This window comes from Melanostigma gelatinosum (assembly GCF_949748355.1).
Source record: "Melanostigma gelatinosum genome assembly, chromosome: 5".
In the NCBI taxonomy this organism is placed as follows: domain Eukaryota; kingdom Metazoa; phylum Chordata; class Actinopteri; order Perciformes; family Zoarcidae; genus Melanostigma; species Melanostigma gelatinosum.
The window spans coordinates 22443852-22507044 of record NC_136638.1 but is presented as its reverse complement, the minus strand read 5'-3'; the positions used below and the strand labels follow the sequence as shown (position 1 = coordinate 22507044).

General features: G+C 41.6%; 2 protein-coding genes across 2 annotated transcripts; both read left to right on the top strand.

Moving 5' to 3' along the window:
- Positions 1–6192: 6192 nt before the first annotated feature.
- Positions 6193–8609, top strand: nkx3-2 (NK3 homeobox 2). Its single transcript, XM_079268231.1, has 2 exons — positions 6193–6772; positions 7452–8609. The coding sequence occupies exons 1-2, from the start codon at positions 6400–6402 to the stop codon at positions 7874–7876; spliced, it is 798 nt and encodes a 265-aa protein (XP_079124357.1). The 5' UTR covers positions 6193–6399; the 3' UTR covers positions 7877–8609.
- A 5236-nt stretch (positions 8610–13845) lies between these two features.
- Positions 13846–39720, top strand: rab28 (RAB28, member RAS oncogene family). The gene is made up of 7 exons (XM_079269125.1): positions 13846–14280; positions 19123–19219; positions 22044–22132; positions 23598–23727; positions 35361–35464; positions 35559–35636; positions 38398–39720. Exons 1-7 carry the CDS (start codon positions 14206–14208, stop codon positions 38488–38490), a joined length of 666 nt encoding a protein of 221 aa, XP_079125251.1. The 5' UTR covers positions 13846–14205; the 3' UTR covers positions 38491–39720.
- The last annotated feature ends 23473 nt before the right edge of the window (positions 39721–63193 follow it).

The window sequence follows — 63193 nt, the reverse complement described above, 5'->3', positions numbered from 1 at the left end:
TGTGTTTTGGACTGTTGGTCAAACAAAACAAGATATTCAAAGATGTCATGTTAGAAAACATTTTTATTTTTTTGACATTTTATCTAGACTAAATGATTAATCAAATTGTACAAAAAATAATCCATAAACTGATAGATATCAGCCCTAATGCAGTACTCTAACCTGAAACACCTGTGAGGTAAATCTGTCATCTGAAAATGTCCAAAACTCAGAGCTCGTGTGCTGCAGCTGCAGTCTGTGACACACACTCCAAAGAGCAAAGGCCCATGATGTCTCAAACTCTAAATGATGCTTGAAGTGTTCATAACTACGTCAACTCCGATGTTCAGAAAGTGGTGTTCAACATGCGACACGAAACCCCCTGAAAGCAGACCGCTGCTTTGAAGGACGTCTTTATTTAGGCGTGAGTGGAGGAGAAAAGGAGCCGGTCACAGAGACCTGAGCAGGACCTGAGACGCCTTTCATGCTGTGCTTGAGCTGCACGCATTATCTGTTGCGTGCCAGAGGCGTCTGGAGGCTCGTTTGTCAGCCCCCCCCCCCCCCCCCCCCCCTGCTCCTGTGTCTGCAGTAATGCAACCATTGCTGGGATGTTTCGAATAGCTTCCAAGAGACGCAGGAACTTCTCCCCGCTCGTCTCTTGCTTCAATTTACTGTATTAAGTGTTCTGTCCCAAGGGCTATTCCATGTAGTGCTCCATCGCATGCGAGGATAACTTTTCTTTCGGAGAGAGGGTTCAATTGTAACTTAGGCGACTAAAAGCATACTTAAAGCTGGCAGTAACACCCCCCCTCCTTCCACTTTCCAATGTTGAGGTTGATTAAGGGTGCTATCACGGTGGATCTGATATTTGGTGAGAAATCGAGAGGGCATTTTGGGAGCATTTACTGCAAATGACTCTTGGCAGTGCCCTCTCGTGTATTGCTCCATCTGAATACAATTTGCCAGCTATTCTTACATAAGAGGGGGGGGGGGGGGGGGGGTTGCATGGCGTGCTGTGAGCCTCCTTCTTCATACCAGCATGCAAGAAAGCAGAAATCAAGAGCTGTCATGAACACACCCAGGAGAGAGGAGGGGAAGCAGAGACGTTGCCCCAGCGACCGGTATGTTGCTGCATCAGGCGTGATTATTTCAAACACCAGATTACAGTTACAAGAAGTGGCAGGAAAAAGAGGAGCTGGTGGTGGCGGTGGGTGGAGGAGCAAACGTAATAGTCTTAATATGCCATTAAAGTTTATTTCGTTACTGGAAAGGTGGTGGGATTTTCACCCCGGTGTTAAACTGGAGGAGAGCAGACAAAGAGTCTGGGGGTAGAAGGGAACGGTGTCATTGTGGATCGAAAATATACCTTCTTCCCGGCAGGGCTATTATGTAGCGATCATCTCATCTTTCAATGACGGCAGCTTCTCGTCCTCACCAGCAGAGGGAGACGTCTGGTCCAACGACACCAAACCAGGCTCAGCTTGATGCTGACTGTAAACACACAAACACGTTCATACAAACAGCAAAGTGTCTTTTTCATCTTTATTTCTCTTCTTTTTTGGTTCACCCAATATCAGTGCAGAAATAATTAATTGATTGTTCCTCAAGTTATGTTCATACATTAATTCATTTAGGTCATTTATTAAGCAAAAATATGATAAATCCACAGGTTCCAGCTCCTCAAATATGAATATGTCCTGCTTTATATTATTGTCAATATAATGTTTGGGGTTTGGACATTTGAGGACTTCTGGGGCTCTGGGATCATGTAATGGTCATTTTATCAACTATTACCAAAAAATAGGCTACGGATAAATGAGAATTACTAAAAAAATTTAAAAAGTCAAAATAATCCTTAGCCACAGCTCTACTGTTGATGTATCTTTCCTTTATTTATTGTATACTGTTTAATTTTTCCCAAATATGATTTGACATAAATACAATTTTTAAAAATGACCTTTTTCTACTTTTAAAAGTATTACTTCACCAAATGATGAATGATGGAATAATAATGGCTTGATTAATCCATGAATTATAATACAAATGTATGCATGTCCAGAATGCAACCGTTCACTCCAATCACTTCAATAAATCAAAGTCTCTAGTCCACTCAAAGTGTCAATCCTTAACATTTCAGTCCTGGTTGAATTAGAATTTATGTTTGACTGAAAACAAAAGAATTGTGCCGAGAGTTTAGCAGTCTGGAGTCTTTTTCTTGCTACATGAGTTTCAAGTGTTCAGGAGTGTGTGCAAAGTTCCATTTTCATGCGTTTACAATGGAGAACAACTGTAGAGCCAAGTGAATGTCGCCACAGACACTCAGTTTATATACTGCAAATATATCCTGAGTGGGCTGTAAGCTCAATCACAATGTGTTACCTCCTTCAGCAACAGATAGTGACTTAAACGTTAGTTTAAATGAAAATCTCACATTAAAAACACATCAGTTTATAGAATGTAAGGCATCATTATAGATAGAACTGTATTAAATTAGCTCCACCTCAACTGACTACAACATTTAAGTACTGCTTACTGTAAAAGTTCTGTAATAATACTGAATATATCATATTACACTGACAGGGGACAGTCTACATAATGATCCTTTAAGAACATTTTGTTGTTTTGTTTGTACTTCTAAGCATTTTGAAGCATAACTTGTACTATAATATGCATTATAGTATTTGAATGGTGTGTCTACTTTGACTGAAGTTAATGATCATTACGCTGCACATGAATTGGCTTTTATTACTGTCGTCCCCTTTAAATGGCAAAGACATGCTGGCATGAAACATGCCACTAAACGTTACATTAATTACAGAATTAAATGTCAGGAAATATGAAAACTATTTGTTGCAAGTTACTTTTACGTTACTGTCTTTAGAGATATTATATAGTAAGAATAGTAATAGTTTCCTCATATGCTTTTGAAGCTTATTCAAATGAATAAATATGTAAATAAATATGTTTTCAGTTGCTCAGATGATCACTTTCACTGTACTTTAAGTATGAATCCCATCAAACCAGCGGTGTATCTGTTTTAAATGCTCCTGCAGTTGTCTGAATGAAAACCAAGCTGCTGTTTACATTTCCTGCCACTTACAGCTACTTACTGCTTATTACTCTTCCTCGCAGTGTGGTTACCAAAACACAGAGTAACCCGTGGAGCTCTGCTTGACATCACATTGATAGGCGCACACTGACTCACTTTGTTGGAGAATTGGCAGACAGATGTATTTATTTTCCATTTTTTCTCTCAGGGTAAAGCGGACTGTGTACGGGTCAGTGAGGCTGGTTTTAGGACAAAAGACAAGAGTATAAAAGTAATGCATGCAAGGACACAGAGAAAAAAAACCCCTCTACATGAGAATTTAAAAACGATTTGATGTACCACTTGTGTATTGGCCTTGGGAGGAATGAGTAGTTTCTAAAGGGGTGTGTGAAAATATCCAGACATGTCAGTGGTTTGTGCTTTTCCTTTTTCCTAGTTGTGTTTTCGCTGTGTGGTGATCCAAGCTTTCATCCCCGAGGTCACATCCAGCCAGAGACAATGCCACATCATTTCATCCAATTCATTTCTGAGCAGGACCATACGGTTAAAACGAGTGAGTTTAGTTGATTGAAATAAGTAAAAGCAAAGAAAGAAGAATCCGTCTTTGTTGCAGTAAATTATTTCAATAATGTCCCAAAACCGAATGATATTATTAATAGTGCATGATCTATTGCACAGAGTGAAGTTCAGTGTGTTTTGACCCCAAAGGAAGATGTCAAAAAGTCAAGATGAAGAGGTATTTTCAGTGGCCACTAGATGGTATAATATATGCACGCAACGGGTTTGCACGAGGTGACAGCAGCACTGAAGTTGGATTAATATTATGAGGCACAGCCGATTAAAAAAAAGTTTTATTTATCATTCGCATGAAGTTGATTACGACAGAGATCCTAATGAGCTGAATAATTGATGCACCACTTGTGTTGGTGCATAAATGTTACAAATAAAGTGACATTGAGGAGAGAAATTATTCATTTATTTTACATTTATTTTATTTAACACACGATGATTTAATCCGCTTTTCATAGACTTTCACCAGCAAACGCCACATGAATTAGACCTCAAGCGAATAATGACAAAGCTTCAGAGATTAAAATATATACTTTTAAAAAGTAATTTAGGTTGAAAGTCAAAGTCGTTTGTCTCAGAATCAGCTGTTACGCGCTCAGTCTGTTGGTTTATTCATAGCGGGTCACGTGCAGAAAAATACAACAAGCATCAAAAGACTCATGCAAATTAAACTGAGCCAAAATAACTAAAAAAAAATATGTTTCAATTATCTTCTGCACTGACGGAGCTTTTCTTTAGTTTTCGATTTGAACGAAAACTGAAGTAAGATTATTATAAATATTACTGTGATTGTTATCGTTAGGCCTCCTATCATATTTAAATTGTGTTGTAAATGTATTATTTATTGCCTTATTTTATTAAACATCACTTGTATCGATTCAGCACTGAAGCCATCAGGATGATTTATATAATTTATTAGACCTGATGAATTTAATTTAATACTTATTTAATACATTAAATCATGAACAGTCAGATTATCCCGGGGTTATTAAGTATAGCTGGTTAAATGAAATTAATACTGATAAAGCAGGTGAAACAATTCCATAAAAACACTGTTATACGGAATAAAACATAAACGTTTACGAGCCTGTTGGATGTAATATGAAGGAATGAATCCATCAAAGCCTCCACACACTAAGACAGATTGTCAATTTGCCGAAATAATAGCTGCCTAATATCAATTTAATAAAATACGCTGTTGTCAAAGCAAAATCATTTAAACGTTATTTTCTAAAATATAGTGTTAATCAGCATTTAAATTGTTATTGGTTGGTTAATAAAAAACAGCAGAAACGCTGTGAAGTCCGCTCTGGAGACGTGAAACACGGCAGAGGTCACGATACGGACCTGCAGCAACAGATGTTTGTCCACTTAAATCCCCGAAACAGAGCGGAGTTCTACAGGAAAAGCTAAATAATACTTAATAATGCTCATGCACGCCATTTCTATGACGTTTAGAGATATATAGTAAACAGAGGATCAACAGCGCGTAACAGAAAACAAACAAGCTTTCCTTTTACGCTGCAAACATTTAATCTGAGCATTCATCCTTATTTACAAATAGACTTATATGAAGTCAAATGTGCTGAAAGAGATCATTTCAGTGAAAACCTGTGTTTATGGAACGTTGCACAAGCTGCCTGGTGTTCAATCAAATATAAGCAGCCTTTCACCGGTTATCAAATATATTTGCCTCGTTCAATGAAACAGTTTCACGAGTCAACAGGAAGGAACAGAAAATAGTTGATATTTTTAGTCATATTTGTAGAAAGCAAGAATTGGGTTTGTGCACCAGCTGAGGCCTACCTGGTCATGGCGATCCATGATGCAGGCCGCCAAGGAAGTGTCACGGAAGTGACATCGATGACGTTTACGTTTAACAAAACGTAGAAATGGTAAATTGTTCAAAACCTGACACACGTCGGTCAGTGCACAAAATGTTAAAACCCGTCATGTTACGGGTTACGCACGGGACTCCCAGCAGACCTGTTTGGATGGTGAAGGGTTAAGTAAAAAGAAAGATGACATATCCTACGAATTTATTGTCCTGATGCTGCATTCAAGTGATAGACGGAAAATGGGAGACAAGATCTCCCGTTTTACTTTTCGACTGGTATTGCTGCCGATTATGTGCTTCTTGATCTCAGACTTTTACGCATGAGACTTTGCCTTTTCTGACAAACTTTAAACATCATCAGCACACAACATTCGGCACTTAAGCCAAATGAATCCTAAATTACAATGCACAAGACATTTAAATATCAGCCATGCAGAGATACAGTCTGCCCTTCCCGATCTGGAAGAACCTTTGGGTGAAATATGTTGAGTGGTTGCAACCTGCATGTCAGTTCAGCCTCCTGTGAAAAACTTCGACCAACATGTGTTTAACTTTTTCCCACCCGGTTGAAAGCAACATGACGTAGTTTACAGTGGCCAATCGTGAAACGGCGTTCTTCCTCTCCAGGCCAATAGGAGGCGTCGAGGAGTGCCTGTGTGTCACAGGTGAGGGTGGATGGTAAGAAAAAAATTGGGTGAAAAGGGCCAGAGACCGGAGCGAGCCCGGGCTGATGGCAGAGCTATGCGGAGGAGCAGCATCGAGCCTGCGGATGTAGCAGAAACTTTCCACGGCTTCTCCCGCTGGGATGCGACCAGGAACCAACACTGGGGGAAAACATAAGCCAGAGCAGTGCTCCACGGAGGGAGTAGCCTAAAATGTGGATGAACTGATATTGAATCTTCTATCCGGGACGGTTAATTACTCAACTTGAAGAACCGAGCAAACTTCGCTTTTTTTTTTGAAAATGGCCGTTCGTGGCAACTCGTTGATGCCTTTCTCAATCCAAGCCATCCTGAACAAAAAGGACGACAGCCGACACTTGCCAGATTTGGACATGTGCTTCTCCAAAACGGCGTGCTGGAAAATATTTGGGGAGATGAACGGCGGGTCCCGGAGAGATGATGGGGAGGCTTGTGAGCCGACGGACCAGAAAAGCTACGACTCGGACTCGGGACTCAGCGATGACAACGACAGCAAGACTCTGGCCGTGTGCAAGTCGGAGAAAGACGGAGACAACGTGTCGGATGTGCCGGAGGAAAGTTTGCAGGAGGAGACGGACCACGAGTCTGCAGCTGCGGAAAACGCAAAGAGTGACAGTGAGCCCAATAATGCTACGGGTGAGTAGGACTGAAAGACTAATATGCAAATGTACACAAAGTAATAATAAAGTGGGGCTCCTTGATTTCAATAAACTGTATCTCTAAAACATGTCAAGAACCAAGTGGCCTGTCAATACTGCAGTTTAATACTGCTGGTAGAGTTTTGCAGAATCTGGTGTGCTCTGTGTTGTTGACGGATAGCAGGCATGTTTGCATAAGATATTTCATCGTACAAAATCTCTCCGGCACCTTTTACGCACGGATTGTTCTAGTTTTACGCGCGATTATTACTGGATATCCTGACTCATAAAGTCTGTTATGGTACCATTTAACTTTGGACAAAAGTTAAAAACGACAAGACCCACGCGGATAAGTGAAGCCTATTTTAAGTAAATAAACTCCAGCTCGTCCTAAATAAACATCTGCACATTAGTTGTGATGTTTAGGCCTTAATGAAAACCCTGGTCAAGCATTTTCAACTGTCATTTCTAACAACTTTCTTTAATAGAAAATGGAAACATACTTTTGCAAAAGTGTACACACTTATATGAATTCAGGTTTTTTCCTTTGTCACATCCAAAAACACGCACCAATCTCATATTAAACCATGCAGCACGCGCGATTCCAGCTGTATTTAAATAACAAACAAATACAGGAATTGACTTGCATGTTTCATCTGCGTGTCTCCCTCTCCCAGACTCCAGCACCCTGGACGAGAAGCGCCAGGACCAGCCCAAACAGCGGAAAAAGCGCTCCAGGGCCGCCTTCTCTCATGCGCAGGTCTTCGAGCTGGAGCGTCGCTTCAACCACCAGCGGTACCTGTCCGGGCCGGAGCGGGCGGACCTGGCGGCCTCCCTGAAACTCACAGAGACTCAGGTCAAGATCTGGTTCCAGAACCGCCGGTATAAGACGAAACGCCGCCAGATGGCCGCGGACCTGATGGCGTCGACTCCGGCGGCCAAGAAGGTGGCGGTGAAAGTTTTGGTGCGGGACGACCAGAGACAGTACAGCCCGGGAGAGATCCTGCGGCCCCCGCTGCTCTCCCTGCAGCCGTCCTACTATTACCCCTACGCCTACTGCCTCCCTGCATGGACACTCTCTGCATGTGCGGGGAATCAGTGAGAACTCTGTGACTGTATTTATTCATTTTTGTTTGATTATTTAGTTCCTAGAATCAAACTAACTAGATTTATTTTCTAACAAGAGGATGAGACCCGAGGGGACTAATCTGCTCATCTGCCTCCTCGTGTTGCTCCAGGCCAGGCCATGGGTTCCCAAACTGTTTTCACATCCTCAAATACTTCCAAACGACTCATTCGTTGTTTAATACGAGTCTGTCCCGAGGAACCTCGTTCAAGAAGACGTTTCTTATGATTAATGCTATCAAATCATACTGTTGGTGAGCGGGGAGAATGGACCTTCTTTTAAAATGTCAGTATATTAACCTCTCAGGAGTGACAAGGCAATCACTTTGAAGTATTCCTCTCTTTGCGCGGGAGACCCTCAAGGACCTCTGAAGCCCCCCGGACCTCACTTTGGGAACCGGCGGCCTGAACAGGCTGAAAATGTCACCATGTTGGTTTATATTTTACATGCGCCTTCCTACCTCTGCAGTGATTGGAAATAGGCATAGTCCATTGAATTTTCATATAACTGTCTCAGTTACAGGTTGTGTTTTTTTTTTATTGCTGTGTTTGCAAAGGTAAGATATTTCAGCACTTTTGAGCTATCTACGTTACATTACTTAAATGTAAAATGCATTTTAGTGTGGGCATAGTGTCGGGATGAGAGGAGGCGGTCTCGTGTGTTATTGGCCTAAAAGTAATCTCGTGGCAGGAAGCAGGCTATAAAACAGGCCTACTTCTAATTGGAAATGTACATGTGTTATTTGTGTAAAATGACTGTTTTAGATCGAAAAAAACCATTAAAACATATCAGGCATTACTTTCATTTGGATGCAATTTAATTTTAATGTTTTTATTGTCAAGTGCAACGTTGGAACAGGGACGTTTTACTGTCAGATTTGACCAACAATTATAAGAACTACCATATTTAGTATTTAATGATTCACTGGATTACAAATGAAGTTTAGTTTGACAACTCAGTGACGGGGAAAAAAGAAAAATACATCAACTCTGCTACAACCTGGGTTTTTACAAGCCTCGCTTTCATGTACAAACGGATACAAACTTGATGTTTTGCGCTCCTCTTTTCTGACCAAAGGAATCTGCAGGTTTAAATAAAAAACATTGGAGGACATATAGGACTGAAATGGCTTATAAATAACTCTTTAATAGTTACATTTTCATTAGCGGTTGATTTAGGCCAGCTTTTTGTATTTTGAGAGCAAACCGGCCAAATATGTATAGAAACTCATACGCGCTTTATCCTGCGCATTTTCTCTCGTAAAACAACTTTATTATTATCGAAACGTAAGCTTTTAACACCTAAACGTCCCCATACTGTTCGTGCTGTCACTGTACACACCTTGTAGGTGTCAACTGGGCCACCAAAGCTTTCTTCCCAAACAGACCTGTCAAACAATGATGAATTGCTCTGTGATTCCCGGACAGGGCAAACTGACAGCTACCTTTAGGGCTGCATGTCAACACAAGGAAAGGAGTATTCCGGGGTTAAGGAGGACCATGCCACTGCGCCTTAAAGTTGGCAGATCGTAAACAATACATTTTTGTCAAAAGGGAAAATACTTTAAGCTCGCTTTCCTGATTTTAGGCTTAATACTGGAATTGAAGTATTACGAGACGACGTTATTCTGTCTCTACTGCCGCCTGGATGTTAAGCCGGGGTCAGTGGGGAGCTGCCATACATCAGACATCTATATTTGGCCTTAAAGAATACCTACATCCCTTGCAGACACGTATACAGTCTGCTGATGTTTAGCGGAAATATAAAAAGGTTTTATGTGTGAGGTGAGGGAAAATACAGAAGAAATATGTCCAAGAAATTCTAAGCATCAATTCTATAAGATGGTATAGTGGACAATGAAAGAGCAACACGTTATCCGAAGTCATTTATGTGGACACAAGTGGGAACATCTGCATTCTAGCCCTGACAGCACTGCGCTTTTACGCACCAATACCCGGGCATATGTAGGGTTTTGGTGGATCAGTGCCCCATCTTCTTTAACCCTACATGGTAAAAACCGTCATACTCACAGACGGCGCCTATAGTATGTCCTAAAATATGATCTGATGCAGGTAGCCTCTATGGCTTTCTCCAGTGGCAACGATGCTGCTCTGAAGGGGCAGAGAGGGATACGGAGGAGTGGACCGTCCCACATAACTTCCTTTCATACCTGCGTGGAGATATCTGATAGAGGGACATATTGCGGCTATTTTTCATTTCAACCTGCGATCGTTGAAATGCAAACACCCCCATCGGTGTTTTTGCAAAACTGATGTGTGCGTGGGAAACATATGTATTGTAGTCATTAATTAGGATGTGACTGTATATCACGTCGAGGCTTCACCAGAAAAGAAAAAACTTCCCCGGAATGTGATTTTTTGTTGTTGCACCCTTTTACATCCACTAAATCAATTCCGCACTTTAAGGAAGGTTGCGCAGAGGTAACATAGTTCTGCCCATATAATTAAACAAAAAGTAGCACTTTCTAGATTATGTTGAACCTTTTTGTCATTTCCAGAGTAAAGCGTGGAGTTTGGGAATTGTGATTTCGAACAAAAGAGAAACTCTGGAATTGCAGTTGCTGACTATGGATTTCCCCACAGAAATGTTGTCCAACAACACATCGTCATTTGATTTTTCTATTTATTTTGAAATTATACGGCGACGAGCTCTTTTAAAATTTTTATTTCTGGCCCGATGGTCCTGTGAGTTAAAGATTCAGTCTGCTCTTCACTTTTACTCATTATTTTACAACATAATTCATTCATTCATTTGCAGAACATTTCAACAGTTGTAATCGACCAGATACAATTGCCATTTAGACATTATTTGACGCACATATAGCCGAGTTATAGTTTCCTTGACAGACACTGCTTCCAGCCGGGGTCCTCTTTGGAGATGTCCGACTCCTTTTTGTGGCGGAGCGACCACATAGAAAGATGGGAACGTTAAAAGAGGCATACAATGGCCTAATGTCTCCTTTAAATGTCCCTGTAAATTAACCACCAAATTGCACTGCAAATAATGTGCACGTGACGCAACGTAAAGTCGTATTTCCTCAAATATGAGTTGGTTTTGATAAGCCTGCTATTTCTGAATTTGTTTTTGTTAAAACTATATATTATGTCGGTAAATTCAAGATTCACACTAACCAGAGCTCCTGAGGCAAAAAAAACTCTGAGTTAAAAAAAAATTGATTTCTGAGCCTTAAATGCAATAATTCAACCGGTTAATACATGTTCATTTATTTGAGTCGCTTAAATCAAAAATAGAATATTTCTCCCTCTGTAACTTCAGATGATACTGTGTAACCTCTGTAGTAGTAACGTTTACAAACCTGATCGTGTCTAATAATCAAATCAAACAGTACAAAATAAGACAGATATGTGTTTAAATTCGTGTCCACAAGTCAGTTTTCATGTGTTTGAACACTATTGTTTACTTTGCACCACAATGTACAAACACTTTTTTGTCGAAACATGGTAACAGTCTACGTCTGTATTTGCATACACGTTATTCATCAATATTTCAAGGCAATGCAGACTGAAAACCCCGTATGATATAGCTCAATTGGAAATCGCAGTTCAACAATATTCGAGTTTCCATGTCATTCTCTCAAATGTTGATAATTTTACCCAAAGGTGATACAAAAATGTTTTTTTTGTTCGTATTCTTTCACTTTTGGTGCGTTTTTGTGGAACAGTTGAGCCTAATATTTAAGATAAGATAATTGAAGATTTAATGAACTTGTCTTTAATCCATTTGGTTTTTATATTCATTGTTCCTGAAGGCTGAAGGGTTAAAATGCTTTAATTTAGACGATAAGGTTTCACTCAACCAGAGAAATGAAATGAAGTAACAGACAGAATATTTCAAACTGCTGTCTCCCTCTTCGCCTTGCCTCCAACCTCTTTTCAAAAACAATCGGCTTAATTTCCCTCCAAAGCTTTCTGTCCGGTTGGAGTTTGCTGTCAATCACACCCTCATAGTCATGTTGGAGGACACTGACCTGACAGTCACTGCCACCTGCTTCACAGTGGCTCAGGTGCAAATTCCTCTCCATCCCTCATGTGGCAGCGACGTCCTTCCCCCTGCGGTGAAAAGCAAGTGAAAGACGAGGACCGTCATTCAACCGTTTGGTTTGTAAAGAACTGCAGCGCACAATTTTACAGAAATATTACAAAACATATGCATCGGCGGGAAAGTATACACTTTCACATTAAATTTTACATTTCTTACTTTACTTAATAGTTCAGTCTCTATTTTTAAAGTATATGTTTTGGTGCAAATTATGTTTAATCTTCTGAACTCCAAACTGACAAATAACTAAAAACATGCACCACGATGAGATGAAATAATTAAGAGTAAAGTTTCTGTTTGGCAACAGGTCACACAGACTAATTCAACATTGATTCATGATTCTTTAACTGTATACGTTTTGTTTATGTTTGTAACAAGCTTTGTGTCTTGAACTGATGGGAATCAATTACAAAAACAGGAGAGAGAAATGTCACAAAATAATTGTACTTAAATGTTCTGTCTTGTCATTTTGGTCAAAGACAATAGTCAACAATAGTCATACTTTATTTGGTAAATACACCAGTGTGTCATCGATCACACTGTTAAGATATTCTGAACTGAACTGGAACTGGGAGATTGTTCAGCTATTTAGTAGAGGAAAAATAAAATATGTCTGTCTATGATTAGGATATCTCAGGAATAACATTAACCTTTAAGACTGCAGTCTATAATGATTTAAGGGCATAAAAACCCTTAAAAGCTTAAAGTGGTTGTTGGCCCTGTATATTTTAGATCTGTGTTTTCATTCAGGTGAACCTAAATTGGCAAGAATTGTGATTCAGTTTGACATGATAGTGTACCTGTGTGTACGTGTACTGTTTGTGTGTGCGTTACTTCAAGACAAGTCAAATATTATGCAGTTAGGTGTTGGAAGTACATTATAAATATTCTATTACAGATATCTACTGTCAAAAAGGATTTCCAGATATAATAAGTGAATATACAGTGTAATAAAAATATATTATAATAATAATAATAATCTATTAAACTGATTTATAGTCTATTTGTGAAAGAACTGTATTACTAGTAAATGAGAATTCTAGACACTGGACTGAACGTAGTATGAACGTTGTATATATGTTTGATTAAAATCCTGTGCAAGAGAGTATGTGAGAGAGAAAGAGGCTATTTATACATTTAAAACTTTAAGTATGACATATGTAGTGGAAGTATTCAGATAATTTATTCACGTAAAAGTATCAATTTCTAAAAATATCAAACATAAAGTATCGATAAGGACAGAAATAAATACAGAAAGTAACAGAAATAGATAAGAAATATATAACCTAAAATAAGAATAATAAAATCTAAATTATACAAGAGCGTTTGCAGACACAATTGCATGCTAATGTAACAGTGGTGCTGATTAATAGCAGGGGATTATGTATTGATAGGCCACATATATATTGTTGGATTGTTTTTACTTATGCATGAACGTGTAAGTAGTATTTTAATGTTGTGTGTGTGGTTGAGGTGGAGCTTTTAATTGCTTGATATGGCCTATTTATACTGTGTGTTACCTCGTTGTATGGCAATGTATCGTGTATTTAATGAGATGATCATAATGTGTTTTGTGTAAATATTCAAAGTTAGTCAAAAAAGTAGAGGAGTCAAAAGTAAGAGACTATATTTCCCCTGAATGTTTGCGCAGTGGAAGTATAGTTATAGTTAAGTACTTCATAACTGTAGGGAAGTACAGTACTTGTAAGTGAAGAATTACTTTAAAACAATCTTCGGCCCAATTGTTGTTGCTCATGTTTTTATATATTCAACATTCTGACCTCTGTTACCACGGCAACAGCAACGCGTCACACACACAGGACGCAACCACGCGGCCGGTGAATGGGTTTCCGTTTCTGACCGTTTATCCTCGTTAAGGCAAAAGAAAGGGCTTCATGGCGATATACTGAAAATATAAATATTTGTAGACTGAAAGTGGACTTCCGGTTTGTTTATTCTGCATCAGTTTCATCTCGTTTACCCCGAAAATCAGTGTGCAGTGTGCGTCAGTGTGCATTCAGTGTCTGAGTGGATCATGCCGAGCAGAGCAGCGGTGCTACGTTAGTATAGTCAAAATGGCGTCTGCTGCTTGCTGCACACGGCTCAACACTGGTTTAATCCATCTGTGATTAGCCCGATAACTACATTCAGACAACCCGGGACTTGTTTTGTTGTTGTTGTTTTCGGTTTTCTGCGCTGATACAGTCGGCCCACATTTCAGCGTCATGTCGGACTCGGAGGAGGACAGCCAGGACCGGCAGCTTAAAATCGTAGTGATTGGAGACGGTGCGTGTGGAAAGGTGAGAAACCATCGCAGAGACACACGTACAACTTAAAAAATGACACGTCTTTTCAGTCTAAATTCAAAACGGACGGTTTGTTAATGCACGTCAGCGTTCTGCTGTTTACGTTACTCATCGTGACGCTGCCCTGGCTTCCAAGTCACCATGGTGACTGTGACGCTAATGTAGCTTAGTTAGCTAAAAGCTAACAACATCCAAAGGCTAACGAAAACATAATAAGCTAACACTGAGTTATGTAACGTTATACGCCACAGCGACACGTTTTAGCTTTGTCTTAAATGTAGTAGACGTGTAAAGGAAACAGCACGCAATACATACGTTGTATTTAACTTCACGATATGAAGTGAAATTAGTTTATAAACAAACATAACAGATACATTAATATCACAGTGCAGGAAGAGGCAAAAAGCCTATATATATATATATATATATATATATATATATATATATATATATATATATATATATATATATATATATATATATATATATATATATTCAAATGAAAATGAAATGCCAAACATCAACTCAAATGCTCTGACTTCACGAGTGAGTCACTGATTTAGTGCCAGAGGACATAAATATTACTACATGACAACGTTAAATTGTCTTTGTGCTCCTGATATCCAGATTTGGGAGAAAGTTGTCTACGCATGTAAATACTGTCTCTACTGCCAAAACGCATTGATGTTAGTTCAATGTAAAATACATATGATAGTACATTTTCCCTTTTAGTATGAGAAGTTCAAAAGTTCAACATACATAAATTACTGAATTCATGAAACCATATTTTTGTTTTCAACTGAACATCTCAGCAGTTTATTTCTGCTTAAACAGTGACTCATTGGAAGCCTTATGTAGAATAATATAACAGTTGTTAACAGCACGAGGGACTGGCAAAGAGAAGTTGGCAGTATTTTTTCTGAGTAATGATATAGCCTTTTGTGAAAATGATCAGTCAACAGTTCTGGATTGTTGTGTGCTAGTCATACATAAAACATATCTTTGAACAGATAGATGTAAATAATTGTGTGAAGGACTTCCTATGTAGTTGACCTCTTTTAATCTAACAAGTCGGTTGGTTATTTCAGCTGTAACCTACAGGAGGAGACATCCAGACTCAAGAAGTGAGATTGTGAGGACAAAAGCTGCCCATTCATACTGATCTCAGGTTAAGGACAAGGGTGTTCATCCCAGTCAGTTTGAGATGGCTAGATTAATGAAGTACAAAATACGTTAGATAATGGATGTGAAGGAATGGTTAATGGTTACTTAAGTAACCCAGTATTAATTGCACATTTATGACTACATGCTGAAGTAAAGATACATGTTAGATGCTACTAGACATACAAATCATGCAGTGCAAGAAGTGCTCTCAGGCTGACATATTTTTCTAGTTGTAAAAAACAAAGTTGATGGGCACGTGTGGTTGTGATCCCGTTTCAAAGATAGCATTATGGATTTAAATCTGGCACTAATCCCTTGTTCCAAACAAATTCTCTACCCAGTCTTTACTAACCATTGCATGTGATATTGAACATAGTTGTAGGTTATGTGCCAGTGCTGCTTTATAGTAAGTGAGAACATTGGCTTACACTTTGAAGATATTATATTGTACTGTTTTTTTCTGCCACTCTCTTCAAACCAGCTCATTTAAATATGGAGTAAAACGCATTACATCAAAGTCAATTTTCCCTTTTAAAGTAGTTTTTAAAAATAAAATGTGTCTATTAATTGTTTTGAACAGCTGGATGATTCACAGTACACTTTATTGTTGCAGCTACTGATCAGTGAACCCAGAATAAAACACTGTGCTGTGCAGTATTATACATAGTATGAAAGTTTCTTAGCCTGGCTCTTGCAGCTGGTGGTTGTTTTCCATCAGTGTACCTCTTTCCTCCCGGCTAAGGACCCTCATATACATTGGGCTCCAGAGTGAGGCCCCATGTCTGCACAACCCACATGAGAAATGTTTCTGATTTCTGATTTGGCAGAATAAAATAACAAATAATCACGTGTGAGGACCTAGTTTTATGAATGTCTGAACTGTAAACAAATGTACCTTTCATCAGTGTATTGTCTCTCTCACTCCTGTTCCCTTTCAAAACTACTCGACCAAATCATTCAGTATGTTGATATAGTGAAGGTGTAGATTAAAAAGGCCTAATTTACATCCACAACAGTGAAATATTTGCCTAGTCACACCAACTACGGTAGTCATGACAATTGAGCTACGGTTCTTCTTCACTGCATCTCGAATCCTCGTATGAATTCATGTGAATGTAAGGCGGGGACGTCAAGTGCTTTTCAGCTACACATCCCCTTTCGTAACTAATCTCACTTTCCCTCTGGGAGAAAGAAAATGAATGTAGCAGTAATAGTGAGAGCCGATGAGAAAAATGAATGTCCTCATTCTGGAGAGTAGACATTTTCTTTTTTTTGGGGGGAAATGGGGGGGGGGGCAGAGAACACACACAACTCAGTTCCCAGTAGATACGCTACATTAATAACCCTCCTCCCACCGCTGCCAGGTGTCAGCTCGTCACTGTCTGAATGACTTACCTGCTTGTCTGTTTTGGGCAGAAAACGGCGGCCCTGTCCCCCATTTTGAGTAGGCACCACTGACTGACATCTTGAATGCCGTTTCCCCCCTTATTAATGTCAATTTGCTGAGCAAATTGCAATTGGATCAGTTTTTCTTGGACAGCCGTTTCGGTGGTATTTTTGCTTGTGGTCGGTTGTCCATTCAGAAATATAGGGAGATGTGTGGAAGCACGGTGTTTTTCAAATATGGAGTCTCACATTTAGCCAGGCTCGTAAGGTGCTGGGCCTAATTCACACACAGGTCTATTTTTTAACCGGAGTTAGAAGCCACTGAGTTTTTCTGAATATTTGCTCTCTAAAAAGGAGCTTTAGGTGCAACAGGTCCTCTGCATGAATGGGTGCTGCTTCCCAGCAATGTTATTAACAGTCAAACTCTTCATCAGAATACCAACATTTATATCTGTCCTAACTGTTTCAGCAGAATGAAGAGACCAGTTTTGATGCAATGCTGCAAAAATGCACTGCATCTCTCAGCTGAGTTGCATCACATGGACATAGTCAGCTTGCCATCTTTTTTTTTCTCCCAGTTTCTTGTTTCAGGAAACTTCCCCATTTCCCGGCATTGCTATCATTGGTGACCCTGTGCTGTTCTCTGTGTGTGTCAGGATTACGCCAGCTTTTACATTCGCTGGTTAGTTCCAATTGTACGTTGGAAAAAAAGGACTACGTTGAGGGACGAGAGCCAAGATACTGGAATGCCAAGACAAATGGCCGACCAGGCCAACGGCAGCATGTGGAATACATTTTTGCTGTCCAAGCTTGTTATTCTGTGTGATCTGTGTTGTCAGTGATTGTTTGGGCTACTTAAATGGACAATTTTCTCCTTGTTGCGTCAGTCACCTCTCGTAATTTTTCAGTCACTCTTGATCCAGTGACATGCTCCGCAAGCGGAGATTAAAAAGAACTGTAGGTTAGTGAACTTTTAAAACAATCGGTTGAATAAAACTTAATTCTGAATGTCCAAGAAGATAATAATCAAGAAAATCACTGGCCAAGGACAGGATTACACATTTAATAGGTTTAATTAAAATATTTAATTTCAAAATCCAAGCATAAAGGTGGCATCCACAATGACAAATCAGTACCTAAAGAAAGAAAAATAGACTCCAATTTACTTGAGGAAGATTCGGGTAAAGCCTGAAACTTCCAGGCTTATTTGAAACATTATTTGGCTAAACCTTATGGAGGTAGATAAGGAGATAGGCTCAAGTGAAAGCTCAGTGGATTGAAAGCAAGAATTTAGATTGAAATCCTCTCACCCTCAGTGAGTGGCAAGTCCCACATTAAAATGCATTTGCTGCCACATGAACACTCAGGGAATCCCATTGCTTCACTTCTCTGTTGTGTTTATGTAAGCACACTGCTCTAAAGATAGCTAATAGACATTCAGCACTTCATTTTTTTTTCCTATCCTCATCCATCAAAATGAATTGAACTTGGCATGTCAAGCCTGCGCTATGAATTCCCATGGATTTCAGGAGAGCCCCTAACATGCTATTTTTTTTGTTACTCCTCAAACACAGCTGTGACAGTGATGGAGGTTTTATAATTTGTGGCAATTATTAGGTCTGCAGTCTGCAGACATGACATACGCCGACACCTGTTTTTGTAATTCCCGTTGATTTTCAGTGTCACAACCGTGGCTGAGTAGTGAGACGGCAGGGAGGAGGCAGACAGTTACATCCGCGAACCTTTCAGTCAATCACAGCGATTTTGAAGGTGCTTAAAATGGATTTGTAATAATGAAATGAAATGTCCTACAGGTCAAACGTCAGGTCGCCTAAGAGTTATGGCTCCACGCTATTGTGGATATGTTGTGATATGATAAGTTATACCCTTGTAGTTTTAGAAATATCAAATGGAATATTGTAAAAAGCTTACTTTGGCATTTGTCAGTGTAAATTAAATCAAAGTTTTTCTACTTCTGCTCACCACCTGCATATGACTTTTTCAGGAAGTTCTTTAACATACAGTGTATTTTCTCTGGACGGAGTTTTGCACTATCTTGCATTTTGCCCGGAGCCATGCTGTGATTTTGACTTGGTTTTTATGTCATGCATATATGTGTGAATATTGCTTATTATGCACTGAATCGAGGTTTCTCCTTTGTCCTTAAAGCATTTTCTTTTAAAAACACTCATCTGCTTTAAATGACATATTTTTAGTCCCGTTGATTGCTGCAGAGGTTCTCTGCTACTCGTTCACCGTGTCTCTCGCTTTGTCTGTCCGTTTCAGACATCACTCGCCACCAGGTTTGCACAGGAGGCCTTTGGGAAGCAGTACAAACAAACCATCGGCCTGGATTTCTTTCTGAAGAGAATAAGCCTTCCAGGTGAGACACCTCCATAATCTTTAGGGAGTGCTCGCTTGTTTAGAGACTCAGCGAGGACACGCGTGTTGCACAAGCACGTTAAAGCAGACTTGTTAATTCAATAAAATACGGTAGTATTTTGAAAAGATTGTAGTTGCACTGACTTTACTGTTGTACTCTAATATGGACCTTAAGGTTTGGATGTTTGTGTCTACTTTACATTATCCATGTTAAACAGATCCAGAATATTAATTGAGTCTAACAAAGAGGCCTGTTGTTCCTCCATCACTTCCTGTCATATTTTTACTTCACATATTTTCTGGCACTGCTCATATTTTCTTGTCCGACCATTTCCAGGCAGAGTTTGTTCTTCAGGTTAACTCGGGAGCTGAATGTGTCTTTTCTGGTAGCTCCTCATTGTAAGTGTCTGCCACTTCTCAGGCTTATTCACTCTGAAAGCTCTTCTCTGCAGAGCAAACAGCACACACTTTCTTTTACTTTTTTGGACTCCACAAGGCCAATGGACAGCTTATGTCCAAACGGGCGAGCCTTGCTCATAATTCTGTGGGCACCGTACAGAGTAAATACATGAACATTTTATATCCATATCGCTGATCCCCACGTTCAACCGATCGTTGTCCTGCACCACATAAAACATTCATGTTCTTGTTTGTTTATGTTAAACCCTCCGAAATAAAGCCACACTCTGTATCCCCCTTAGATCTGCAAAATAAATGTTTATTGACTGATGCTATATTTAGACGAAAGCACTCCATTTTTACTTCCTACCATGTGAAATGGGGATTTTCTGCATTTTAAATGGCATATCTAAAACTCTGCCAAGGCCTAAGCTCCAGAAATCTGTAAAGTGGCTCCATTCTTTCATTACTAATAAAACAACATTAAGCGAGGACAAATTAAGTGCTAAAAGTAAAAGTTATGCTGATTTGTGAGTTGGCTGAAGGATTCTATTTTGATTTTGTGTCAGATTCAGCTTATGAGACTTTGGAGAACTAAACCCCCAAAAATGCTGTGGTGGAGTCAGGATGAAGAGAGCCAACCATAAGCACAGGCTGGGCTCAAAGCCTTTTAATACGAACTCGGACAAATGCTGTTGATCGTTTGACTTCACTTTCCAGTAAGTTTCTGTCCCGAAATATTCACTGAACTCTCCAGTGTTGAACTGTAACCTTAAACATAGTGTGTACATACGTCTGTATCACTGGGGCAGCAACAACACCGGGTCCAGCACCGGAGTTGTTAAATGGCCCATTTTTCTGGGGAATTGGGTGTTGATGAGCTGATGAAGAGGAGGGTGGCTCTGCGAGCTGGGTGGTCCCAAACTTCGTTAGGACCCCCACCCCGCCTTGTATTGGAGAGGTTGTGCGGCTCTCCGGGTCTCTATGGGGCTGTAAGGGTCTTTTGCAGCAGGGGGGAGAGTAGCCTATAGCCATGAAGGCCCAGCTTGTCAAACTTAATGTACATTTTTCCAACGCTGGGAGAGGTGAGGCGAGGCCGACTGGCACACAACAGCCTCCTCTGTGTGTGCTTTTTATAACAATACCTCTTCCAGATGTCTCTGCCAAACCAGTGAGGTACAGGCGGTGAAGGGGATTGGCTAGAGGTGAAGTTTACTTCATGCATTCTCTAACTATCCGACGCTGCTTTGTCTGCGTCCACCTCCAGTCATAAGACAATTATCAACATTCCCCTTTTCCTGGCCTTATCAGTTTAAGTTTCATCTATTGGGCTCACTATCGCAGTTTCTACTTCTTGCGACGCATAAGCAGAAAAATGTCAGAACTGTTGAGTCAGCGTGAATCTTTGAAACATAAATAAAGCTTGTGTCCAGGCACGGTGGATGGGTGGGGATGGCTCGTTATAACACCGAGGGAGCGTTATTCATTGCACTCCTCAATGTAGCTTTACATTGACACTGTATAGTCTGGATGTAGTGACTGTGAACCTCAGCGTTTCCTTTCCTCGCTTTAAAAAGGGGACATATGAAGGGGTTGAGTCGTCCAGCCGTGTCCACAGAGTACGCTCTGCTCCCCATCGCCGCTCCAGCCCAGCGCCGAGCCCTCATCACACCAACATAAACTCCTCGCTGTCTGGTCCTCCCTCCTCTTTTTTTTTTTTTGGGACTTTTTTTTTTTCAACCACCCCTTTCATTTTCCAGAGGAAGAAAATATTTATTTGGATTTGGTTTTTGTGCCCTTCTTTCTCTCTCTCTCATTCACTCCTTCTTTCTCTTTCCACAGGCATTAGGACAAGAGTCTTCTTTTCCTCTCATTTTGTGTTTAATTATTGCTATTTTCCTTAACAGCACATAATTATCCTCACTTCCCCAACTTGGCAGGATATGGCACCATGCAAACAGCTCTAAGAAGCCTTTTTTTTTTCTAGGGTATTGAGAATGTTTAAATTAGAGGGTATGCGTACCTATTCATCCCCCTCAATATCTGGGCTGAATATTCCTGGATGTGAGGTGTGGGTGACCTGCCAGGCAACAGCGCTTAGCATGAAGGATTAATTGCTGATTTATTGTTTCCATTATGTATATCAACAACGTGGACTTTAATTATAGAAATCGCTCACCCAAATTACAGGGTCCAGTCACACTCGTTATTTCCTCCCGATTATGAGCTTTGTTAAAACAAATAAGTTAATGATTAAAAAGGAAAAACACGTCCAGAATAGAAACCCACAAGTTGCAACATTATTGTTTTTGCTCTTTTTAAAATGTGAAGCATTGTTAAGCAGACAAACTGATTTCCACTCTTTACTCTGAAACATCTATGCCTACTTGTCAGTTAAATGTTTCTGTCTCTTTTCTCCTCTGTAGGCAACTTGAATGTGACATTGCAGGTGTGGGACATTGGAGGCCAAACATTAGGCGGGAAAATGCTGGATAAATATGTATACGGAGCTCATGTAAGGACACACACACACGCACACACAGTAGATGATTGTGACAAAGCTACAGGGAGCACAAGAATAATTAGTTTCTAGACTTATTATTACAATAAACTATTTATTACAATTTAAAAATCAGTGCATCTCTACTTTTACACAGTTACAGTTCGATGTTTTGTGTCGGACTGAACAAATGTTGAAAACACTGTAGATCAACACTACAACTATTCAAAAACTACATTCCTAAACATGTATGCTTTTATTGCTGCCAAATAGTTAATTTTTTTATTCAATGCCAAGTATCTGATAGCACTCAGCTCTTACATGAAGGAGTGTAGGAAAAACAGGCTACTAATTGATCCATTAGTCCCACTTAATGCTTGTCCGGTGTTGATTCAAATGACAGCCGAGCTCTGTGCAAACGTTTGTGTCGGTGCATACCAGTTAGTTATACATGTGTCCGTAACATCACCGTCCACAAGTAGCCGTGTTGCTACAGACGAGTGCCGCCTGTCACCTCCAGGATGTCTCTGGTTTGAAGAGGCCTTCTTAAACGCCACGTTTTGTCTAATCTGAGATCCATATTGCAGCACAAGAACCTTGTCTCCTTCCTTCACAAGCAAAATGTTCGTACCTCACTGCCACATTACGACTCGTGGGCGCTGTGTGGAACCTCCACACCTATTGTCCAGCACTGTGCGTCCTGTAATCAATCATGGCTGTTCGGAGAGACTCGCAGTAATTGTCAAGAGGCCTGAGCTGTCGTCACAGACCCCGTGTGTTGTGACAGTGCGTGTCCGCCGAACAAAAAGCAACCGACTCCCCTTCAGTCGTGTTGCATCATGCAGTAGAGAGTAAAAGTAGAGACAATTACCGTGGCTTACGTTGAATTTCCAGCCCCAGAAACCTTTAAGCAGCGATAGCGAGTTAACCTGTGTGATTATTCATCTTGATTCATGCCAACCGCTCTTGTATCTCTGTTTACTCTTTGATTCATTTACGTGTCTATGTAAACAACTCCCTCTGGCCTCAGTGTTTGCTCAAACATGAGTCTGGTGTTGTTGCACGCGTGTTTCTGCAGTGAATACAGTGTTGAGGATTACATAGGGAGGAGGAGACTGTCTTTAGGCAGACAGCCTTCGCTCGTTAGCTCAGATAGATGACCAAACCTCACCTCTATTGATTCTGCGCTGAATTCTTACAAAACTAAGTTCTGTTTATGCACAAACCACACACAGAAATCTCCTTACCTGGATCATAATCTCACTGAACCTACCTCAGAGTGTGTCCCCTTCTATTTGAGTCCGTGCGCTACTCTAGGAAGAGATGCAGTGCCACCTACTGTTCCGTTGCTCCCTCAATATTACTCAAGTCAAAATGAATGAAAATGAGAAATGAAGCCGTGCACTCCAGGAAATGGAAAGGTGAGCTGCACAAATCAACGTCTGAGGACTGTGTTGTTCTTTGTGTTTTTCCAACGCAGGGGGTTCTCCTGGTTTACGATATCACCAACTACCAGAGCTTTGAGAACTTGGAGGATTGGTTCAGCATGGTGAAGAAGGCCAACGAGGAATGTGATACCCAGCCGGTTGTCTCGCTGATTGGGAATAAAGGTGAGAAATACGCATACATTAACACACATACAGTACTTTGAATAAACTTAGTTGTGTAGTCAATCCAGTTTGGAAATTGTTCTATCTTCAATGGCTGCAAATGAAATCAGGCACTCTTATATTTAATAGACTGAGTTCTTCTCTATTCATTTCACCCTGACCCATTTTTTGTTGTTGCGCGTTTGTGTGTGGAGGAGTGCGTGTTTGATGGTAGCAGACGTGTTTGTTAGAGCACCAGATAACTGATCGGTGTGATAAGCCAGTTGATAAGAGAGTGAGGTTTCGGAGCGATGGGAATGCTGATGTTTGTGAACTCTGGGGAGTGACTGACGATGATTTAAGATCCCCGGGCCAACGGACCTCGGGCACCGCTTATCTGAGCCCCACCCTTTCTCTCCCAGTCAGTGCCCGTCTGCCCCCCCCCCTCCCCTCCCCTCCCCCAGCCTGCGCTCCTGTCCCGAGTCGTTGGTTAAGGAAAGGAACTCGACGTTAACCAGACGGGTCTCCTCCTATCAGCCTGCGCCCATCCACCCGCCTCCAGAATAGAGAGTAATAATGATGACTCTTTTTAAACATCCCCTTGACAGATGTGGAGTCATGGCTGCCGCCGTGTTATTGTAAAGTGAGGCGTCAGTGTGTGTGTCTGTAATGGTGACTGTCCACCTTCCCGGGTGATGATGAACGGTCAACAGAGTGGTGCCTGCACACAGGAAGCTCTCGCTAATGTTACTCAACGGGGACCATAGGTCACGGTTTAATTCGCCTGTCTGGAGCAGATTCTCTTGTCTTCGCATCCGTTGCATCTCCTAATGCCCCGGCTTTAACGGTGGGCGCCTCTGTATTTAGGCTAGGTTTTGGGTGTATGGGTGAGTGTGTGTGTACTGTAATTCTTAAGTAGTGTCCATCCCGCTGTCAGGCTCCTCACCCCCACACTCGCACAGTCCGTCTCCCCCTAATGGCTCTATTGCTGCGAATGGCCCATGTGTGTTTTTTCTGGCCCTATAGGCTGAAAAAAAGAAAAACAAAATCCCACACAGATTGCCCCGCGAGGAGCAATCAATTACCTTACGAGACTTTGTGAATCGCTCAACCCTCGCTTGAAGAGTTAGTCTCGCTATCTAGCTTGAAATGTCCACACTTCCATTTTTGTTTCACTTTTTTCGTCTCTCAATCCTTTTTAAGTACCGTACTGTGGCATTTCCTCCAAAATGAACACACACAAACAATAAGCTGAACATATGAATACACAGCATATTTTCGGGAGCAGAGTTTAGATTTCCCTTCAATGGTTCCCATGATGTCGGACTGAGTGAGGCAACATGTTTGTGACAACCAAAATAGAAGTACAGACATAACAAGGAGCTTATGAAAACACAGATTTATGTCTCTGTGAGGACTCGTCTGAGGGGAGATTTTTAGTGTTTCCAGTTAGATAAACTTCAGGTCAGAACTGGCTCTAGATGTCATGTGCGCAGTAGTACTTACTTTAGAGCAGCTGACAATTTTTCTCCATGTAATAAAAGACCTGTTACAGTATTATAACATTTTCTTTTTAACATAAGTCAACATGGAAGCTACAGTCAAATGTGACTCTGTTTGGCTTATTAACGGTATATGTGCTACCGTATACATCGAGTTTAAATCTCCTGATTTATCCTGTGCCTGCCTTCTAGTTTAATTTGAACACTGTCTTCTTTACCCGGTGTACGGTAAATGAGCCTATGGACCAGACTGGTTCATGAATGATGCTGTCCCCTCCTCTCCTTACCCTGGCCTGACTGCCCTCCTGTGCCATGTCACTGCTGGGGAACAGCCTTTCCTTTCTTCAGCTTAGCGTGGCCGGCTGGGGTTAAGTGTGCTTGTTAAGCGTCGCGACGCTGCACCCCCATGCCCTCCGCACGCTGCCCAGAGCCTTGTGTTAAATAATGGCACCACTTGTAACAATTCAGAGAGGAAGCCAATGAAATGTTTTATTGAGGGCACACAATTATTTATGCAAGTGCACGAACACACGCAGAGAGAAACACGCGTTTGTGCAAAGCGACACACTTGTGGAGTTCCTGAGAACACATGGGTAATGGAAGAATGCTAAGCTCTTGGTCTGTCTAAACATACTATAACTGTTTACTACAGCGCAGCCCAGTGTAACACCGTATGGTACACAGAACCTCTCAAGAGAAATGTTGGCTTGTTGCGCAGTCATCTACTCCACCACTCGAGTGTTTCGTTTTTAGGAGACTAATAAGTGTATTTTGAAAGGACTCCAAACGATAAATTATTTAGCTCTTTGCTTTACAACAGCTGCGTTTGGACTGACGGCTGTTTGCCTTTTGGATCAGAGATTGTCTGATATAAACTACATGGCACTGATAGCAGTCCTGATCCATATTTTGCATCTTTTTGTGTGTTTTAATGTCCAGATATTCTCATTGAATGGGACCGTAACCATTTTAAAATGGCTTATGTTACCTCTCAATATTAGTGCACATATTTCTTTGTGGACATTAAGACCGCATCGTTTATCAAACCAATTTGTTTTTATTAAGTGGGGATCGCAGGACCCCCGCTGCTGCCCACCCATCACCCTTCCCATCGCCAGGGCTCTCTCCCTCAGGAACTCCCGAGCATCCATCATGGGATTGTGCAGCCCTTATTTGGGTGACTTAAATGGGTTCAGTTCTCTTAACCCCTCCTCATCACTCATGGCTTTTTGCTCAGAGGTTCTAACGCTGTTCACTGCCGATCCACTCAGGCCTGCCATGGGAAACGTTCCCTTCTGCAGGGAGATAAGGTTCCCGCATGAAGAGAATTTGTTCTCGTATTTGTACACTCATTATGTCATACCTGCCTTTCTCTTCCGCTTTGTTTAGTTTACCCCCCCTTTCTTTCTACCTATCTTGCGCCATCTCTCAAACACACTTACACATTCATTTTCATCCCTGTGCAAACATGAACTCTTTCAATCACATACTTAGACCTACTCTGAACGCTTATCTCTCACATGTGTAGACTAACACTTCTGCTGAAGCTACCTTTGCTTACAGTAATGTCTTTTCATTGGCTCCAGGTCTCTGTTGAACAACATGCGTGTTTGCTTTCTGCACGCTATGGCAGATCTCACCGCATACCCGTTACCCGTCACACTTTACTCTCCCCAGTTTTCCACCCAGCCATGTGAACGTTAAAGTGAAACGTGGATCTCCCCTAACTCTCGATTCTCGTGGAGCATGTCCTTGCCACCAACATTGTTGGTCTTGAGTTGTTTGCCATCTTGGCAGGGCCTCGGGTGGAGTTGAAGCCTTCCCCCCTCCCCAGCTCTCTCACCCCCGTCACCTCCCTGCCCCTGTAAAGCTGCCACAGTTCCTGTCTGTTCAGTGCAGGCCTGCACATTTCTTAATAGAGAGATGCTCAAAAGTCCAGGAGTGCCGAGGAGCTCAATGCGCTTCTGTTTTTGGTTTAGCTCAAAAATGTTTTTCCTGGCTCAACCCACTCGTACTTAGGTCCTCTTACAACAAACTAAAAGGTCCTAATTGCCCCCAGGGGAAAGGTTTAGCCACAATAGACATGTGGTGGGACAAAAGCCCAGTACTCTTACTCTGCACCCTCACCCCTCCCCAGATAGAAAGGATGAACACGTCAGCAGTATCTGTTTTGCACTGTGGGTAGCGCGACCGCAGGTTCGACACTGTAAAACATTATATATACAATATATAGACCCAGTAAGGCACGGTGCTTGGTTCGGTAAAGATCTGGAATGTTTACAGTTTACTCCAAATCCAGTGTTTCCCGTTTCTCTTCACATTTTATGGAAGGTAAAGGGTCAGGACAGACATGTGTATCAAATTGTCTCAGCAACCGCACTGACTGCAGCCTGCTGTCTCTCTGTACGTCTGGAAAAGATGGGAAATAGAGATTCAGGTTACAAGGATACGGAGGGCTGAATGAAGAATTACAGCTGTATTACTCTGCGGCTGATAAGTCGGTGTAAAATCACAGCTGCAGATAATGAGGCGTGTGTCCGGCATTGATGAAGAAACGCTTTCTCGGGTTTGTTCATACCTACTTAGGTGGCTGATAGGCGGTGCTTCCCACACAGAGCAATGCAACGGGTGTCAATCCGGTGCTCTTTGCTAAATGAACTGAATGCTAAGATTTAATTGTAACAACTGTTTGAGCAAGCTCTGGTCCCTGCACTCATCTCTCGTGATTCTCATGCTTGTCGAAACATGGAAAGTCCTCGTTCATTTTAGCCATCCATAAAGCAAATATTGTTGCACATGCAGTAGATGATCAGTCTTTGCATACCTTCTTGTGTGGTAAGTCACGGGCCATTTGAGTTGCACAGCACAGCTTAGCCACCTGACCTGAGTGCTGCCTGGAACCCTCATCACGCTCAGGCTTTACTTTATTTCTCTGCTTCACAACATTGATATGGAGGAATTCCTGGAAGGGGCCTTGCTGACATGGGGTTGGGTAAATAAGCGATTGATCTGGATCCACAGGCATATTTTATACATGTGTGTGAAATATCAACAGAGTTTTTTCTTTTTTTTGTGGTGTTAAATATTACATCACTGTCTTTGGACCCTTCTCCCGCTTCAGGTTTTTAACTTGTTCGATGTTTGCTCAGGCAGTCGTGAGCAGGACTCACTCTCCATGTTACAGTTCACTGCTGTGGCTTGAAGTAGAATATGTAGGCCAGTCCAACGCATCACTGCTCACAGGAAGACTTTCTAATTATGAATTGACTTTTAGTGATTCGAATGTGTACAATTACGAAGGCTCCCCTGTGCTCCGTATAATTATTATAGCTCATAGTTATGCTGCCGCCTCACAGAGGCACGTATTACAGCTCGCCCATAAAAGTCCACTTAGTTTAACAGCGACAGGAGAGCTCGGAGGACATGGCCAGTGAAACCCAGGGCAGCGTCTTGTGTGGGCCTTTTGTTCGCTTTTCACGAGTCCTGGGAGCCCGTTAACCCGGGCTGCGAGGCCCTCGGCCCCATGTTTTACTGTTGCAGTGACAGTCCGGCACTCCAGCTCTCTCTCTGCCTGTGGAACTACTGGTGGACACTCTCTGTTTTACACTCCCTGACCGAAGAGGAAGACCACATTGTTTTACTAGCCGCTGTGGAGTATCTGATTATGTCTTAAAGTGTGGATGCATGTGTGTGCATAAGAGTGTGTGCGTGTGTGTCTGCACATCGGTTCATGAAGGACGATCAAATGACAAGATGAGCTGTGATCAATGAGCTGTCGACAGAACACTTCTGACCGAGTGGAAAGCGAGCCCCCTGACGGTCCCGGCCCGTTTCAGGCCACCGGGGCAGGGGCGCCTCAGCACAAAGAGCGGTCTGTCTCTGTCAGGAGCCCCACGAAGACTCCAGCACGGGCCCCGCTCACCTCCACAACACCAGGCTACTAACAGCACTTCATCTGTCTGTCCGCACCCAGAAAAGTCACGATAACATTATTAGCTTACCTTCAAGCTTTAATATACTGATATTCATCTCTAATTATTCCACCACGGGTTGAATTCTTATAGATCTCGTTATAAATTGTGAAAGTCATTAATAGCAGTGTAGGATTGGCTACAGATTGATGAAATATTCAATGCAGGAATTATAATTTATTCATTTAGGATTTCCTCGATTGTAAGAATCTGTTAAAGCCAAATGTTATGTTAAAATCATTTTCAGTTTCAAGTATTTACATTGCGATGTTTCAGTCCTCAGAAAAGAAACATTGCCTATACTGTAAATAAAATCTACACTGTTCAGGTCCAATGAGAGTTACTTTACTTCTGAATGACTGCATAGTGTCGTAAGAGTAACGATAATACTTATTCTGTGACACTATGATATTTTATGACTATAAAAAGAAACTGGGAACAAGCCAGCACTTTTTTTTTTTTTTTTAAGGGGAAAAGTAGTTATTGTTTACATTTACATTATGGTGCGCATGTTTAATACGAGTACAGACTTATCACGCCCTTCATATTTCAAAACACTATTCATGAGCTTGTCATGTAAACCGGTTGGACCCCAGTATTTAAATGCTTCACATAAATTCCACTGGTCATTTAGTTTTACTTGTGTTGTGAAAGTTAAATCAATGTCTAATTTAATCAGACATCACCAGAAGGATTCATTCTACTTGTATTGACTTGTTAATGTAGTAACGGTCTCCTCGTATCTTGTACCAGAACATTTAATGGTGAATAACATGTCGCATGTAATTAACCTTACCGGTTGGTTGTCGGACTTCGAGGGAACGTTATTCAGCTTCTTTTTCAGACTCCTGCAGTTTAATAATAATGTGATGAAGTGTCCGCTGGATTTTGTTGTCGCATTTTTTAGAAGTTGATGTTGGTGGTGGGATGGATGGCATTGTTTTATAAGACAACCTACTCACCAAACAGAGAATTGTGTTGTGTTGCACAGTGTTTTTCACTGAATGCTTTGCTGTAATGTGGACGACGTAAACCTTAAAGTTACCGTGTGGAGTTTGTGACCACTGGTTACACTGGTGAGCATCGTTTTGAGTTACACGTCATTGTATTGTTTGTATATTGTGTTTTATCAGCACATGCATGAGGACGCATAGAAGTTCCACGAGCTCAGGGGCAATGCGTGGGTGGTGTTAATGCATATAAAGAAATGGTTGCCTTAAGGGGTCGCAGTGCACTAATAGAGGAGGATCGAGAACAATGCGGGTTTCCAAATATTCAAAAGGTTTTGGTAAATGTTTTAAGGAAGGAAAAGTATTTACCGTGTTTAAAAGGACTAAAGGACACCGAAAGCCATGGTTGTTTACAAAGAACATTCTACAAAACTAAATATACTACATTTGACTAAAATGTAGTTTTGAAATACATCGTCAATGCAGAATAGTTGTATTCATAACCCAGCCGTCAACACACATCAATGCAATAACTTCCCGCTGAGACGGTAAGAAATCAGGCAACAGATAATGTGACGACTGAAATGATCTACAGACACAAGTAATGACGGAGTTATTTACTGTACAATGAACTTTATAATATGTTTGCAGAGATGCAACTGTGAGGACATTGTGCTGAAGCATGTTGGTAACCAGGACTCTTCAGCACGTATAATCACCGTTAGACACGATTCTTATGTTATTTTACTTTGAAGGTGAAGCAGTGAAGACAAAGACACAAAGCCCCTAATTTGCATTAGGAGTAGGACTTGGTTTGATAATCCCTGCCCTGACTATAGAGTCTGAATTGTTTCATGATCGTCATCGAGGGGAAACTGAGGCAACCCCTCTTAACAGGGTCTTAAAGACATAGCGTGAGGTAATGTTGGAAGCGATAGGTTCTCCCCTGGGGTTGATTAGGCTCAACCCTGTAACTTTCACTTAATGTGATATGACCCCTCAGAGCCCCAAGTCTCTGACCACACACACACACACACACACACACACACACACACACACACACACACACACACACACACACACACACACACACACACACACACACACACACACACACACACACACACACACACACACACACACACACACACACACACACACTCCACCATTACTACCACACACAGACACATAGACACACACACACAGTTCACACATTCCACCCTCAGCCCTCATACAACTGCTGTTTAGTTTAAAATGAGGCTGTCGGCAATTAACTGTGTTATGTCAAGCTTACTCTGTGGCTGTTGCTCGCTGGGTAAACTGTTCCAATTGGTCCCCAGCAGCTGACTCGGTAGAACAGTAAGTAGGTGTCGCTGTTATCACAGCGTGGTTTTAAAAAGCCCACTGAGGATCACACAGTGCAGTGTAGGATGTCAAGCTGGTTAGCCAACATGGAGCTGTTCGCTTATTGTTTTGCTTTGGCAACGTGTGTTGGTGAACTGTAAAGGAAACATCCGTCCTTCAGTTCTCACATCGTCCACATTTGGCCGGTTACTGCGACAATTAGAATAACAATAGAGTGTCTGGAAATGCATTGTGCTTTGCCGGTAACCTTTTTGGTTCTGTTGTAAATTTTCCCATTTAAAGTAATAATAGATACAACACAATTCTTCAGATGAAAACTGCATCACTTGAACCAGGAGGTTAAGGTGGCCAATGTTAGGTAATGTCAGCAGCATTGTTGCCACAGTGGCAGTTGTTCAGCAAAAGTCATGAAACAGGCCTGTTCCTGTACCTCACTAAGTGACCATTACAGGATAAAAGAGTCATTAAGTTTGACAGTCACATGGAACGTCATAAAACCCGGTTAAGGCTTCTGATCGTGTGTCTGCAGGTGTGTTTTGATTACTCAACATCTCAGCCACTCATTTCTCTACCAACAGAAACCAGGTAGAGGCCTGATCCAGGTTTCTGTCAAGTACATTGTAAAGGTCCGAGATCGGGAGTATGACGATTGCCTCTCAACGACTCTCATGTTGATGGCAAGCGAGCGGTGAAAGTGCCGCGTGCTTCGGAGTGAATAAACTAGGCTACAGTGTAGTTTTGTTAGAAGTTGGCACTATAGGCTACATGTGGCTGTAATCTGCCAGTAAACAGAGAAGAAGAAGTGAAGGTGGCGAACCGGAAACAAAATAAGTCGCCAAGTCAAATAATATTGTTAATTTATTGTTAATGACTTAATGTCATTGGCAGTTGGTGCACTTTCCTCTTCTATTAAGGGAAGGTGACACAGCAACAGTATTTGTTTAAAGCATGCTCTGGGCAGATCCATTCTCCCAAAATCCAACCTTGTTACTAATTTCAAGCTTTTAGTGACTCCCTCCAAGTCTGTCTGGTTTCAGGATAATCAGGTTTGCCAGTGAGCAGATTCTTTCCACGAAGGAGCTAAGCTGACATCCCCACAGACACTAACTTGTGGAAAGAAACATCCATATATTCTCCTCATTTGGTTTTGTTCTCATGTATGTAAGAGGTCACCACAATAACAAACCTGTTATTTACGGTAAAAGCCTAATTCATCCGCCAGATATTAATCTCTAACTGTTGTCTTGTAATTCCACGCAACGACAGGCAGACCTTTTAAATAAACACTGCTGGTGACCAGAGCGAGGGAGGGCCATCGCTCTTGGCGAGTGATGATCCCTTCCACTATCTCTGTGCGCTCGAAGGCCTAAACAGTTTATTTCATTTTTGCAGTCACTTCCTAGGGATTGTTACGCTGATGTACAGTTTGACAGAAACGGAGGGAAACCAGATCAGCGCAGGAAGATTGTTTTGACCTGATAAGTAGAAATGGGTACATTAGGGAGACAAATGGAGCAAAACACAAAAACTGTGGGATTAGCCTTGTATTCATTTTACACAGACAGATGCCACATGCTGAAAAATAATGTTTTGTGTGAGAATGTGGGCCCACCGAGAGTATTATTTGTGACTTAAAGGAGCACACAGTGTAAAACTGAGGACGGTCTCGTTGCGCTTATTGGTGTACGGTGAATATATTTAGACAAAGAAATCCATTCCATCCATTTAGTAGATGTTCTGGGTCTTTCTTTCATGTCATCTGATCTTTAAAGTCGTCCTGGGATTGTAGATTTTTTTTTCCTGAGCTTGTGTTTAGACGAAAAAGACAATCTGAACATCTACAAATTCCAAGACAACGGGGAAAAACATCAACTGGCTCTTCATTTCATTTTTCTACTCTTCAACCGACAGCTCGAAAACCTCAACTGATAATTCAGCCGCTGTCACTGCTTACATAGCAGCTGACCGTTATTTAAACAGCACACACTTAAACTATCTGTGGCGCAACTTTAAGTGAAATCAGATAAATTAGCTGAAACTAAAGTGCTGTCATTGTTTACACTTCAACTCAACATCTTACTCTTTAAAACTGAAAATTCAACCGCTTTCAGTGCTTCAACTTAAATTCAAATTTCAAATGCTTTTTAGCGTTCACACTTCAACATACACCCTATACTCTTTCAGTGCTTTAACTTCCACTGACCCTTCAACTGCCTTAAGTGTTTCAACTCAAACAACTCGCATGCATTTTGCAGCGTAAGCAGAACAACTAGGCCATGAGGAAAAAAATCCTCATGGCCTAGTTGTGTATCCCTCCTCCGCTTAATGCACGTACCCACAGGCAGGATTCAGAAACGTCACTCACTTGTACACTTTTTAACTTACAGTAACGTGCCTTCCTCAGCTGCTGTGCCACTATATTAATGTTGGCTAATCTGACTGTGACACATGATTGATAACCTTTCCCAAGTGTGCAGGATCCAAAGGATTAGCAGTGTTTACTTCTGGTAGCATGCAGGGTACCTCCGCTGTTAATGACTGAAATAAATAACCTGCTGACGCCTATGAGACAGCTATGTTTATGTACAGGCCGAGACATGACAGTCTGCCCTGGACACTGAGTAGTTGTAAAAGTGTCTTCCCTTGCCCAAAAAGGTTTGTGTTTATATGTCACTTATGATGATATGATGGTGGCGATATTCGTTCTAGTCTAAAATGATTCGTTCCAAATGTATTTCATATGTTGCTGTGGATTGGCCTTTAACTTTTTTGGGTCATATGACTTACTGAGATATTAATAATACAGGATTAGTGCACTGTTTACATTTCTTCCTCGCTATGTTATCTGTCTCTCTCTTTCTCTGCGTCTGGCTTTAACCCCCCCCCCATCCTCCTACACACACACACACACACACACACACACACACACACACACACACACACACACAGGGGCATGAGAACGGGGAAAATCCTTGACAACTTCAATGAAACCTCACACAAAGAGCAAAACTCGGGGGGACGAGAGAAATGCAACACCGTACAGTAGCCTGACCTCCTCCAGCTACCATAGACATGTACGCCCCAGATACCGGGCGTGGCCACCATTCCGCACAAAGCCAGAAATAAAGAGCGAAGCTATTGCTTTCAGCAGGAGGACCCCCGGGTGACCTTCCTCATCGACCCCAGCACGACCCCATAGGGAGGAAGGAGAGAAGCAAAGTGCACTGGTATCACTGCACAGGAGTCTAATGCACATCACAATAGCTAAAAAGGAAGGCGCTGTCATTGTGTGCTCACGGTAAATCAGCAGGAAGGTGACAGTCCCAGTTCTCGGGCCCGTGTGCTCACCTTAAAGGCCGGCACACTCGTATGTCAAACTGTTTTCTCGAGTGTAGCCTGAGGACTTTGGTCATCCGCGCATTGTATCTTAAACATTTCTCCACAGCTGGGCTGGTTTGTCTGTTTCGGGTCAAATAGAGGTTCATGGCTTCGGGGTTCAACTGTACGAGGCTTACACCGAGGAATGCGTCACATGGAGCTTCAGTAGCAGCTGGGACTGGTGACGCTCGGTGCTACTGAATTCATCATTTACACTCAACCCCCCCTGAAATGACTCCCTCCATAAATTAACAAATACAACTAGCAGCTGCGTTTGAAAGCAACATAACAATTGAATTATGCTTTGTTTGCTCGTGCCTATTCTTTTACACCAGGCAGATCCCCCCCCCTCCATCTTAACTCGAGTGTAAACAGTTATCTTTTCTGTTTATGTTCAGCTACGTGACAGTTAACCCTGCCAGAGTGCTGTGTAACCACCTTATAAATCTATCTATTTTCTCACACGTCACGCTGTGTTTCGTCCACAGTCGACATGGAGCACATGAGGACGGTGAAGGCTGACAAACACCAGCGTTTCTGCCAAGAGAACAGCCTCCTCAGCCAGTTTGTGTCGGCCAAGACGGGAGACTCGGTTAGTACCAGCTGATTCAAGAAGTCACAATGAGAATGTGATGCACAGAGAGACGTTTAATAACTTTGTCCTGTTTTGTTTTGTCTTTCTGCAGGTGTACCTTTGTTTCCAGAGAGTGGCTGCTGAGATTCTTGGTGTAAAGCTAAACAAAGCAGAAATAGAGCAGTCCCAGGTGAGCCACAATAGCGTCAAGGTCTTTCTCTCAAATAACACCATCTGTGCAGCTTTTAAGCTACATTTTAAATGGTTTATTTGCTCCTAACTTGGACAGAACATGTACATTTCTTTCTCTGCTTTGCACTTAACGCGCTAGTCGCGAGATCACGCTTTTCTTAAATGTATAATTGATTGGTAAATGAGTGAAAGTAGATGCTTTAGAGTTCTCGTAACATTACGTGTTATGTTGTGCCTGAACTCAAGGGAGGTCACAGTGAGTGTGTTAGGTCAGTGGAGGTCACCCCACACTGTAAAGGACCATTTGTTGTGTAAACACGAGTTTGTTACGTCTGCGTCCTGTGATGATCTACCTGCCACTGACACTGGCCATCTGTAAATAGACCCACATTGACCACATTAGCGCGTGACGTCGGAGGTTAAAGGTAGGCCGTTGTAGGGGTGAGGAGGTTAGGATTGTCTGTCTGATTTATTTGGTTTATCTCCCACCGTTTTGGGCTAAAACAGGGTCTCGGCTTGCCAGCCAGACCAATGTGCCCAATGGTGGCAGCTGTAGGATTTACAAGGTGGCCTCCCCCAGAAGCATTAATCCTGGGTCTGATATGACTGCTTGGAGCCACACTGGCTGGGTAGTAGTTGATGAGCCTGGGGGCTACAGAGAGGTCAGGACCCCCAGAGAAGGGAGAGCATGTAAGGGACAGACCGGCCAAATTCTCAAGACCCTCTCCCATCACCAACACGGCCGCTGACTAACTGAAAATGACCATCGCCTAATGGAGCTGTCCATCTAGTTTATTCTTCCTCTCCTCCCTTGATAGCTCTGTCAATAAAGCAAAGTGCTTTAATCCAGGCTAATCAAACTGGGTGAGTGGCTGGACCCAACATGCTCTTCATGGGAAAAGACGAGTTGACAGAAGTGTGTCAAGTGTCTTGTAGATCCAAATGTATATATAGATATAAACCTGATGTGGCCACAGCTCATAGACTGAGTGTACAATCCCCACACATTTGTAAGAAGTGATTAGCCAGCAGTATTTCATTTTTCAATGATTTCTTTTTTTTTATCCTCATCAATATATTTGTGTCAACAGTAGTTTGACAAAAAAAAAGGGATGTTCTAGAGATCTCAAACATGAGGAGCATTAGAGACGTGTCTGGCTTTAAATCAGGAAAAGTCTTTTTCCGCAAACTGCTAATTTTTTAACTCATTCAATATGTACTGAATGTCTGCTGGTTTGGTCTTCGGCTGCAACCAAGTATCACATTATCGTTTAGTCTGACAACTATTTGTTCAAAAATTCCCAGAGCCCAAGGTGATGCCAAAGCAACAGCCCAAAACCCAAAGATATTCAGTTTAAAATGATGTAAAACAGAGAAATGTAGCAACATCTTCCATTTTAGAAGCTGGAACTCAAGAATGTTTGGCATGATTAAAATAGTTGTAGACTGAGTTTATTGTTTCTGTTCCAGTTTGGTCTATTTTCCATCTTAAACTCCACTGTGTTCTTAAACAGACAATATGATATAATGTTGGAGATGTGCAGGAACGACACACCGGGTTAACGTCGTGGATATAGAGATGAGACTTTAAACAGGTCATGGTTCTGGGTCTAGCCGTGGGGCCCGCGAAGCCTCATTATCAGCTGTCAGCTTCAGAGAGCTGAACACGAGGGTCACAACCCCTGACAGTATTATATCTGCCTGGCAGCCCTCTCCGTCATGGTCCTCTGTCTGTTGGATCAGATAGCGGGGGCCACGGATCACTCATTGACTGCGACACCAAGCTTCGGCAGCTCGTTAATCAGACAGCCAACCAGGGCCTGCTATTCAGCCATGTGCTCTGTTATTCGCTGGCAATGCAGCAGTCGGTTGCACCATTAAGATCAAATGTAAGTTTGTTTAAACTTGAAGGCCCAACCTTATGTATCCCTAAAATTCAACAGCTGCAATGTAAAGCGTCAGTTGGAGGTCAGATGAAGTGGCTGAATTAAACGACAATGGGAATATCACTTTAAGTTCATTTATTTTTTGTCTCTTGAGTGACTTGAGATTTTTGGGATCATAGATTAATTTTGAATTACAAAATGAAAGTCTGTATTTCTGGCTTAAATATTTCTGTGTACATTGACGTCATGCATCTTTTTGTCTGTTTCTCACATTTCTTGATCATTTCTCCCTCTCCATAACCCTCTCCTCCTCCTCCCTTATTCATGGTCCTCACCCTACTTGGCTTTGGACTCCATTCTTCTCTCTCTAATCATCCTCTCCCATGTCTCGGTCCTTGTTTTTGTCTTTTTGCTTTCCTGACGTGTTGAACCTGCTCAGAGGATTGTGAAGGCTGAGCTGGTGAACTACCCACAGGATGAAGGCCCAATTAGACAAGAGAACAGCCAGCAAAGCAAAATATGCTCTGTTCAATAGTTGGACGTATGTCTCCTCAGTTAGACAGTAGATCACAGTAGATCTGTTAGATCTTAGAAGCAAAAACAGCTGCTCTGTAGTTGTAGTGAACATCAGTCGAGGTAGATGTATTTAGTTCCCGTGGTTCAGATTTGAGTCCTTTTTAAAAAGTAGAGAAACCGCTCAGACTGATAGAACCTAATCACGCCTCCTCTGTTGTTGTGTCATCATGTTTGTTACTCTGAGTGATGTAGAGAGAAAAACAGCCATGATGATAACAGAGATGCACAAATATTCTGATCAGTGTCTATCATCACTGCATGGATTTTAATTCAATGTCTGTCGTTGCATCGTTTCAGCGTGTGCTGAAGGCGGACATCGTGAACTACAGTCAGGACACCGTGGCCAGGACAGTCAACCCCCCGCGCAGCTCCATGTGTGTGGTGCAGTGACCGCTCTCCAGCACTTAAAGATGTAAAATTGCCTTCAGTCAGCATTCGTCTTTCAGGATTGTGTTCAGAGTGCGTTCTCTGTGTTCCTGTGTGTCAGTCGTACGGATGAGATGAAGAACAGACTGTGTGATTTCGAGGCCTTGGCCTGTAGTTCGGATATTTAGCAGGAATGGTTTCGAGGATGGTTTACCAAAAAGGTAACCGGACCTTCGTTTTTGTTTTTCCAAGTTTACGCGCAGCTATCATTTTATTTCTGTGATTTACCTTAAATACATACAATAAAAGACTTGATTCACAGTATGAAGCTGGTTGTTTAAAGGAGAACAACTAATCGAAAATATTTTTTATATATACAAGTATATTTTCCTCTGCCATTGCTATTAGAGACATTTGTTTAAAGGATTAGATATATTACAGTATATTTCTAAAGATAAAACTATTTACAGCTGTCAAATCCAACTGCAAAGTGGATTTGTTGTTCGAGTTGAACAGGGAGGTGAAACCAAATTATCTTTTATGTCTGAGGTGCTTCTCAGTTGAACAGAAGGGAAATAGGCGTTAAAGAAATGCCGTCGTGATTGAAATGAATCTTTCTTCAATTTGCCAATTAGGGGCTTGCACTAGCAGTGCTGTGACGTCAACTGTGTACTGTTATTTTACAATCTTAAATCAATGTTGACATTTTATGTTCGTCAGATTATACAAATAAGTAAACAGTATCTCCGTTGTCGCGATGTTTTTTTTGTCTTTGTGGTAATTTGATTGTTCAGCTTTACATTTTCACATTGTGTTGTTAAAGGTAGGTGAATATGACTCAGGAGTGTCAAACGTACAACATTTTACAAGAGGTCTCTACATAAAGCCTTATTAAGCTGTTATAGAACAGAAGTTTGAAGACTAGCTATGATGCATGAAATGCTTTACAGGACGAGGATCTTCACTTCATTAGCATGTTTCACAGTTTGTTTATTGTAAGACAATTGCGATGTTGTACGTTTAACCAGTTTTGACAAAGTAGTTTCTACATGCTAGTACATGTTGGCATGATTTAATGTGTTATCCACTGACTGAAATATGTATTTGTCCAATAAAAGCTCCATTTCAAAGCTGCTCCATTTCATTGATTAGAACACATGCTGTAAATTCTGATCATATTAAGAATGTACAGGTGAAAGAGAATGCTTAAACAGCCACAGAGTTTTGTGTTTCTAAATAAAAATGCTACATGGAAAACAAGAAATGGTTTGCATCTGATATTTTTTATGAGTATTCATTTCTATGAATTACAGAGTATCTGCAGGTCTTAGAGGGATAGTTTGGATATTTTAAAGTGGGGTTGTACATTACAGTCATTTAGCTTTTCAGACGCTTTTATCCAAAGCAACTTACAATTCTGTCGATCACATTTCTACACCGTAGGCACAACTAGGGCAGCAATTTTTGGGGTTAAGTGTCTTGCTCAAGGACACATCAACATGCGACTAGCAGAGCCGGAGCCGGGGATTGAACCGCCGACCCTCTGATTGAAAGACGGCCCTGCTATCCACAGTCGCCCACAGTCGGGTTGTAGGAGGTATTACACAGACCTGCGTACCAGTGCTGAAGCAAAGCAATATACCTCTGTGGTCGTTGGCAGCAGTTAGAGGCAAAAAACAAATCAAACTCAGTTTAAGTGTATGCTATATTCATTATATTGTCATGGCTTTACCTTGCTGCCAGACAGCCATTTCTGATGGGGAACTTAAAATAGCTCTCTTAAAAGCCACCAGACGCTTTTCATAAAAACAGCTATTTTACTTTAATGCGTCAGGTGCTGGTCGACTGCTGCCTCGATCGGTTACTTTGTCTTATTGTGCAACTGTGGTGAATCCGAACTAACCCTTTAAAATACCAAAGTCACACAATAACACAAACTAACCGATTGAGGCAGCGGTAGACCATCAACTCCCATGGTCTGAGAGGTAAAATTATATTTTTTTCAATGGGTCTGGTTTTGAAGGCAAGGCAAGTTTATTTGTCTAGCACATTTCAACAACAAGGTAATTCAAAGTGCTTCACATAAAACCATTAAAAGCATCAAAACATAAGGCAAAAGAAAAGGAGATTTGTTAATTGAATTGAATTAATTATATCATCAGGGAATGCTGTACTGCTGGGAAGTACTGAGGAACGAGATGTAATAATAAATAATTCGAGGCCACATTGTTCCTACAGGATTTCCATCAGACGTTCATACTTTGGTCTATTACTGTAAACCACTTTTAAATGGCACTCTGTGGTATTTATTTGGTGCAGAAGCTCTGAATTAGCACATGGTATGAGTTTGAGTCGTATAGTTTTACCAGAATATGACCTTTATGAATGTGTACAGGCCTTCTCATTACTCAGTCTCTGTCAGCTTGTTACCACAGTTGAGTCTTGGTTTCATTGTAATTTTTCACTCCATGCTGCGAACACAAACCTACAGGAACAGGCCCTGGAGGTGCTCATATGAGCAGCAGGTGATGGGAACTGGAATATAGCTGATGAGGGCATTACAGATTAAGGATGCATGTGACTGAAACTTGACCACCCTAGAGATCCCCTTCTATAGAGACCAACCCAAGTCTCTGGTAGCTAATGAGCCACCTGGTCTTTGTTCAGTAAATCTTCCCTGAAACAGCCCCTAAATCCACTCTGGACAGATGATACAAACGGCTTTATAAAGGGTTGTAAGCTGTATTAATTAATCACTTAAATAGTCCAGCCTTTTGTTGCTGTCACACAACTGTAAGAGTTTCTTTTTTTTGTGGCAGAGTCGATGTCACTGGAACCGCCGGTGTATTGAGAAGGATTAAGTGCATTTGAAACCAGAGACAAGCAAAACATCTTGCATTTTACCTTCGTCCAGGTGTCGTCAAATCTTTGTCTGTTGCAGAGCTCCTGCAAACAACCCTGAGACTTAAAGAGGAGCGATGCAGTCCAGCTGGGGTCATTCCAGCACACGTGCATTGTTTGGCTTGAGTGCACGTCTTAGGAATTGTCTCCCCTGAATTTTTGTCAAGAGCTGTCACCGACGCTGACAGGCGAGACTTGCCCTTGGCTTTGCTGCTGTTTAGACAGGTGTTTTTGCAAAGAAAACAACTGCAGCCCGTTTCCAGCTTAGACGCTCATCACACTGACGTTCCTCTGAAGACGGAAGGAAAGAATATCACGGTGCGGATAATGCCTGGGAAGGGTGAGGCTTTTTGACAGATTGGCAAAAGTCAAGGCCGATTTGCGTCAAAATGAATTTGTCTACCTGTTTCCTCCATGCGAGTCGGTTTGTGTGTTAGTCGGTTTAGGTGTTTGCTCACTCTCCATTTGGGTACACATACTGCGAAGATGCAGAAGTAAACAGACAAACTGTACAAGGTATTTGTTCGTATTTAGTTCACCACACTGACACATTCAATTTGCTCCCTACTTTGTAGTCTCAGAATAACTTTTTGGTCCACCATGAAATCAAAACACTTCTTCCCTCTGAAGGTCTTTGCCGCTTCTCTGAGATTTCAGCTTGTATTTCTTGAATTGGGTGGGCACGCGTCCTGTTTTTCGTCTCTCTCTTTCCTCTTCCTCCCCGTCTGCGTTTCTCATTGCTGAACGTCTGTGATGACAGTGTCAGAAAACCACACACGACAGGCTGGTAAGAGGGCCCATAGTTGTGGGTTGTGTCTTTTTTGTGTGTGTGGGCAGAACGGGGCCAACACCCTCGTGATCACCCACTCACCCTCTTCCGTTTTCCACCTGTGCAGAGTGCCAGACCCACAGCGTTGCGGGAGCAGGCAGGACTGAGTCAACCCCTCTGATGAGCTCCAGTCCCCCTAGTCCCCACACTGGCTTCTATTCTCTGGCCAGCCAGCAGCAAGAGGAGTGACAGGCAAGGCAAGGCAGGGCCCGCGCTGGGCCAGAGCTGGCATCCAGTCATCCAGAGCCCTGAGGTGAGCCAGCAGTGCTTCGTTCCCAGGGTACTTCAGAGGATCGGTCTCCTCTGTTGTCTGTGGGTGTCCCTAAGTGTGTGTGTGTTGGTAGATTGTGATCTGAGAACTTGTCTCGTTTGCAGACTGCAGCTTGTGCAGACGGGACTGTCGTGGTAGGTGCCGTGTGTCTTCTCCAGCTGAAAGGCACATGATTTATTTTAGGGGAAAGGATGTGGGCATTCAGAAGGGTCATATTTATAGTCCGCTGGTCTGGTGAGAAGACCTGCCAGTAAAAGCACAGATTATGAAAAAAAAGACACGGGAACAGAAAACTGAAAAGTCTTTCTCTCTTCAGAGGGCACGGATGAATGCTATTTTCAGTGGGCTGTAATGAATAGCACTTAAAAGTGAAAAGCTCTTGTATCAGATTTTAGATGCAGAGGGGAGGGAGGCAACAGAGAGCAAAGACAAGGAGAGAGACAAGGAGCAGGAGTCATGTGATATTCAATCAATGTAACAACATTTTTTTGAAAATAGTAACTGAAGACTAACCGATTAAAGACAAAGCAATTAAAAAGTGTGTTTTTTAAGAGAGATTTGAAAGAAAAAAAGACAACTTGTCTGGCTTTTAGCCTTAACCGAGGAATTACTAACAGACCTCAGGCTGCATTCAGGCTTGTAAGGGTTTAATCCATCAGTGATACAATCAGGGGCAAACCCCAAATGTGCTTTTAAAGTCATTATTAACAATTTAAAATCAATTCTAAAACGTACAAGTAACCAGTGAGATGCTAAAATGTGGACTCTTCCAGTGGATTTTGTGAGTAGAGGTTTGGAGAGGATTTGTTGAGTGAGAAAGCATTAAACTGTGAAATGACCATATTGTTCAGTTTGTTCCAAACAGTCGCTGCGTGACGATCAATAAATGCAGAGGTAACGGTGAAATGCAGAAGTATAGCATTTAGTCATTTAGTTTGGAATAGAGCTGAAATTATAAACAGATCAAACACAAATGACAAACACTCCAGCTGATGAACCGTGAGGACGCTCTGCTGCTCTTTGTCATACATGATAGTGAAAGAAACAGATTTGTGCTTTGCTCAGGAGTGATTCAATAAGTTTCTGTGGGCAATCTGACACATTTTGTGATTCAGCTGCTGTAAGTTTATTATATCTGCTGTCTTCTGGGAAAGAGACAATTTTTCAAAGCTACTTTCAAGCCTACGGGTGCTGAGTATTTGATACTCGGATGACAGATTTTTGGTGAGTTATTCTAAGTGTCACAGTTGTTATGGCCTTCCCTCTTTGCCTGCAGTGTTTCATCTATTACCTACAATGGTCTGCAGCGAATGAGTTCATGACATCATATTGTGTTTTAACAAAGAAACAAACTGGAAAGATGATCTCAACAGTGTTTTTGTAATGTGTAACACACTAAATATGTTCTATTTGTGCGTCTTGTTCTCCTTATGTGAGAGATTACATTCTAAAACTTCGACGCACTGAGCTCAGTCTCGTATCGGATGTCGTGGCACCGGCAGACATGCACACATCGTAACACAGAAGCAGATGATGAATGAACTTTTCAGAGCTGATAATTGAGACCTCCTCTGACTTGCAGGCCTGTATAGATCATGTGGTTGATAAAGGATCTGCTCTGTTAGAAGAAGACACAATGATATCATCGCGGAAGAATGACAGTAATGATCCAACACTTACCCTCTTCTCAGCACCTGAATTCAGCCTGTGCCATCTCTCAATGACGAGACGGTTACTGGGTGGGACCAGAGTTGGGTGTCACTACTTTACAGCGTCTGCTGGAAGATAAAATAAACATAAAAGGGTTAGTAACACAGTGAAAATATAAGCAGGGAGGCAGATTACAAGGATATTACTCAACTCTGCTCCTCAGTCTCTTTTGCTTTGTGATTTCTCCCTCATTGTTCCCCCAAATACGTTGGATCCAAAACCTGATACGAGAGCCATTCAGATTTTTAAGTGCTATTCATTACAGCCCACTGAAAACAGCATTTATCCAAATATGACACTTTGAGGCTTTTCAAAAGACTACTTAGGAGATGCTGCAGCGCTTTGAGACACTGAAAAGTGTGACTATAGACGTAGAAGTTCCACTGCGGCATTTTTTGTGGTGAAGAAGCATGGCTCTGGGATTAAGTAAGTGGCTCTGTGGAGAAAATAATGGTCTCAGCCAAAATGAATTGAGCATTATTGCTAATTACAGAGGGCATATCCCATCTGGATTTGTGGAAGTATGCTAATACCATGTTCATCTGTACCTCAAACGATGTCTCGTTTAACGTGCGACAGAGTGGAACTTTCACTCCATACTTGACTGGAAAATGAATTCATTGTGGAGCCTCAAAAAATGAGTCAGGCGTCAGTGGCCTCAGTGGCGAAACAATAGTGTGTGAAGATGACAAGTTACACAGGACAAGTCCATGTTTATTGACATCCATGAGTGACTGCTTCAGGTGTTCATTTCTCTCCAGAGACGACTGCTCAAACAGAAGAAATCTGTTGAAATGTGTTAAAAAATATGTGGTCTCTCTCTCCTGTCTCTTTCCAAGGAACAAAAAGCTCAGGAATATAAATTTTCCACCAGGTGTTTTTAGAAATGACATGCTTCACAGTGGGTACATATCATCAGTGACCCTCCACCATGTCAACTTCTCAGGAATCAAGAAAAAATACTTATTTTTTAGCTCGACGGCAATTAATTTCTCATGTTATCCAAAGGGATTAGAAAATGTTTCAACAAGTAGAAAAGAACAATAAATGAAACGCTACATTTATCATATCGTATTTAAGTAAGAGAACATGGAAGTCACCAACAGCTGAAGGTGATGAGATGTTGATGGATGAAGCAAATCATTTTAAGGGGAACAAGAGAAAACGCCTTGATGGGGGGCGTTGGTGGGGGGGGGACATTGACTGGCCCGCCAAATCTTCTGATTGAAAGACGACCAGCTCTACCTGTAAGGCCACAGCCGCCCCAATATTTTGCTGTCACGGCAGCAATCGGGTAATCTTCGGTCACATTGTTTAAGTGAACAGTTGAGTCACGTAGACGACCAGGATTGTTGAGTCGGATTCATTTTTGTATGCCAGACGACCCTGCGTTTGGTTGCCGGAGAGAGACCCCCATTCCCTCAGCGGAGCGGTGCCATTCAAATGTATGAGGGGGCTGCGTTTTTCCACGCAGTCTGAACTGCATCTCGTCAGAGCTGCATCCCTGGGAATTGCATATCTTGCTTAAGGGCACCTCAGCAGGGTGGATTTTGGCTGTCAAGGGGAATTGAGCCCAGGCCCTCAGGCTGAAGCACCGTGACACCAACCACAACACCACCCCGCTGGTCCAGCCAACAACAATATATCGTCAAATGTGTGACTGGCACGACACAGAGCAGCACCGAAATGTTTAAATCAAGGGATTTTTCTTGAAATGTTTGAAAGAAATGTGCAGAGACAGTGCCTGGGTCATTTCTTAGTGGTAGCAGACAATGTTCTTTCACTGGATTGCCAGTAACAAAAATTGTATGCTGGAAAATGTATTGAGAAGCATGAAAGCATTGATATAATGCGAGGTGACGTTAGAATGCCTTCTTCTGTCCAACACAATGTGGGCAGTGTGGAAAAACTGGGATGGTGTGATTTTTTGCGGAGTATCCATCACGGCGTCACAAACCCTGCAGGTCTTACTTATAATATAGTACACAGCACTGTTAATCAAAACCAGCCTGTTCTGGGGGCTCGGAGGTCATCAGCCGTGGAGAGGAAATTATTGATGGAAATAAAGGTGCTGGTCTGCCCCAAAGCTTCACCCTGCATGCTGGATGTGGAGTTTCTATGAACAAGGCAGAGTTGTTCACATCTGATTTAAGGGCTGCTTTTGTCATGACTTACGCCAAAGATGGGCTCATGCTTTCATTGGCCGTTTAGTCTGTTTCCATTTCTTGACCCGCATTGAAAGTCCACTAAAAGTTAATAAGTCTTTAATGTTTTCTTACTTTGAAAATTGCCGATGGACAGAGTGGAGCCTGTGATTTACGGACTTCAACCGCTTGAGCTGCACATCAAGAGCGTTTTTTCCTGTCACGTATTATAACATATGAAATCACTTACAAGTAGCTACTAATTCACAGTGGTCTGTCAAACCCTTTTAATCGAGACACGGAGTTATTGCAGAATGCGATGACATTGCGTGTGTGCGAGGCATGGCAGGCCGCCATCATTTGGAAAAGAGAAGTGCCGCGGATAAAAGTGTCACGAGAAAAAGAAAGGGACCCATGAGGGTCAAGTTCCCGTGTGCAGGCTGTTGTGTGAAGTGTCTGGTGATTGCCAGGCGGTTCCGAGGACGCTGCTGGACAGCGAGGTGAGAGGCAGGTTAATTACTATACTGAGAGGGAAGGGTGAGATGCTTTACAGAGCCCTTTATGGCCTGTGGTCTTGGGTTTCCAGCACACAGAGGTTTGAGCAAAGGGTGCTGGCGAGGATGGCACAGGCCGAGTCGCCACATCGATCACTGATGAGAAGAGCTGCGAGTCCCGTGTGAAAAACATTGTGTAATACCGGAGATGCTCCATAACAAAGATGGCGCATTACAAGCTCCACCAATGGTTTGGAACAGTATACACTGCACGTCTCCTCCCACCTCGTTTAGAAATGTTGTGACCGTTGTGTGGATGGTTGTTCAGCATGAGATATTTACACAGCTAACAGCCATATTTATCACATAAACACTCGTGAGTTAAGGCATTTGCGAACATTAGTTGCCAGATCTCGCGAGAGTGTGACGCTGCATCAGAGAAAGGTTTTTCCTGATTTTTTTGTGTTTGCAAAATTAACATTTTTGTGTTAGAATGTTCAGAAGGTACGTGACTCGTGAAAAATGGGTCCAATATTTACTGTGGCGACTATGGAGCGAGAGAATCGGTCACAATCTGTGCTCACGTTCACTTAGTGTGACGTTTCATGAATATATTAGATGTTGGAGTACGACACAACAAAGGACAAAGACAGAGTGGAACAAGCAAGTGTGTGTGGCCACATGACGACCAGTAAGCAATTTGGGGTGTGTAGTCTTGCTAATTACATATTTTCACGATCTTGAACTTCACCAGTTTTATGACAAAATGAAACTTTTTTTAACATGCACAATGATCTTTTGAATTGACAACGATCATGTCAACATGGCACAATTCAAACGGGATAAAACAATGATTTATCTCTCGCCGTTGAATACTGTATATATTTTTTCCAAAAAAAGGTTCCATATATATTATTACTGGTGGAATAATTGTACATAATAAGTTACATTTGACATCTTTATACGTTATGCCTATCTTTAGGCAAGTTTCAAGTTTTCGATAATTGCAACAATAACCCTCTGTGGCTCCAAACTCCACAGACAAATTGCAGTATTTTACCAAAAGGAAAAAACTTTGATTTTGTTCGCCACAAATGTATTTATTTTACCTAAACCTTTGCCCCTCAAATTACCAAACCCCTCCCAGACAGCACCCACCAGCTTATTTTTATTCATTAGCTCTACGTTAATGAAGAGGTTCATTAACATGAATAATGCTGTGATCTGTTTTGAGAAGAAAAAACATCATTTTCAACTTTGCCATTTTTCACAAGCGCATAATCACTAATGATACATTTAGCATTGAAAACACACAAAAAAAGCGTGCTGATTTTCTCCTGAATCACACATGAAAACTCCACATTGTACGAGTTAGCCGTGCGTGTACACACACTTAATGTCTTCCTGTGTTCAGCGTTTTCTTCATTTCCCATCCCTAATTGCCTAATAATTTAAACACACTTTAGTTGGCTCATTAGGGGGGGGGGGGGGGGGGGGGGGGAAACGCCTGTTCATTTACTTAATGAACTCCAAAAAACTGTGTTCAGGGGCAAGAAAATAAACCGAGACATAACATAGTGGTCTCAAGACTTACAGACCTTTAATGGAACTCCAATAGTAAAAAGTAAATATCAGCATTTGTGCTTTTGTTAATCTACATGTAAAGAAAGGCTGGAGCTGTTTTCTGGGACTGTAAATCAAGTGTTTCCCCCCTTTGGCCTTCCACTAGAAAAATAATGACGGGATTCATGAGGCCTGGGGCAAATATAAGGAATAAAGTAAATATCGAAAAGAAACCATTTGGATTGTATTAATGATATTTCCGTGTGTGTGCACGCGAGTGAGTGAGACGCAGAGCCGGTAAGGAAAATGACAGTTTTTGCTCCACTTGCAAAAATTGACAAATTAAAGGAGCGCCAACATCGGGCCTTAGAGCAAGTCTCTGCATTTATACATTTACAAACGCTTGACTTCCTGTCAACAGTGATCCCAAGAGGTGGAGCTTAAATTAAAGCCGATCAAATCCTGTGTAACCTAAAATTTAGCTGTAACAATGTTCCACTTAGTTCAGCCTGTAACGTGAGACATTTTCCGTGAAGAACTTAATTAAGTTGAGTTCAAAGAAACGGAAACAAGACATTTGATGTGGTCTCAATAATTCACCACAGTCGCAGTTGGCGTATGAAAAAGAGAAACGATGTCGCGCTCTGGGAGGAAAAACCTGATCCGTCGCCTCACAAGGGGGAAGTGTGAATATGACAAAGCCTTCCTACCTGACGCTCAACCCAACAAACAGCCATCTGTCGTCATTATAAGTGGCGCCTGATGTGCTGCACTTAAGAGGCAGCTTTAATCTTTTATGCTCCAATGCCAATTAAACCGGGCCAATTATCTTCTGAATTATTGAGTCAAATTGAGAAACCCAATCACTTATTCATAACCGCACCAATAGTTGTTTCATGGTCAAAGGTGGCTCTGATGAAGAAGCTGTAGAGTACCATCCAAAGTGTGCTCACTGTGTTACTAATTCATATATTTTGATGAGCTAATCTCGTCTTCGTGTCAGCTCACTGCCAACGTCTTCCCCCTTCAGCGACACCAGCTCTTTGGCTATTCATATTCCTGGCCTCGGACAATAGGGACCTCTTCAAACTCCATAACAGATAATCCTCTCACCGCAAAAGTCACTTGTATCGGGGGAGAATGTCAGCTGAAACATTATAGCCGTGTTGGACCCTGCGAAAAATATTTTCGTCCTTTTTTTGTTCGTTTGACAGGACTTAACACCACTTACAGGCTTTCTGACAGGTCCAGGAGTTATATTTTCCACCATTATGTTCCGGGGTGTGGAAATTAAATCATGCAACGGGGGATTTAATGACACGTAATATTCATTTTAACAGGAGTCACTAATATCTGTGGTGTCCTGTGACTAATCCCAAAACTGGCACAAAGGAGCGGGGTGGAGGGGAGACGTAAGAGGAGGTTCCTGTATCCATCTCATCGTCTGCCTTCCTTCACCCGAACCAATTCACAAGAGAGCCATCTGAAAGGAATTAATCCCCACTGGGAGGAATGTGAATGAAATCTAGTAAAACAAGTTCACGATGGTCTGAAACTAATTTCATTTTCATAGGTTTAGAAATGTAAAACCTTATTTTTTTCTGATTTTAGAGCTTTTGTTTGCTCCGGCAGATGAACTGATTTACAGACACTGTAAACTCAGTGTCGGTCGTTTCCACCATGATGGTGAAAAAGTGTTTCCTAGAACTACCATGATGATGTAAAGCATCCCTACTGAACTCATGAGCAAAAGATGATGTAAAAAATGGACAGACTAAGTGAAAACATTCAATATTCACATATTGAATCACACATTGAAGGACGATGAAGATACAGTTGAAAAAAAGGAAATTCTTTTGCCAACAACTTCAAACAAAAGGTGCACAATCATTGGCTTTCTTTAAGAATGAACAAATAATAGTAGGAACAAATATCAACAAGCAATGTTGGATATGCAGCTAGGACGGAATTACATTTTTGATTGTACTTTTTCTGCATTGAGTGTCTATTAGAGAGCAGAAATTAAGAGAAAGCAGCTGGAATCAAACCAAGGATGCACTGCTGACATGATCAGCATTATTATCATTTTTCACGGGTTTCAGTGACTTCTGTGACACCACAGAGTTAAGAGTTTACAGTCGATCAAACACCAGCAACCCACCAGCTGTGAAAAGTGTTCCCCGTCCAGGTCCGGCTGTGCTGCTGCTGACTGACAGCGGGTTTAATATTTGATGAGGGACTCGCGACGAACCAAAGGTTGGTCTCTCAGAGTGTGTGATGCAGGAAACACCCAAACCGCCACTATTGTCCCCCCCATCCCATCCCGCCCTGTCCCGCTATTCACAGAGCGGAGGATAGGGTTCTGCACTCACACTCAGAGTTACACCGAAGAGCGAAAACACAATGAAGTCAGAGTAACAAAGGTTGCTGTGCCCTTCTCATCACTATCATGTGAGCTCCTCCATTGCTGGACAGTTTAAAGGGCTCTGCAGATATTACCCTCCTTATACAGCTGTAATTGACATTAATGCACACGCACCTTTTACCGATACCCCTTAAAGGGTCTTTAAAAATCATCTTAAAAGAAATCTTCAGACTTATTTGAACAACATCCGTCTCTCTGTGGGCGAACAATCAAACGTCAGAAAGTAACGTATAGAAAGTAAGTGGTAAGTAAAGTAAGTGGCCAAAATATTACAAAGAATACCGAGTTAACATGTGCAGACGTGTCTTTAGTAATATACAGTCACCACTAGCAGTGGAATGTAAGTACAATTACTCAAGTAGTGTACTTAAACTTTTACATAATTCTACTTTAATTGAGTATTTCCATGTTATGCTACCTTTTACTTTCACTCCATTTCATTTCAGAGGGAAATTTGTACTTTTTACTCCACTCCATTTATCTGACGTCTCCGGTTACTTTTTACATAAATGACATCGGACATGCTAACAGCTCCAGAAAAGTGACACTCATTTGTGCGAGTTGCATATATGAGGATCACCGAAAGTAAGTTATCCCAAAGAGATTATTACACACCCAACCTCCGGATGACTGAAGGCTGCAAAACAACAACCGAGTGTATTTGACCTGATCGTGTTTTTCATAAATGTCTTAACTTGCAACAGTAGATTCAAATATTCCCCTGAGTTTCATGTTCTTCTCATGATAGATACTATATGTATTATATTATATGTACGATATTATGTTTGTATAGGTTGTGCACTTTAAATAACTGACTTCAGCTGAACAAAACTACAATTTCATTGTGATGTTCATCGGTAGATCTGAATTTTTCTTCATTTGTTTTTTTTGTCTGGTCTTCAACCAGAACTCATTTAATTCCAGATTTGTTACACCACCTTCATGGTGTTATCTCAGCTCCCTTTTAACCACCACCACCACCACCCACCTCGGGGACCCCTGACCTCTGACACGGTGCTGACAATATCACCATCACTCTCCGCCGCTGTATGCACAGCTCACAGCTCAATGTAGCAACTTCAAGCTCTTCTTTAAAGGTTGTTGAAAGGCAATTTGGGAAAAGTAGGACTGAAATAGAAAGAAATGAGGCAAGTTTAGGAGAAAACACGGTAAGTAAGATATCGTCATGAAATAAGCCCTCTTACATTAGTTTGTAAGATATGATATAACTATAAGTTTTTCTAGATTTTATGGACAAATTAGGGATTGGATGAAAATAATGGTTTAATTGCAAATACAGGAAATGATACAAAAGAAAATTTCTCACATTAAGCAGTTATTTTCCATTATTTAATTATAGATATAGCATAAGAGTACAGATAAGTTGTAGATCGTATTTCTGATGCTTTGACAGTGTATTTTACAAAGAAGCATTTTGTGGAGGAGTAACATTACAGACCAGAGTAATGATGAAGTGTTCCTCTGAGTTAAATCTGAGCTAATGCGTAGTGATGCTGATGTACCGGAGCTCAAAGACCGAGATGAAATATATACAGTATCATATGTCCTGCAGGTGTCTGTCTGCGGCTCAGCGTGAATCCGTGGGATTTACTGCCAGACTTAAAGGTGCACTTCTCTTCATACCACCTCTGGCAGTGTGCCCGAAGGAATCAACAGCTCAAGCTTTTTTTAATGACCGTCAGGACGTCCATGAGGGAAGCTTGGCAGGTTGGAAAGAAACATTGAAACCGATCCTCCTCTCTTTGCCCTTTTCTGCTCAGCTCTTAATCCATAAACCATCCCTGAACAGGCCCATCTGGCATCTGGTGGCCTCCGCGTAGACTCACAGGACGGCCTTCTCCTCCCGGCGTCTGTGATTTCACTCTGCCCGTCCACACTGTCGAGGTTTTCAGTCTGTTTCCCTTCATCGCTTTGTCTTTCTTTCATTGTCGGTCAAACACAGCAGCTTAAATAGTTTACCTACAGTCAATGACCCGAATATCCGCTCTACTTGAGCTGACGATTTAGTTAATCAGCAAAAAAATTATGTTGCAACTATTTCGTAAATGTTTAACTGTCATTTTTCGGGCAAAAGTGCAAAACATTTACTGCTTCCAGCTTCTCAAGAGTGGTAATTAGATGATTTCCTCTCATATATGACAGTAAACTTAATGTCTTTTAGCTCTGGGAGTTTATAATGGCCCTATTTCAGCGTGTTCTAACATTTTATAGACCAAACAACTAATTTATTATTTGAGAAGCAGAATAAACCATAACGCAAATAATTGTTTGTTTACAGCCTGAAGCGCAAGTAAAATCCTAAACTTTCTGCAGGTTATTTTTCTCTGCAGCAAAGAGTTCGACATGTCAGTTGTTTAAGGCGGACATTTTCTTTGAACAAGCTTCCGAAAAAGATCTACAACCCCAGCTAGTGAACGGTGATGCGACAATAAATTTGAGGTTCATCATTCATACCGAAATGTAAAGAACAGTAGTCTTGTCAAAGTGCCCCAGGTACGTAATTTGTCCATTGGAGAGCACTGACAAGCTTATTTTAACTGAAAAATGAACAAACGATGTTATTTATCATTCTTTAATAACCACATTTACCAAAATTATCAAAAGTATTTGTTTATATCATGTGTTCATGTAAAAAAGGATTTTTCAAAAATCCAGTGCGATACAAAAGTGGGGTAAAGTTGGTCCCTCCCAATGTATTAGTTGTGCTTTGAATGAACTTTATTTGAAGTTTTTCCATTCTAATCCTGTTATGACACTGGAGTTGCTGGTGGTGACACTCAAACGACACTACCCTTCTCTGTCTTTCAACAGAATCAGTGCATCTTCTCAAAATAGAAGCAACCACACAAAAGCTTTCGTGTGAAATTGGCAAAACTTTGATCGAAATCAGGAACCAACTGATCCAACAACAAACCAGACATTGAATGCCAGATGTCGGCACTTCACCTAAAAATGATTGAGCTTCAATATCACCTCAGGTGTATAGAAACAAGCCTCCATGTTTTTTCATGAAATCAAGTGAATATAATTGACGGCGTGCGGGATTCTTCTGTATTTGATGTTATGCACCTATCAACAGGAACATTGTCATAATTATAACTTTTAACAATAACAAAATAAAACAATTACAGCCCACAGTGGGGTGAAAGGTGAGTTTATGAAAGCTGCCTGCATAAAAACCTTCAGTATTCATGAGCTCCCCTCTAACGCGTCTTCAGGTGCCACTTCTTCTCCTCTTCTTCTCCCAGGAAACATGCTAGAGTCCCACCGTTTTCTCCTCAAATCCACAACACAAACAGCGGCGGCCATATCGGGCCCCAGCTGCCGACACGTCTGCTCAGCGGCGTATTTATTTAAACCTGCCGCTGGCCCTGGCCGTCCTGCGAGGGCCTCGTCGGGGGCCTCCCCGGGGGCCTCCTCGGCTTGTTTGAGAATCCATTCACACCTGCGCATTAAATTACTGACACTAATGTTACTAGTAATGCTTGGACCAGCTCCCACTTTTGAACCCATAAACTGGCAGGAGCTGGGAAATATTGGACATGTTGGTGAGGAAAAAAAAAAAAGGTGACAGACTGAGACGTGTTTTGTTAGATAAGCACAAGCCTGTCTGTCCGGTCTTTTTATTTTCTAGCTCCATGAATGTTTGTGTCTGGCTGTTTTACTCACTTTGGTGTGACTGAATAATATCAGATGACGTCAGACATGCGGTTGGGTTCATATGTATATTTTCATTGTCAGTGGGTGAGGATGACGTGAATTTGAGGCGTTTGGATTCGGCTCTTTAAAGCCCAGCGCTCTGACAGAAAAACAGAAGACACTGTCGCCTCAGGGTGGGGGTGTGTGACGCATTGTTTGACTGTTACCTGGTTGCTAAGGACTCAATGGCTTTTGAACTTGAGAGGTGTGGAGGCATGAACACCTGCGCGGCCCCCACCCCTCCTAAAAAAGAAAACCTGGATACCTTTCACCTCGTCTCACTCTGCGGCACTCAGCGAGGGGCCACGAAGAAAAGAGCTGAGCAGCTGAGAAAGGAAAGTATCCGAGAGACGTCTCCCGGGTTGTCAGTCTGGGGTCAGGGGTCAGAGGTCGGCACGGAGGGGGCATGTCAGGTGTTAAGTGGAGCAGACGAGCCAATGGAGGGCTTGTTAAATGCTTACCTGGCGACCTGCTAACCTGCGGCCAGGTGGGAACACAAAGCAGCGGGCTTTAGTACAAGATCACCCAAACAGGATGGAGATCAGAGGAGACTGATACGGTGAAAGATGTTATTTAGGAATAATATATAAAATTAAATATTGTACTTTTCACTTCAGTTCGTTTATAGTTAGGTTTTTTACTTTTCAGATGAATAGTTTACATATATATAACTATATTTCTCTGTTAAACTTCTAAACTAACTTTTTTTACATTGTCGTATTTGTACTTTTACATATTTATAAATAATATTCATGCGGCTAAAAACTACACAGTAAGGAAAAAACAAATGTTAATGACAGAATAATCTGAAAGCTCATCTTAAACAACCCTTTGTGAAGGACAAGAAGTTTTGAAAAAATAAATCAGATTAAAACAGCTAATAATTGATCAAACTTAATAATCGAACAAACCATAAGTGATGAGGTTGTACCTGTTTTGTTTTAAACTTGATTTATCGAGACTTTATGATATCTACAACTTCTTCTGTTATTTTGATAAAAAAAGAAACTTTTAGGGTTGAACACTGTATTTAAAGGACTTTTGAAGTTGGTGGTATGAAGATCTCAAAGCTCCTAACAGACACAATCCTCTTATTTCACAAAAATGTAAGAACTCTGAACTGGGTCTCCGTGTGGTTTGGAGGACACGAGCCTTTTAATTGCAACGTCTCTGGTTTGAGTTTGGCTCCGGACCTTTGTTGCAAATTAAAATCCCACCTCCGTCTTCCTTATTTTCTGTCTCGAAACTGAAAAAAGTAGTGCATTAACTTTAATTAAATAAAACCAAAAATATGTATAATGTACGCAGCAAAGTCATGTGGGAGACCGGCCACTCGCATGTTTCCCCGTACACGATGATCTCTGAGCAGCGTCAGTTTAAATCACACATTACATTTAAAGGTTAAATATGGCTGAACTAATCCGCAGCGTCAGTGACATGCGGTCATCTAAACAAACAGTCTCGGTCCAATTTAATTAGAATGCAGATGACCACAGCGTGATACTGGTTATACAACGTCCTACACTGGGATGTTGATCAGCGGGAATCTGTCCGTTGAACAGGCTTATTCGCTTTAGTGCTGTGTGTGTCTGTAAGCCGAGGGACAAGAAGAGACGACGTTAATGATGATCTGTGACAGACGGCTGAGTGTCCTCCGCAGTGAGGTGAGCATTATGTCGAGTTGGCATTCAGCTGTCTATTATTTATTGATGTCTATTGTCCTGTGGACACAGCATGGAAACACACACACACACACGAAGTGAGAAGGCAACACTTCAGTCCAACTCTGTAGCTGCGTGAGACTCAGACGTCAAGAAGGAAGATTAACCACAAAGAAAAATATCAACCTGGCTTCAGAACTTGAAGATGTTAGTTAGAAATACAAATATCGATAAATGAATCAACAGAAAGCAGATCTATAAATTCACCTCCAGTAAACAGTGCCACGCATCAACTCACATAATGTGTGCAAACACTTTTACACAGTTTATTATTTTGAAGTCTTTAGGTACGATTTCAATATGTGCACCTGTTCCTCTCATGCTCCTTTTTATATTCATATCATTTGGAAAATGACTTATGTGAATTGAAATCAGACCTAAATCCACAGACAGACACTTCAATGTAGAACAAGTCTAAGGAGTGGATATAGTGTTTTATTTTGCCATAAGGTGAACAGTTGTTTATAATACCAATTCTGCAATACAATCTTTGTGGATCTTATAACGTCCAATTTTCGTTGGCATTGTTGTGTTCGTTTTATTTGAACCATTTTAATGTGTGAACCTTAATGAGATAAGCAACAGCAGAAGCTCTATACGAATCCTATAAAATAAGAAACGTATAAGATGAACGCAGTAGAGTGCAGATCTCTACAACGACCGCTGATGTAATGTGTGAATTAAAAGTGTCCAACACACTTCATTCAAACTGAAAACCAGGTTGCAATGTATGCAAGCAATCGCCTCGAAGTCGTATCAGACGTTTCATACAATCTTGCCAAAAACTAAATTAAACTCACCAAGCTGACGGCCCCACGTCACAGCGGCTGAGTGGCGGCGATGCACTCAGCCGTGTTTGTACTGGTAGTTCTGTCAGCTGTGAACCAAACACACCGTCCGCAACAATAAAAGTGAGAAAACTGTTTCCCGCACCGTGTCTCTGGCTCTAGTTTAGCCTCTAAATTATGAGGATTATCTTTCTTTTCTGTCTCTCATGTGACAGTAAACTGAACATTTTTAGGTTTTTGAGTGTTGGTCTGACATAACAAGCGATATGAGATCACCTGGTTCTGATGGACATTTCTTGAAAGGATTTATCTGACATTTTAACGATCAAATGATTCTTTAAAAAAAGAATTGGCACATTGATCAATAATGTAAGTTGGCACAGTTGTCATGTTATCTGCACAGGGTGAAAGAAGCAGTAAACAAACACCGAGCACTTGTCTTCTTACTCAGCTGATTAGAGATCTCTTCACTCGCAGTGGGTCTCAGGTGATCTGCATGTCATCTGGTTCAGTTTTGATCCGTTTCCCTAAATGTTACCAACCATCTGATCCACACTCTTTACTAAGTCAGCGGCTATTGTTCGTGTGATTGTGGCCCGCACTCATTAAGTTCTTCGAACCAGGAAACGGGGCTAATTAGCCGTTATTCGCTGCCGTGCGTGGCTCTGGCAGTTCTTGTCTGTGGCTGATCTGACAGGAGTCGTGCCCTCTGGGGTCCTGCATATCAATTATGGGGCCTTTCACAGTTTGCCGTTTTGGTAACATTAGACAAGCCCAATCCCAGGTTGGCCCTTCACTGCTTTTGTGACTTTGGCTTTGAAATCAGTCTGCGCCGTCTTTAGGAAGGTATTATTGGACTTAAAAGTGTTGTTTTTTCTCCTAGTCAGTGCAGAAATGATGTTTCATGAGATGGGAATGATGGGAAAAATAAGTATGTATTGAGTCAGAGGGTGCCAACTACCAAGGATGTTCAATGCCAAACCTGACCCACACACACACACACACACACACACACGCACACACGCACACGCACACACGCACACGCACCCCTACAGACAGTGCTGTACTCCCTCTGCTGCCGCTGCTCTGTAAACACAGCTCCTCCTGCATCGTTGAACAAACAGAAATCTGCATGAGATTTTAAATCAATCAAAGCAGTAACACTTGCCTGATCAGGTTTAACTAAGAGTGGACATTTAAACCAATAACTGATATTGTAGTATAGATCATTTGGGCATATGATGCCTTTTTTCAAAATAAAGTCAATAACATTGCCAATACTGTACCTCAGCATTTACACCCTGAGCTGGTTTGCAAGACGGGTCTTTAAAATACACAAAACTCGACAGTAATATTCATAAAAAAGAAACAATCATTTCATAAAATAAAATAAAATCGCGAGCACCAGATCCTCCATGACTGTAATGAACTTAAGTTTGATCTTGATCCGGTACTATTACCACTGTTTAGTGGCATTGTAGTAGTTTGAAGTAGCAGCACCTGGACCAGATCCAACATTAAAATGCTGCTTACAGTTTCATGAATCAATAATTTACATCACTCAGAGTGGAAACTCTCCAATGAGTACGATTAAAGTACATTTAGTTCATAATACTTTGTTGGAAGTTGGACTTTTATTTGTAAAGGATCTACATTTCTCTTTAATTTTGCGAACAACTTAAAATATATCCTTATTAATGAAATCTGCAAATGTTTAAAGCTGCATGCAGCCTGAGCAAATCAATAAACCATTTGAAAGAACTTTAGTGGCGACTGAACTTCTGCGTAGCACTGTGATTTAGCAGAAAAGCTAAGTATAGAGTAAAGTTCCTACATTTTCCAAGTGAAATAAAACCTGGTGTGAATACGACAAAGCACCGGCTATTTCTCGCAAGAAAAAAAGACATTGTGCAGTTTTTCCAATTTTAATTTGTCCTTGTGAGAAAAAGTGCGCCTCAAATTATCTAAAATGTAAGATAAACAAGAGTCAGACATGTGTCACCTTTTTACCAATTATCATTAATAAGGGCCGTATTTTCAGGGAGAGGCTCAAACAAAAACACTCGCCGCTGCTCCTCAGTGATGAAATTAAGTTGTCATTGGAGCGTCTGCCTAAATCCTGCACGCTTAGGGGAAAAAAAAGAAGACCATTCTGAGTTCAGAGTGCCATGTAACATTCAATTACAATTTAACAGACGGGTCTCTATTAGTTGGTGTCCATTTCAGGGTTGGAGGCACAAGGTCACGACCCGCTCCTCCGTAAGTCTCAGGCAGGTGCTTATGTTAGACTCGATTTTAAAAAGAGTATACAACCAAACAGAAAGTCCAATACAAAACACACCTGGTGACACAGTCTCCACATCATCCTTTACAGGAGTTTGTCTGTCACACACACACGAGTGGAAATTAAAGCCGACAGTCAACATCTCAAATAAATATATTTCTCCGTCTTTTTGTTTTAAGATATGAAAGTAATTTCTATAATTGTTTGAAACGAGTCCACTTTTCCTAATTCCCATCTGTGTCCTTGACAACGGGGTCACAGCAGAGTCCTCCACTGGCAGCTGCGCCAGATGGTGAACAGAGAAAAGGGAGGGGAAGAAAAAAAGGAAAAAAGAATAGAGAGAGGACTTCTGTCAAGTTATTTCCCTGCCTTTTGAGTGAGCTTTACCTGTCCTCTGGCCCAAAATGACAAGCCGATACCCTCAAGGCAATAAATGTCAGCAGCGGGGGCCGGTGAAGGGCTGGAAAAACAATCCCTACCTGTGAAAGAATTGTTTGAACTCCGAACTGATCAGAGCCCTTGGCAAATCCGGGGGTGTTAGGGAGGAGGCCTTGTCCAAACAGAGAAGAATAAGACAACTATCCTCGCTGGCTTTGCAAGAACACGAGTCAAGACAAATAACAGCGATAAAGAGATTGATGAAAGGTGGACAGAGGGAGTTCTGCTTGTTGCCTTTGGACACAGGCTGGTCTAGTTTGTCCTTCATTGACACTCAACAATATGAGATTCAGGTTTGACTGGAATATGTGGCACTCACACACTTATATGTATGTGACAGAAAATAACAAGTGGGACGGTTTGGTGTGAGCAGCTGCATTTGCAAAGTGGATCGTCTCTTTTAAGGTCTGCACCATTTTAGGTAACAAACTACTCAAAATCAGGCACTGGTGCTGTTTGGTTGCACTGTTTATTTGTACGTTTTTAAGGTCTCAGTAGAAAGCAGTATAGACTATTATGAAGTGGATTATCGTGGCTGAATGAAGTAACAGCAGTTTCTCCGTGTAGTTTTAGGAGGCTAATTCTCCATTTTGTTATCAGCTTGACTGTTCCGATTGCACATTAAAGAGGTATGGTCTTCGAGAAGCAGGCACCTTCAGAGGTAGCACTTGGGGACTTTACAAGGAAGGGGATGATAATGGTGTAAGTAGGTGTCAGAAAATAGTCCATAAATAAACAGTGTGCTGGAACTGGAAACATTCTCCACACACTCAGACTCGTTAAAACAAGGCTCTTAAAACAACACCGAGGCTGTTTGGGTCGGCCCGCAGCAGACGCAAACCAGAATAGCTCGGCCTCCCTCCTGTGACAAAGCACTTGAAAGGTAACATAATAGGGGCGAGTTCGCAGAGATAGAGCAGACGACATCGTAAGACGTTTTTCAGCCACTCTCACCCGGCTGCCGCCCGGCGCTACAAGAGTTAAATCTGGTTCTTATCTCGCAGAAAGTCAAATGTAACCAAACAAGTGCAGGGGAAAAAAGTGGGCACCGGTCTGCACGTGTTCAGTCCCAATAGAAGCATGAAAAATAAGCAGACGGCGGCCTGACGACATCCTGAGCTCCACTGGGGACTCCTGAAAAGGTCAAACTACTCCTGCTGGGGCTGCGATGTCAAACTGAGGAAGACGGCGAGCTTTGAGAAATCGTTTTGCTTTCTTTTACTTGGTCTGAATTCAACAACCTTTATGTAAAGAAACTTGCATTGTTTTCCTTCATTGGAGAGCAACAGTATCATTTAGTTGTGTCGCCCATTTCCCACTGTCTACATTTTAGATGTATTTGATCTGACTGGCCCTCAAACACGGAAATATATTTTGTTTCATATCACGAAGGATAAGAAAACGCAACAAAAGTTGTAGCTCCAAGATAAAGAGACTATTTATTCCATTTCTCTACTGTACTTCACAGAACCTTAATGTGCACATTGATATGAATGTGCTCAACATTACTGTAATTTACAACAAATCCAATAAAAACACCAAAAACAACAACAAATGTATCCGCCTAACAAGCTCTTTTCTGATATATCTTATTCCTCATAGACTTCCATTGTTTCCAGAAACCGTAAAATACACGTTCCTTCATTTAACACATACAGCTACATTCACATAATTATGCTGCTGTAACTACTCGCTAGAGCACCAAACGTGTATTCATCCGCAGCTGAAAATAGTCCCTAACAAATGCACTATTTACTCCTGTTTGAGTAACGCTTGTTGAAACTGTATTGCCTTTTAAAGAATTCAGTATTTGTGAGAAGCATTTAAATATTTACATATTCAGTTGGAACAGCCTCTTCCTTTGTAAATTCTGAATTCTTTCTTTGAGTGGAAATGGCAGAAGGAAAAGAAGAGTGCAGACAACAAAGAACCGAATCAACTACAACAGACCAGCAAAACAAATCACAAAGTCGTCAGAAAAGCTGGTCACAGTTTCCTAAAGCCTCGGGTGACATCTTCAAATTGCTTTGTTTGTCTGACAAACAGTAGAAAACATAAAGTTACTGAATTTTACTGTAAGATCAAAATGCAATTATAAAAACATTTGCTGGCGATCGACTAACTGTTTCGGCTCTATGATACACCTTACAGATCAGATCGATTTTTCTCTCTTCCTCTCTCTGTCTCACACACACACACAAACACACACACAAACACACACACGCGTCTTGTCATACTTCAGTATAGATGCAATCAGCCAACTTCTCCTCCTCGGCAGCTGGCAAAAGTCTCCTCCATTTATCTCTACATCTCTTCTACTTGTAGACCTTTCCCTATTATTAGTGTTAATACAAGGCCAGAGGACATGGAGGGGAAACAGGCCTGGCAGCGCTTAAAAAACCCAAATGTCAGACTATGACATGCTGCCAGCTGCCGGCGGCTTTGATATGCTGAGGCTGGATGATGCTTATTTGATCGTTTCATTAGAAAATTTGGTCTAGGTGTCAAAGAGGTTCCCTATGTCTGTGCTGCAGCTATTAGGCTCAATTATAGCTGCCAGAAAGAGGGAGAACTGAGCTGGCTCTGTGCGCCGCATTCAGAGTGGCCTTAAAGAGCCACTGAGAGAGTCACAGAAATTGCTATTCATAACACTTAATGGCTTATGAATTAAGTTTTTAAATTTTCCCCGTAATTATTCATAATCATACATGCACACTCAACAAAAAAAGGTAATCACGCATTTGGCTTTGGGACGCAAACATGTTTCGATTCATCGTGATCTTTCACGTTGGTTAATTTTGATTAAAAAAACATTTAAACTTTGATGGAATCAAAAAATAATAATCACAGATACAGTTTGATACTTATGATTGGAACCAAAACTAATAGTGGATCAATCGATTAGTTCAGTGGTTCCCAATGTTAGAGATAACAAACTTTAGTTTTTTCATGATGTGTAAATGTCTACAATGTTGAAATGAAGTTATTACAAGATACACAAAAAGGTTACCGTCAGTCAAAAAACGTAGATGATAGCCGGCTCAATTAGATGTCTGTAAATGATGACATCAATAATTACACCGTTTACTGGGCCGTTGCTACTTCAGGTGGCTAGCTGGCTCTAGCTACATAGTAAGGATTTAAAAAGGTATAAGTTACATTTGTCGGTTGCTGTTTGAAACACAGCATTTAAAGTCGGCCACTCCTCCTCGGCTCAACGAGTGAGAGAGAGAGAGAGAGCCATCGGACCGAGCGAGAGTGGGCCTCGTGCCCATGGATGCAATGCTTGTGCTTCAGTATCAGACACGGAGGGGCGTGGCGACCTATTTGACGACCTGAGCCGGCTGCAGACCCTGCACGCTGTTATTGGCTGGAGGTTACACACACCTGGGCCCCGTGCCACGTAAGTGGTTCAGCAAAGTCGATCAAATGTCCTGTT

Coding starts and splice junctions, on each gene's coding strand:
- nkx3-2 (XM_079268231.1), top strand. CDS start 6,400: ATGGCCGTTCGTGGCAACTCGTTGATGCCTTTCTCAATCCAAGCCATC. Junction 6,773..7,451: donor TGAGCCCAATAATGCTACGG/GTGAGTAGGACT, acceptor TCCCTCTCCCAG/ACTCCAGCACCCTGGACGAG.
- rab28 (XM_079269125.1), top strand. CDS start 14,206: ATGTCGGACTCGGAGGAGGACAGCCAGGACCGGCAGCTTAAAATCGTA. Junction 19,220..22,043: donor GAAGAGAATAAGCCTTCCAG/GTGAGACACCTC, acceptor TCTCCTCTGTAG/GCAACTTGAATGTGACATTG. Junction 35,637..38,397: donor CAGAAATAGAGCAGTCCCAG/GTGAGCCACAAT, acceptor GCATCGTTTCAG/CGTGTGCTGAAGGCGGACAT.